At 36.8% G+C, this 72,089-nt stretch overlaps 1 protein-coding gene across 1 annotated transcript; it reads right to left on the minus strand.

Moving 5' to 3' along the window:
- Positions 1 to 279: 279 nt before the first annotated feature.
- On the minus strand, positions 280 to 29,624 carry PDCD10 (programmed cell death 10; the record flags this gene model as incomplete). Its single annotated transcript, XM_084231625.1, has 7 exons — positions 280 to 361; positions 3,218 to 3,300; positions 3,561 to 3,639; positions 11,006 to 11,132; positions 12,770 to 12,887; positions 17,037 to 17,090; positions 29,529 to 29,624. 7 exons carry the CDS (start codon positions 29,622 to 29,624, stop codon positions 280 to 282), a joined length of 639 nt encoding a protein of 212 aa, XP_084087751.1.
- Positions 29,625 to 72,089: the final 42,465 nt, after the last annotated feature.

The following is a 72,089-nucleotide window of genomic DNA, read 5'->3' on the forward strand; positions in this document are numbered from 1 at the left end:
AGGAATGTTATATAATGACACATTAAGGCGTAAATTCTTTTGGCTTATAATTCTTAAAAGAATGATAATAGCAAAAGTGATGCAAAATCTTCAGTGTGAGATTATGATTAAGCTACATTTTACAAAAATATGGTGTAAGATGGCAATAATCCCATTCAACATCCTGGATTAGATCCCTTCAGGAGGGACTGATAATTTATACAGTCAAACTTTAAAATTTACAGATAAAGGCAGTTTCATACCGCCACTGAGAAGTACATCTCTTAACATATACAACTTTCAGGCCACAGTTTTGAAGGTCTGAAGTATCAAATTGGTTTGATGAATTAGTCGGTTGGCACTTATGAACACATTTATTGCCCTGTTAAAAAAAAGAACAAGTATTAATTTTAACCAAAACTCATTCTTAAATATACTTATACTTAATGTCATTAACAGCAGCAATGACAACAATTTAGAAAAAAAGACGATTGGTAATATCATAACTTTTATTCCAATTTGGAACTGAATGGTCCTGCATCATTTGACACTATCTAGGAATTACTGCCCCCTAGTGGTTATAGCTGGCAATAAAGTGTTGAAGGGTTGATAATGATTGGTGGCTTCAACTAGTTTATAGGTCAATAGTGGTCAAAGAGGATTCAGATGTGTTCTCCAGTGGTGGTTCCTAGAAGTTACCAAAATAAAATCTGCTGAAGTATTATACTCAGTCTCAAAATCTGTATACCAACAGGCATAATAAGTACTTTACGAAAAACTAATTTTAATCTGATTCATCACAAACTAAACTATTTTTAGAATTTACTTTTAAAGCAAAATAATCATGTGATTTCAATATTTGGGAGCTGACAACACCTAATGTTCTTAAAAATAACTTTGTGCTGCACCCCATTCTCCTATCTGCCCATTTTCATGTGAAAGGAGCACAAAGTTGATGCCCTGGTCTCATTATGTGGTCTCATCAACTTCAGAGTTATTTTTTTTTCAAATATTTATTTATTTATACAAGAACCAGGGTACAGGCTAGATGCGTGGGAGGGTGAGCGGATTCACCAGAGATGGAGCTGGGAGCAGAACAGGCAGACTGACCAAAACACACTGCTGAGGGGAACAGTGGGTGAAACAGAAGGTCTGCTTCTCCATGTAGGATTTTTGCCAGCCGGCCGGGATAGAACCTGCACTGCAGAAGCTGCGAACAGCCTCACAGTGTGGCGCTTAACCGCCTGAGCCATCAGGGAGGCCCAACTTGAGAGTTATTACAGCTACTAAGTTTTATCTTCATACCAAGACATTTCTTAAAAAGAATCTGAAAAAATTAACTTAATGCAAATACATCCTCATATATTGAGGTACTTGTTCCAAGGTGGAACTTAATTAGAATCAAAAATAATGTTCCCGGGCTTCCCTGACGGCGTAGGCAGGCAGTTGAGCGCAGCGCTGTGAAACTGTCCAAAGCCTCTGCAGTGCCAGTTCGATCCCTGCCGACTGAGAAGCAACCCACATGGCGCAGCAGACCTCTCCTGTCTCGCCCGCTGCTCCCCTCAGCAGTGTATTTCGGTCATTCTGCCTGTTCTGTTCCCTACTCTGTCTCTGGTGAATCCTCTCACCTCCCACACCTCTGGCCTGTACCCCAGTTCTTGTATGCATAAATAAATGAATCTTTAAAAAAAATGATCCCATCATGTATTCTTTAATGTGCTTTTGGTTATTAGGTTTCACAGAGGACACACTGAGGAAAAAGAGATATATTTATTTTCAGACATCTGTTACTATTAAACTAAGCCATCAAGGATCATGTCCTCTAAACAAACAATAATTCTATGAAATAACACCACCAAGGCATTAGTAGATTTTTAGTGAGGGATCTTTAATTTGTAACATAAATATAAATATTTCAACCTGTTTGAACTGCTAAGAATAGCTTTGCAAAGTAATAACCATTATAATGTATTATTTTTTAAGTATTATTACAATATTGTATTGATTTGATGGACATAGGGACCTTAAAAATTCAGTGGTAAAATATTAGAGGTCCCTGTCAATTATATAAGAAATAATCATTATTTAGATTTTTTTACTTTAAACACTTATAAAATGCTATACCCACACAATAGCTAGCATTCTATTTGAAGCACAATGAACATCCTGTATGGTACGATACTGCAGGAGATACGGTCTCCACATCAGCTTAAACATTTCAAGTCCGTGTGTACATAATAAAAAACAAATTTTCCCATCTTTCTAGAGTGTTATACAACCAACTGTATGTAAATCTTAATGCATGATTTACCTGTTTAATATAATTCCTACCCAATTAAGAGTGATACTGTGAAAGCCCTTCCCCCACTGCCTTCCTGGACAAGGGATCAACAACTTTGCACACTTTAAAAACACCTGGAATACTTTACAACACACCTACACCCTGGCCTCACACTTAAGTGAGAATCTCTGAAGGTGGGGGCAAGGCACTGGGAATTTTTTTAAACTGACCACAAGTGTTTCTAACAAGCAGACAGGATTGAGAACCACTACTCTAACTTTATTATAGCAATTCTCAATACATCTGCAGCAACAATATCATCTTGGAAACTTCACAGAATATTCTTGGGTCTACTCCTGGCTTAAAGAACCAGAAACTCTGGGAAAGCAGTATGTGCTTAAACAAGCACTGCAGGTGATTCTACTACGTAAGTTTGAGAACCACTTCTTCAGGTAGTTGGTGAAGTAAACCAGTAAGCCCAACTTCACTCACCAGGTTTATGTTAGTCTGTAAGCTAAGAATACTTTCATATTTTCAGGTGGTGAAAATACCAAAAAAAAAAAAAAAAAGTAAAAAAAATCCAAAAAGAATGGTATGTGACAAGAAAATTATGTAAAATTCAAATTTTGTGTCTACAGATAAATTTTATTAGAATACAGCCATACCCCCTCGTTTCCCACTTGCCTTCACTGCTTTTAATGTATAAGAGTAGAGGTGAAGTGAGTAGCTGTGACAAGTCCACCTACCTTAAAACATTTGCCATCTGTCCCTTTTCAGAGAAGTCAGTTAATTTCTGCTCTACAATAGTGGAATAATTGGCTTCCCAACCTCTCACTTCCTATTTTTAATTATCTAAGTTACAACTGGCTTGAGTATTTATAGCAAAGGGTATGTAATAAGAAACAATCTATATAGCTATGCTATCATATAAAATCACAGATGAGAAATGACACTTACTTGCCATCTTTAAAATAGGTTTTCAGAGTATCACTGAAACTTTTGGAGTATTTTACAAATTCTTTCTTTTGGTGTTCCAATGCCTACAAGATATAAAAATAGTAAGAAAAAATAATAAATAAGAAAAGAGAACAACACAAAAGCTAAGGTGACATAAGATTACAGAAAACAGGGGATGGATAGACAAGCATTTTTAAGTGTTTAAAACAATGTATTTAAGTTCAAGGAAAACCCAGAGGTTAATGATTCAATAAGTTTCAATAATCAAACCTTAATATTTTATCAAACTAGATGTAAATCAACATTGAGGATGACAGATAAGCAAGGCTTCTACTAAACTTACCCTGCGATTCTGGTATTGATATTTCTTGAAGACATTATTCACTGTATCAAGAAGTTCTTTTATTGCACTAGCTATATCCCTGTTAAGGAAGGGAAAAAGAATCTTCTTAAAAAGTCACACCTATAAACCCTTTGCTTGTATATATATATGTATTTAAGAATTACTAATCATACTGTTAAACACCATATGAACACTTTGTCAAAGGTAAACATTTATCCAGTTGGTTGAGTGGATGTTTTAGACTTCACCTTTCTGTGATCTTCACTTCTGCATTGCTGACCAAGATTTCAACGATTAATATCGACTTTCCCAAATTGTTAACCTTTTATTCATCATTACTTAATCAAGTTTCTAAGACTATACCCCTGTCTCTCAACTTTTCCAGTTATGACTTTTTCTAATCTCTAGGTTAATGTAGCTATTTTTCTATTTCATGCAACTCATTTTTTTTTTTAACACTTTAAGTTATATACCTAATAGTTTTGATGTTCCTGGGGCCTTCCCTGGTGGTGCAGTGGTTAAAGTCTCAGCACTATCACCAGCCAGTATGACATGAGTTTGATCCCTGGCCAAGGAGTTAACCCACATGGTGCAGCAGACCTCTCCCGTGTTGCCTGCTGTTCCCCTCAGCAGTGTTATTTCAGTAGATCAGCCTGTTCTGCTCCCCACTCTATCTCTAGTGAATCCTTTTACCAGCCACCCGCACCTCTGGCCTACACCCGGTTCTTGTATGCATAAATAAATCTTAAAAAAAATAAATATCTCTTCCTCACATGCAGCTCTTTTATCTCAGGGGCCTCCCCTGGTGGTGCATAGGTTGAACGCTGGGATGCAAAGCTGCCCGCAGCCTCTTCAGTGCGGTTCGATCCCCGGGCTCCGGTGAGGGTCCCACACGGCATGACAGACCTCTCTTGCCGTGCCCACTGCTCCCCTCAGCAATGTATTTCGTCACTCTGCCTGTTCTGTTCCCCGTTCTGGCTCTGGTGAATTCTCTCACCCTCCCGCGCTTCTGACTGTACCTAGTGCTTGTATAAATAAATAAATCTTTAAAAAAAAAAAAAAAGACATGTTTGCCCTCTACCAAACTTTTGCTGCCATTATTTCCACTATTTAAATTAGTAGAAGAGAGAATATTAAAATATTCCACCACCTTAATCTTTTCAGCTATCATCAATATCTTCCTCCTCTTCCTAGGAACAAAAGGATCCTATTTCTCATTTGAATTGACTATTCTTCCAATTTTTTTTTTTTTAAAGATTTACTTATTTATACAAGGATTGTTTACAGGCCAGAGGCGCAGGAGGGCGAAGAGGGAATAGCAGGCGAGACAGGAGAGGTCTGCTGCACCATGTTGGTATCTTTGCAGCCAGCTGGGATGGCACTCACGCTGCAGAGGCTTGGGACAGCTTCACAGCGGTGTGGTCAACCACCTGTGCCACCAGGGAGGCTCTATTCTTCCTATTCTTGAACCATTTCTTCTAAACTCTGTGTCTTGTACCTATGCGCCCTTTTCAATTTCTACTTTTACAGCATTTTTATTTTGTCAAACTGATCATAATGTAGTTCTGCATTCTCAGATAGCTTCACATTCTGTAAGGCCAATCTTTTTCACTTCCATTCTCTTAACGATAAATTGCTACAAAAACTTCTGCCAGACAAATGCAATGCAAATGAAGATATAAAATAGTAAGACCTATAAATCTAAACCATCACAAGCATTTTCTCATTAACTTTTTAATGAGAAATGTCAGAATTTAGTTATTTCATATCTAAAATGTTTCAGCTTTGTTATTTTTTTTTTTTAAGATTTATTTATTTATTTATATAAGCACTGGGTACAGTCAGAAGCACGGGAGAGTGAGAGAATTCACCAGAGCCAGAGCAGGGAGCAGAATAGGCAGAAGGACTGAAGTACACTGCTGAGGGGAGCAGCGGGCAGCAGGAGAGGTCTGCGTGCCATGTGGGATCCTCGCCGGCGGCTGGGGATCGAACCGGCGCTGCAGAGGCTGCGGGCAGCTTCACAGCCCAGCGCTCAATCGCTGTGCCACCAGGGAGGCCCTCAGCTTTGTTCTTAAAGGCAAAATCCAAGAAGCAAAGTGTCCAGATTTCTGTGTACATGTAGTGTGTTTCATATTTCTATTAACTTAGTATGAGGACATTCTAAGAATTACAAGTATATAGATTATTGTATAAAGAAATATCTTAGCCTATTCTACAGTAGTGATGAGATTCTAATAAATATTTCAACAAATACTTATTACTTCCTATATGTAAAACACCGGTTTCAGGCTGAAACATTATAGATATTTAAATAGGACAATGGATTTTATATAGAAATGAAATCTGTCCTATCATTTTTTTGTCCCTAGTAAGAGCACTTTTAGTTATATGACTGTCCCTCTCATTTAGATTTCAAGCAAATTTAATTCTTCTGTATTGCTATGATAAGCATGAATGCATTACTGCTTAATGAGTATCTTAGGATATTCTATTAAGTGAGAAAATTTTCAAATTCAACAACTAAATAATGTCAAATCTCTGAATACAAAAAATTTTCAAATACACAATTTAATTCCATTAAAAAAGTACACAATGGAACAAATTAGGTATCAGACAGATGTTTACACACAACCATAGTTTGTGGTATACTTAAATATAATGCTACTGAAGGATTATAAATGTATGTATAGGGGTAATCAACAAGATGAACATATGTTGTTCCAAATATGTCTTGGTTGGGTTCCATAGGTCAAAGAGTAATTCTGAAACTGGATGCTTCCTCCTGGGGAACATAAGACAAAACAAAACAACCAAACAAATAGGGGCGGCAAAAGAGAAAAGGGAAAGTTTGCTGTGTGGGGCCCCATGTCAACTAGTGATTACTGGGAATTTGCCTATACTTTAAAAGACTGCTAAACAGGGCCTTCATGGTGGCGCAAGGGTTTGAACATCAGCACTATGAAGCTGTCCGCAACTACTGCAGCACGACTTCGATCCCCAGCCAGGAAGGTGACCCACATGGTGCAGTAGACCTCTCCTGGCTCACCCGCTGCTCCCCTCAGCAGTGTATTTCAGTCAGTCTGCCTGTTCTGCCCCTCACTCTGTCTCTGGTGAATCCTCTCACCTTCTGCACCTCTGGCCTGTACCCCAGCTCTTGTATGCATAAATAAATCTTTAAATAAATAAATAAAATAAAAGAAGGCTTAACAAAACAAACACTATCTAAGTGATTCTGCTAATGAACCACTGTTTTGGGAACCTAAAGCCTAGAGGTAAAGTTTGACCCAGTACTGACATGAGAACTTAATAAAGAATTCTATAAACCAATCTATTTATCCCCAGGCTTGGTCTTTTCTAAATCCGATCTGCAGCTTTTTGTCAAATATTATGTCATCTGTCTGTTCAAAGAACTGCATTTTATTTATAGTACCAAGATTTGCTACCAGGGAAAGCTAAATTGTGGTAGCAATTACCTGAGGGTTTGTTTCCTACAAGAGAAAATACGAGGACAAAAAAATTCTTCAGAGCAATTAAGCATATAAGGTAAGAGGAAACTTGAGGGTAAAATAACTACAATGTAATTATATACATCTGGAGTTACGGATTCTGAGCTAAGATATATAATATGGGTATATTCTAAGAAAGGAATTCTGTATTCTGCAGCTATTCGGTGGGACAACTTTGGGAAAATATAAATACTGAGAGGATAACGGTTATCAAATGAAATGTAAACATTCACTCTATCAAAAAATTGCATGAAATAGTAATTTCTAATTACGTCACCCAAATTTGTAAAGCATGTTTATGCAAACACTGTAAAGGAAGGCAATTTCTATACTAAATGTTTAATTTGGTTTAGAACCAAACCTTGGTGAATTTTTCACCTATGAATATGCAAGTAAAGATTACAAAGAACAAATAAATAAATGTGTAACTTTCTACTGTAAAGACTAGATGACGAATTTCTACTGGTCATCCATTAATTGGAATGTATCAGACTTAAACACTGAAGTAATAATATTTGCGTAAGCAATAAATGTAATCAAACAAAACATTCAATAATTAAAATAACTTTAAAGCATTTGTTTGCTACATCATTTTTCTTAATCAACTCGATAGAGAAGGGGGAAAGTCCTATTTCATAGTGTTACAGCATATATTCAGAGTATGCTAGGTTCAGTGCTATGCACTTTAAGCACATTTCTTTCAATTCTTATGGATATCCTCATTTTCACAGGTAGAAACTAAAATTACTGAGGATAAGCAATTAGCTAAGACCATAAAAGCTCAATGTTGGAATGGAGACTCAAATCTAGGTCTGCTAATATATATAAACCACCTGAATAGTTAACTGATAGGTATCATTTTTCTACTCTAATAGAAACTATAACATGTACAGGTACTTGGTACCTGCACAAATAAAGTAAATATATTTGATAAACGCTTATTGGAAAACATTGCTAAAAATAAGAAAGAAAAATAGTCGCTGTTCAATACTCCAAAAGGATAAACCAGTTTTTTATTTTGTTGCAATTTTATCCATCAACTTGTGAACAGATAAGCAGAAGTGTAGCAAAATGTATTAATGAATGTAGATATACTATACATATCAATCAGTGATACAAATAATTACACCACAAAACTGTGGTGTAATTCATACATAGTTGCTAACATAGTAACTATGTATGTTAATTCATACATAGTTGAATTTTAGGTTAGGAAATAATATATAACATCATCTACTTCTTATGGAATATTATCCTTTCTAAAGTGATTATGAAACTAATTTTAATTATCATTAATTTCAACTCAGTTGTGCTGAGTACAGCCCAGAACACTACAATGAAATATTACTATTACCCCATAGAGTCAAGATGCTAATTCAGCCTTTGTCAATGATAATGGACAATACTCTCAGGCTTTTTGACCACAATTTCCTTATGATTAAAATAGAGTTGTTGGGGGCTCCCCCGTGGCGAGCATTTGAGCGCTGGGTTGCGAAGCTGCCCGCAGCCTCTGCGGTGCCGGTTCGATCCCCGGCTGCTCCCCCGGCCACCGGAGGAGGGTCCCACATGGCACGCAGACCTCTCCTGCCTCCCGCTGCTCCCCTCAGCAGTGTACTTCGGTCCTTCTGCCTGTTCTGCTCTCCGCTCTGGCTCTGGTGAATTCTCTCACCCTCCCGCGCTTCTGACTATACCCCAGTGCTTGTATAAATAAATTAAATAAAATAAAAAATAAATCTTAAAAAAAATAAAATAGAGTTGTTAATAACGTGGTTCTCAAACTCTCTTTTTAGAGCCACAATGGGTTTAGCACAGATGCCTCAGGAACTCCCTAGGGAAGTAAAATAGTGTCAAGGCATCAAGATAAGGGTTTTGGGCCTACCATTTCTACTGAGGCTTCCACAACACTATTCACAAATTCCATTACCTATGCTGGCATTTTATATAAGATGTCCTTTATCACACTTCTTCCAAAAAGTAAAAAACTTTTTCTCCCTCAATTATCAGTACCAACATTATGAATCCACAATTGAGAAATAGCAGAGAAATCCCTGGAGTCAAACTGCTTGGGTTTAAACACAGCTCTACCAACATATAAGGTCTGTGGCCTTGAGAAAGTTACTTAATTTCTTGTGCTTCACTTCCTCATCTATTATTGGGGTGTTGTAATAAGTAAATACATGTAAAGTGCTCTAGATTTTAGAAATAAATGTGTCTGAGTTCCTTTTATGTCCAAACACATTTCCTTTTAAAAAAAAAAAAAAAAATCCAGGGCCTCCCTGGTGGCACAAGGCACAAGGGGTTAAGAGGCAACCTATGAAGCTGTCTGCAGCCTCTGCAGCATAAGTTCAATTTCCAGCTGGCCAGGGAGCTACCCACATGGTGCAGCAGACCTCTCCTGACTCACCCACTGCTCCCCTCAGCAGTGTACTTTAGTCGATCTGCCTGTTCTGTTCTCCGCTCTGTCTCTGGTGAATCCTCTCACCCCCCACACTTCTGGCCTGTACCCCAGTTCTTGTATGCATAAATAAATAAATCTTTAAAAAAAAAATCCACAACAGTTGACTTCTTTCCTGACATATTAAAAATAGTTAAAGGAAGTCGGGTTTTCCTTTAAAGGTAAAATATTTACCTTAAGGTTTATTCCTGTGAAATGGATTTTGGCTAACCAATGAAAAGCCTTTATTGTACTTTCTGGTCCTCAATTATTGTCAAAGAAGAGGAGGGTCAAGTCTTCATAGCTGGTTTGCATACCCATAATGAATCATTACTGTCTAAAATGTGACATACTCTTCCCTCAATATCACTCAAAAGAGGTGTCAAAACCAGTTAAAACAACATATTGCAATGGTAATTACAAAGAATGCTTTTTCTTTTTTTTAAAGATTTATTTATTTATTTATATGAGAACTGGGGTACAGACCAGATGTGCAGGAGGGTGCGAGGATTCACCAGAGACAGAGCGAGGAGCAGAACAGGCAGACTGATGAAAAACACTGCTGAGGGAGCAGCGGGCATGACAGGAGAGGTCTGCCGCTCCATGTGGGACCCTCGCCTGCCGGCTGGGATCAAACCAGGACTATAGAGGCTGCGGACAGCTTCATAGCGCTGCATTCAACCACCTGCGCCACCAGGGGAGGCCCAAGAATGCTATTTCTGAGAGATGAGGTTAATACTTCAAGTGTGCTTCCTTAGGTTCTTTAAATTTAGACACGGTGTATAAAGCAGCCTGTCCCAGAACAAGACCTGTGCTAAATCTTTACTTTCTAGCATTTTCTACTTGTGGTTATACTAAAAAGGTAATGCCATTATAACTATTCCCAGCTTTCTTTTGTTTTCCATAACTGAGGCTGAAGAAAACGAGCATTCTTCCCTCTTTCTCCCGTCCTCTTGCCCCTGGTTTATTACCACTGACATAGCTAGGATGCCCCCACTTGCTGTTGCTCACCAGTCAGCCTTCCAGTCTCAGTTCTATTCTCATTCTTCTTTAACCTGCATTCCAAAGGCAGGGACTTGATAGTTAACAATCTGATCCAAACCAGAAAATGCTAGCCACACCTAAGAGTACATTACTATCCTAAAGACCTGTGTTATTTTTGGAATAAAAACAATAATGGTTTCCCCTGTTATCAACAATCTAATTTATACAACTTCTCTATTCACTTCAATCTGTCATTTACATATTTCCATTATTTATGTGGTTCAAATTACATTCCAGTTTATTTACAATTCATTCACTGTTGCTAAATATAATAAAAAATGTTATTATACTCTAAAACTAAATCCCACCACTTAGAAGTTAATAATAAAAATGTAGCATTTAAACACTTCAAATTATTAATTTACTTTAGTATTAATATCAAAATAAAAATCCAGAACAAGTGGTTCCTTAGAAGTATTTTTAACAAAAGGAGAAGCAAAAAGAAAAAAAAAATTGCTTACTTGATTGTCTGCAGAAACCTCACTCTGTCATTAATCTCATCTGGGATCTTACTGAGAATCTGTTTAAGTGCTCGTGCCTTTTCATTTAGGTCCTGGAATTCTGGCTCTGGTCGTTCAATCATGTACTCTGATGGGGAAAAAAAAAAAAAAAACAATAAAAAGCTACTCAACCCTCCCCTCACCCCTGAAATTCAAATCTAAGAATCCCAATGATGGTCAAAGGGGTGAAGGTATGAAGATAGAAAGGTCAGATAATTAGAAAGACCATGTTGCAAAGCAGAATTCATTAGATTTCAATTTAGTTTAGTAATAGAACTACCTCCAAGTAAAGCATCTGAAAATGAAGACAATATGGGATAAATAGCAATCCCCATGTGACCCATAAACAAACAAACAAATAAATAAATATGGAAAAAAAGGCCTAAATAGTTTTATCGGGCCTCTGAAGCTATACTTCACAAGGAAACCTTAAGGTAATAACACTCATAACAAATACAAAGGCAATATATCTGCCAACGGGGACGAGGATTTTAATAAACTCTATTGAACACACAATGGTTCATTATATCAAAACCCCAAACAATGCACAAAAATCTTCACCACATTTTTAAAATCTCACTGGGAGTACCAACAAAAATCCAACACAAGGGCTGAGCTCACAGAACATTAATTTTGGAAGGGAAATTCAATTCCACGAGGCAAAGACAATGTAAGTTTACTAACAGATTCATAGACATGGAAACATTACAAATCTACCAAAACATGAGATAGACTTAGCCTAGCAAGGCAGCAAGTGCTCAAATCTTGATGAGGACTATACTATCAGTTATGAACTCAAAATCTACTTTTGGATGAAATCTTTGTCTTTTTCACAACTGGGATAAGACTGGGATAAGATAAATCTTTGTCTTTTTCACAACTGAAATAAGTCAGAAGGAGAAAGACAAATATCAGGTGATTATAATCGTATGTGGAACATGAAGAAACAAAGGAGCAAGAAAACTAAAGCAAAAGAAACCCTAGAAATCTGACTTCAAAATTGAGGCAGCAGACTGGGGAAGGTAGGTTATGGGGAGCAAAAGTAGGATGGAGTCAATAAACTTTAGCGTAGGATTATTGGTGCTTTGGTGCTGGCTATGGTGTGGTAACATATATCTGAAGAGATGTGATCCTGTACCCCTAAATCATACAGTGTTGTAAACATTGCCCAAATTACTACAATAAAGAATACAATTAAAAATAAAAATCCACTTTTTTTCTCCCTTAATAATGGAAAATTTTACCCTTTGTTCTAACTTAGTGGAACAGGACTAGTAAATCCATTTCTAATAATTAAAAAAAAAAAATAAGACACAAAGAGAATGGTTATTGTATTCGCCTCTTAAATCTGTGCAGGCCAAAAAAAAGTACATTAAAGTGAAAAACAAATCTAGTTCCTTCAAACTGCTATTTGTATAGTTAACATAAAATAACCAACGGGATCTACCACTTAGTAAAAATAAAACTTATAAATATATTAATAGGGGAAAACAGTAAAGCATGCATCACACTATACTTCAAGTGATTTATATTAAATCTAACAAATATAAAACCCAAAGCAAGAACTACTTTCTATTTAATATATACTTTTATCCACTACCATCACAAAATTAATAACATCAGCAGGAGGAGGAAAGAAGGAAAGCCCTTTTGTCAAATAATAAAGATTGAGAGGAAGTGCTTTTCAACAACTGTAGGAAAACCAAAGAAAATTCTTTCTGATACCTTCTACATCATCAGCTGCCATTCGAAGAAGAGATTCTGTAAAATTAACTTCTACACTTTTTTTCTCTAAAATTTTCATAATGATATCTTGTGTGAGTCCTGGATTTTCTTTTTCCGCCTATTAGAAAGAGAAAGTAGGTTTGCGTTACAGAAACAAAATAGTATTTTGAGGCCAAAACCTTATTGTCTGAAACCCGTTGAGAACTTCAGTTTATAATGGCAGAAATCTTTGTACATAAGGTGTAATGAAGATATTCACAAATGTTTTGTTACAGTTTTTAAGCTACACGTCCCACTTGAACATAAAATATTTAACATTTCCTAGTTCTTTATACTCTCTTGCAGTCATACTAATATCAAAGATAAAAATAAAGATTATATGTATTCTGATAACCCATCAATTACTTTTTCAGTAATTTCATAAAATATGACGTGAATATCAATGAAGGCAGAACATTACCTTTACTAGCTTTCAGAACATCACTAATCCTCTATCACCTTGTTTCACTAGTGAGTCTACATTGGTCTGTTATTTACTTACACTTCCTTTGGCACTGAAACTATCTGGCCATTTCAGGACTGAGCATAAAGAGTTCTGAGTTTACCAAGTGAATGTTCAGATTCTGGACTTCCGCAATAATTTTGTTCCATTTTATTATTTTTTTAATTTTATAATCACACTCTAAATTTCTTTTAGAATGTCTGCCAATTTTAATCATTATGCTGATAATGTCTTTACTTTTTTGCCCTGACATTAAATAGTAAATAGAAACACAATTTATGATCTTAACCAGGTGGCAATCTATTTGCTTCCTTATTTGTCAAGCACATTTAATCTCTGCCTCTTCAATCCCATTATATCACTGCAGATCCCACTTTCTTCTGCTCCTTTTGCTCTTTCCATTATAACACCTTGTTTCTCATTCGGCTTCAAGTATCAAAAACTGAAAGGCTGTGAAGTAATATGGAAAAAGAAAGTATACACATTTATCTCAATCCTGGGATCATTTTAACTGCCGTCAAATGCTATTTAGGGAAATCATTTCAATAGATGATTAATAACAAAGTATGTCCTAGTAAATTCCATTTTTTGATGCCTTGTTTCAACTTTCCCTTCCATGATTATGTTTAGGATAAAATCTATTTCTAAAAAAAAGGAGGTACCTTTAAAAGCTGTTACTTTTTAAAGGTTTTAAAAGATGGTTTAAGATACTATGAACATTATTAATTTGGTGAAATGGCCCAAAATTACAAATACCACACTATTTAAATAATAAGCTTCTGTAACCATCATTTATCTTCCTTCCCTAAGCAGCAGTACATTTACCAATATAATGCATTATCTAGAGGGCAGGAGACTATCCTCAATGTGCTTACAGAGAATGCCAGTCGAAAAACATTTCTCTGATTAAATTATAATAAAGGTTAAATGCTGAAAGTTCAAGTACAAACTTTTCAAGAGCAAGTTGGTCTGAAGACCCAAATTGCCAAAGCTGGGGCATTAGAAATTTAAGAGGTTATTAACTTTTTCAGTTAACAATGCAGTTGGTGCCAAAAGAAATATTTAATAGTGTTGTTATTATTAGATTGAAACAATAATTACATATATCCTAACATGTCAGCTTTAAAAGAATACATAATATGAAAGAAAATTATTTTACCTCATTCTGAAATAATTATGGTTACTTACTGAAATCTGTGTATTTGTTGGGCACTATACAGTATCTCAAATGTTCAAATTACCTTAGACCCTGCCATCCTCATTTCCTGATTATTGTGTGGTACTTGCTTTTTATCACAGGAGTGGCCAAAAGTCTAACCTCACAAAGATATGACATCATTGAAAGGAATGTAGCTCAATATATTGAAACTGCAAACTACCTTAAGTAGCACAAAGTGTCAAAAAGATAGTGAGGATCACTGTGTTCCTTCAAAATTATTAAATAGCTCATCACACTGAATTTGCTGTGGGATGCTAGGATACCTCAACACATGGTTTGAGAACAGCAGTCTTATTTATTACCTTCTGTACTTAGTATATTCTGGTTGATGTCCTGGTTCAGTTATTTACTTTTTATTTTAAAAGTCTTAAATTTACCTAATGCCTGGCTGACAAATTAAGGATATCAATCTTTAAATCAGAGATTAACTATCTATACATTCAGATTTTCTCCCAGAATACAACCTTGAACTCTGTGAGTACACAATTTATGGATGAATCAAACTGTGAGAGAAACTATTCCAAGGGCAGTAATATCCCCTCCTGTGGATCAGTGATTCTCAACAGCCAACATATCAGAACCACCCAAAGGGGAGAGGAATCATGGAGAACAGACATCTTAAGAAGACAGTATTACTTTATTTGGGGAAAATTTATTTTAATTCTTTTTCTCCAAACAAAAGTAGGTATTAAAGCCTGATAAATATTACAGTTTTCATGGACCAAGAACTAGAAATATGAAAACACACACACATATGGGCATATGATCAGTTCAGTTTTTCCAAATCTTTTTCTAAAAAAGTTATAGTTTTAAAAAAACTCAAAAACCTCATTTTTCAATACATGCCCTCCTTTAATCTCATTGGAAATTAAACAAATTGAATATAATTAAGAATAAATCAGTGCAAAACTGATATGCTGTCCTCCAAAATAATGTTCACTATCTCTAATTATCAGTGCTTTGAATAGGAAAATACACATGTATCAAGTCAGATCTATCATATCCACATACTCGAAGCACAGTTTCCTTTTATTGTACTTTAGTGTTAAAACATCAGATCACATAGGGATATTAACAATAAAAAGCTTCAAGAAACCGTATTTTATTTCTGATATGAATGTCATTGCAAATATCATCTGCTACTTCAGATAGAGTATTCTTTATGAGGATACATAGGTGAATCTTCTCTCAGTTCTTGGTATCAGGAAAGCGCTGAAAAACTGATTTACGCCTTATCAATACTACAGTGCAATTAATCACTTTTCTTTGGCCACAAAGATGCTTAAAATAATCCCCCATCATGCCTCCCTAAGATCAAAAAGGTCATTCCAAAATCACACTGATACTCAAAGGAGGGAGGAAAAAAACTGATTGTGTTGCTTTGTTAATTCTCTTCATTAACCTAATGAAGGAAGCATCTTAATAAGGTTAGAATGCATATGTATACAAGCACCATATTTGAGTATTATCAGGTCAAAATAGGTATAATCCAATATATACAATGTAAATTCTTGTGGTAATATATAAAAGATGTCTAAAGACATCACCTAAGCTGCTCATTAAGAGTGGTGTCACTAATCTTTGCCACAAAAAGATACCAAGCTAGATGGATGTACAGTTTTAACTCCAATGAAACTTAAGTATAAATGTATTCTAGATTTAACATTAAAATGCTTTACCTGAAATATTACGTAGTCTTAGGTATTGATGGAAACAAACACACAAAAAAGTAAATAAAAATTAAAGCTGTGGGCACTCTGACATAAACTTGGGAGGGGCAAGTGGATAAAGTTTTATAGGAAGAAAAGTAGATACGCAATTAAAAATTATAATGCAAGCTACAAATAAGAGCTTATGTAACTTTAAATTTTCTAATAGCCACATTAAAATAATAAAAAGAAACAGGAAATTATTTTAAGAACGCACTTAAGATAGCATCATTCCAACATGTAATTCATTTATTTTACTGAGTCACTTTACACTCTTTTCTTGTATGAAGTCTTCAAAATCTAGTGTGACTTTTATATTTGAATCACAACTCAATTCCAACTAGCCAAAGTGCTCAAAAGCAACATGTGGCCAGTGATTACTGACTGAGCAGCTCACATTTAGAGACAATGTAAAAACTTAACTCTGAGTGACTTGTTAACTTGTAGACTTTCCAGGAATCCTTAATTCCCATTAAGGGAATTCAAAAACATTGTTTATGCTGTATAGTTAAAGAACAATTAGATCATTTTGAGTTATAATCTTAAAAAAAGTTTTAATCAAGTCAAATAAAAGGAAAAGAACTCAAAGATCTGCTGTAAAGCTAAGGAGAACACTCCAAAGAAGTCAGTTTCAAATGCACGAAGTGACAAAAAAGATAAATGATGATAAAGAGCATCTGTTCCAGTTCACTTTCTGGAAGTGTTTTAAGCTTTACAGAGAACATTAACACGGGAACAAGATGGTTGAACAGTTTTCACTAAAAGGAAATAAATTGGCAATTATCCCATATATATAGAAAACCTATTAATCATCACAATAAATTATTTGTGCTTTACCTTAATGAAAGCTGCTCTCAGTGTCTGAGCTGCAGACAGATTTACTCGTTCTAGCTGAAATAAAAATTTTAAATCCTTATTAGTATCAATTTTTCAAAAATGCCCATTTCTGATATTTTACTTTGTAGTAATAGCTTTCATAAATCTATCATTCAGTTAACAAAGATACTTGCCAGTGATTGCAAATCACCATAATTCTTCAAATAGACATGCTATCTAAAATTTTTATTAGAAATCATGAAAAATCAAGGTATGGATCAGTTCCTGAGATACTCCTTTTATAAGAAAATAAGATACATTCTACCTTAAGGGTAGATTTTATAATTTTTATAACAGAGTTCAGGATTAACTCTCAATGCTCTTACAATTATGTGCAAATTATGTGTGTGTGTATGTTTGTAATGACCAATACCAAGAAAACATTTATTAAGATGCTTTATACTTATGACCTCCTTTTTTAATTGCTTCTCAATTATCAGCCAAGGATGAAGCTGAGATTAGTGTATTTTATTAATAAGCAAACAGTGCTAATAAAAGGACTGTAATTCAAACTGAAATCTGCATCATCTAGATTTCAGAAGTGGTTATATTTGTCCTCTATCTTATCAGGATTAAAAGTTATTAGTAGTTAAAGTACTAAGTCAGAAATTTAATAAAATTCCTTAATTTTTATATCAAATATGTGATTTAGCTGAAAGATATATGTTTGCTGCACTTTTATAATTCATTTTTGCAGTAAATCAAAGGTGACATACAATTTCATAAAAATAGCCCCATTGTTTAATAGTTATCTGCTAGGTTTAAAATAACTAGCAATAACTAAATGCAGATATTTTTAGTTCTTTTAAGGACTGGGCTCAATAAAACTCAACTTACCTATTTTACATTAGGAACAATATCAAATGGACAAAAACAATGAAACCTTTACAGATTTTTATGCAAGTAGAATAGTCCCATAAAAAAATTATGCCCATATAACATACAGCAAATACTCCTTTTAATCCCTACAAGCAATGAAAATGTAGCACATTTTACTTTATAACACACACACACACTCCCCTAGAATCTCTAAAACTTTAAATAATTTAATTAAGACAAAAATGCCAATAACCTTATCTTCCTAGGAGTATTCACTTTAATCACAAAGCAAAAGCAACAAAATCTCCAGACAAACAATTTATCTCTAAAAGTAAACAATGAATGATTTAATTTAGCACATAACTTCTACAAAGCTTAGCTTCTACATATCTTATATAATCTAGCATTGCCTTAGTAGGTAAAAAGGACGACACCAGGGGCCCAGGTAGGTAAATACAGCAAAGTAACAAGTATATAAGGAGTTTATAAAAGTAATGAAGGCTTCCAAAAATGAAAACAAATTCTTCTTTCCCATAATTCACTTAATGATAGTGAATGCTATGTAATATTAAAAAAAAAAACAGCATTCTTCTAATCACAAATTCTTGTGCTAGGATGGGAAAGGCAGCCAGCCAGCATGAATGTTTCTATACCCTGACAAGAACTAATTTCCTTTTTTGGGGGTTTACACAGTATTCTGACCCCTTTCAACCAATCAAAGGTTTGAGTCATATGTGTGCCTTCAAACATCAGCATTATTAACTCATTCTGTACTGTCCTGTCCAGTATGTGAAAGGTAGAAAGAGAGATCCAGCAGTCAGTGAAAAATTAATAAAATTAGCCAAGAAAAAAATCAACATCTATACATTTCTATATTGTTTATACATATGTACCTTAGAAAATAAAGGGGAAGGTCAAATGCCTAATAAAATCTGTGAGCTATGAAGCAGCATACCAGAACTCTGTTATATACCCATATAACTTGTAATCAACTCACTAGGCTTTGCTATTCATATGACATCTGCAATGACCAGGCAGTAGCCGGCATAAAGGCACAAAAGTTACTTATTGAATGGAATTTAATCTCCCATAAATGAATTTATCTGTATTGTTATTAAAATTATTTATAAATTCAGCCTATGCAGCAGGAAATTGTTTCTTTCCTATTAAAAAAAAAAAAAAAACCTCTCTTTTAGGCATGTAATTTCTGATATAGGACTACCTGGAACTTCTATCAAGTGTAAGAAAGTCAGTGTGAGAGATACAAAGAAAGAGACTATAGTCCTAAATGCACAGAAAATCAATTTAAGAAACTGGCTATATGGAAATTAATGGGATCAATTTTGCTTCAATATAAAGTCCTTATAATGATTTAAGATTTGAATAAGTCCTTGAAGAGTGTGGTTTCTTAAAATCCTTTTCCATGGCAGTTCTCCCAAGTATGGTTTCTTCAGTGTTAAAACATGGGGGTATGGAGATTTTAGATTAGTTTATACAGAAAAGAATTTCCATTTCGTTTCCACTTTTACTAACAAGTCCAGAACTTTTTTAAAGCTGTGGGTTATAACAGTCATTAGTTACCACAACTTAAAAGAACCAACACAATCAATTATTTTCTTAGTATTAACTGACAGTATATACACACTATATTTTGAGTCCAATAAAGGAGGGAACATCAGGTTACACACTGTGTTGATGACTACTGGGACAAAGAGAGGCACTCCTTAGTTCTTAACATTACATAGACGGATTCCATGTCACTAAGTAAAGAATAAAGGAAAAGAGAATCAGAGTGAGAAAAAAAGGTTTAAAAACATCTCTCATCTCATCCTAAAGAGAAAGAAAAATGGCTGCTGAAGTATATTTGGAAGGAAGTGACAGAATGGGTGAGTCTAACATTAGGTCTCACCCCAAACTCACTTCTGTCTACTCTCAATTTTGGAACTCTTCCTGCATTTTTTTTTAAAGGATTTATTTATTTATGCATACAAGTGCCAGGGTACAGGCCAGAGGTGTGGGGTCGGGGGCGGGGGGCAGCGCGGGTGTGTGTGTGTGTGTGAGAGGATTCACCAGAGACAGAGTGGGGAACAGAACAGGCAGAATGACCGAAGTACACTGCTGAGGGGAGCTGCGGGTGAGTCAGGAGAGATCTGCTGCGCCATGTGGGTTGGTCCCTGGTGGGCCAGGGGATTGAACTCATGCTGCAGAGGCTGCGGACAGCTTCGCAGGTTGTGTCTTAACCCCTTGCACCACCAAGGAGGCCCTGCAATTTGTTTTTGAGAGCATTAGATAGCACTATTACCTGCAAACATGCCAAATTGAATTCTCTAGATCACTTATAAAAGCAAACATGGAATTTTTATTCTATAAAGAGCTCCTTTATTATTAACTGCTCCCTCCAGAAGTATCAGTTTATCCCTATATTTTATTTCTCAGTATCAATTTTATAAAAGATTTTTTTATGCATACAAGAACTGAGGTGTAAGCCAGAGGTGCAGAGGGGTGAGAGAATTCACCAGAGAGTGTGGGGAGCAGAACAGGCAGATGCACTGAAATACACTGCTGAGTGGAGCAGCAGGCAAGACAGGAGAGGTCTGCTGCGCCGTGTGGGCCAACTCCCTGGCTGGCAAGGGATTCAAAGTCATGCTGCAGTGGCTGGCAATAGCTTGACAGTGCTCTTCAACCCCTGTACCATGAGAGAGACCCCTCCAGTCAATTTCTTAAATCCATAATTTAAAATATCATTCAATCCTCAGATTGTTCATGTTTTAAAGAATGTAGTATATAAAATCAAGTTTTTTTTTTTTTAAGGTCAAAATAAGTAGGTTCATTGGTTCCAAATTGTACACATATCTTACTTCCTTAAATTAGGCATGATTCCCTATGCTGACATCACAATCTCCTCCCCTGATCCTTCCCCTTCTCCCCCACCCAAAAGATTATGGGTCACTTTTTTTTATTAAATAGTACTGGGCCAACAAGACAAACATCAACAGATACGTGAAGACCAAAATCATTCCAACTATCTTTTCCAATCATAAAGGCATCAAGCTACAAATAAATCATGAAAAGAAAACAAGGAGCCCTCCCACTTCATGGAGATTGAAATCCACACTACTGGAAGATCACTGGACTAATGAGGGGATCAAAGAAGAAACTGAAAAATACTTTGAGTTGAACGACAAGGAGGACACCACTTTCTAGAATGTATGGGATGCAGCAAAAGCAGTAATAAGAGGAAAATATATAGCAATACAGGCTCACATCAACAAACAAGAAAGAACTCAAAGAAACAACCTAATCTCACACCTCAAAGAGCTAGAAAAAGAACAATAAAAAAACCCTAAAGCCAGGAGAAGAAAGGAAATAATAAAAATCAAAGCAGAAATAAATGAATGGGAGATTAAAAAAACAATCCAAAGATCAATGAAACCAAACGTTGGTTCTTTGAAAAAATAAACACAATAGACAAACTTCTAGCTAGGCTCACAAAGAAAAAACGTGAGAAAACACATATAAATAGGGTTACAAATGAAAGAGGAGAAATCACATCAGACTCAGTAGAAATCAAAAGAATAATCAGAGATTACTATGAACACCTATATGCAAACAAATTCAACAACCTAGAAGAGATGGACAAATTCCTAGAATGATATAATCACCTAAAGCTGGACAAAGAAGAAACAGAACAACTAAACAGACCAATTACAAGCAGCGAAATTGAGACAGTAATCAAAGCACTCCCCCAAAACAAAAGCCCAGGCCCAGACAGCTTCACAAATGAATTCTACCAAACGTTCAGCAGTGAATTAATGCCTATCCAACCAAACTCTTTCAAAAAATTGAAAAAGAAAGAATACTGCCAAATATGTTCTACGAAGCCAATATTACACTAATACTAATACCAAAACCAAACAAAGACAGCACAAAAAAAGAAAATTACAGGCCAATCTCCCTAATGAACACTGACGCAAAAATCTTCAACAAAATCCTTGCCAACAGAATCCAATAATATATCAAAGGGATAGTACACCACGATCAAGTGGGATTCATCCCAGGGGCACAAGGATGGTTCAACATACAAAAATCAATAAGTGTAATCCAACACATCAACAGAAAGAAAAATAAAAACCTTATGATCATATCAAGCATTCGACAAAGTCCAACATCCATTTATGATGAAGGCCGTGAAATTCTCGGGATAGAAGGAACATACCTTAAACATGATAAAAGCCATATACGACAAACTCACTGCCAACATTATTCTCAATGGCAAAAAGCTGGAGGCCTTTCCTTTAAGATCAGGAACAAGACAAGGATGTCATCTCTCACCACTGCTCTTCAATATAATACTAAAGTTCCTAGCCAGGGCAATAAGACAAGAGAAAGACATACAAGGAATCCAAATAGGGAAAGAAGAAGTAAAACTATCACTATTTGCAGATGATATAATATACATAGAGAACCCTAAAAACGCCACAGAAAAACTACTCAAAATAATCAACCAGTTCAGTAAAGTAGCAGGATACAAAATCAACACACAAAAATCAGTAGCCTTCCTATACACAATCAATCAATTAGAAGAAGAAGAAATCAAGAAAATCATCCCATTTATAATTGAAACCAAAAAAATCAAATACTTGTGAATAAACCTAACAAAAGAGGTGAAAGACCTAAAGAAAGAAAATTATAAAATACTGTTAAAAGAAACTGAAAAAGACACAAAGAAATGGAAAGACATCCCCTGCTCATGGATTGCAAGAATCAACATTATTAAAATGCCATCCTCCCAAAAGCAATATACAGATTCAATGCTATTCCAATAAAAATCCCAATGACATTCTTCAAAGAAATAGAACAAATACTGATGAAATTCATATGGAACCACAAAAAAAACACAAATAGCCAAAGCCCTCCTGATGAAAACAAAGGAGAAAGGAGATACCACACTTCCAATCTTCAAGCTATACTACAAAACCATAATAATTAAAACAGTTTGGTATTGGAACAAAAACAGACACACAGACCAATGGAATGGAATAGAGAGCCCAAAAATCAAGCCGCACATTATATGAACAACTAATTTTTGACAAAGGAGCAAAGAATATGCAATGGAACACGGACAGTTTGTTCAATAAATGGTGCTGGGAAAACTGGACCTCCACATGTTAAAAAAGTGAAACTAGACCACTACCTCTCACCGTGCACAAAAATCAACTCAAAATGGATTAAAAGAACTGGACATCAGACCTGAAACCATAAAATATATAGAAGAAAATATAGGGAAAACACTACAAGACATACATCTCAGAAACATCTTTAAAGACTCATCACCCAAAGCAGTGATAGTGAAGGCAAAGATAAACACCTGGGATTACATCAAACTGAAAAGCTTCTGCACAGCAAAAGAGACACTAACCAAAACAGAGAGACACCCCACTGATTGGGAAAAAATCTATGCATTCCACCCAACTGATAAGGGAATGATCACAATGATATACAAAGAACTCAAATGGCTCAACAAAAACAAAATAAACAATCCAGTCAAGAAATGGGCAGAAGAACTCAAAAGACATTTCTCCAAAGAGGAAATGCAAATGGCCAAAAGGCATATGAAAAAATGTTCAACATCCCTGATAATCAGGGAAATGCAAATCAGAATCACACCGAGATACCACTTTACACCAGTAAGAATGGCACATATCCCAAAAAAAAAAAAAAAAAAAAAGGCAACAATAAATGTTGGCGAGGATGTGGTGAAAAAGGAACTCTCCTACATTGCTGGTGGGAGTGCAAACTGGTCCAACCATTGTAGAAAGCTGTCTGGAGGTTCCTCAGTCTACTAAAAATGTAGCTACCATACGGTCTGGCAATTCTACTACTAGAGATTTACCCAAAGGACACAAAAACATTGATTCAAAAGAGCACCTGTACACCTATGTTTATTGTAGCACTATTTACAATAGGTAAAACCTGGAAACAACCCAAATACCCAAAAACAGACGAATGGATCAAGAAGATATGGTACATATACACAATGGAATATTATTCAGCAATCAAAAAAGATAAACTCATGCCATTCACAGCAACGTGGATGGAGCTAGAAGGAATTATGCTCAGTGAAATAAGCCAGAAGAAAAAAGAAAAACATCGGATGGTTTCACTTATAACAGGAATATAGGGGAACCAAATAAGACATCAGTGTATAAAAAATAGTAACAACAGTACAAAACACAACAAAGCAAAAACAGACAATTAAAAATCTGAGACATACTGCAGGGGGAGGAGGAGGGAGAGGGGTGGGAGGGAGGAAGGGAGGAGCACAGGGGACTGTGCTGATGGTACATGGGTGCCTTGGGGAAGGAGATTCTATGGGGACTCAATCTGAGGGGTGGGGAGAAGCAAATATTGTCTAAAAAATGTTAAAAATGATAAATGTTAAAATTTTTAAAAATCTAAATAAAAAAATAGTACTGGGCCAAATCACCATAGCAACTCCATTTACACTTATGATTCAAATGAGAATTAGGTGGCTAACTGGTTAAAAAAAATGTCAAAAGACACTATGGAGAGCTGTGTGGAGATTTCTAGACCTACTAAACATAGAGCTTCCATATGATCCAGCAATTCCACTCCTAGGTATTTACCCAAAGGACACAGAAACATCAATTCCAAAGAGCACTTGCACCCCTATGTTTATAGCAGCACTATTTACAATAGCTAAGCTTTGGAAACAACCCAAATGCCCCAAAATAGATGACTGGATCAAGAAGATGTGATATATATACACCATGGAATATTACTCAGCATTCAAAAAAGACAAGCACATGCAACTTGCAGCAACATGGATGGCGCTGGAAGGGATCATGCTCAGCGAAATAAGCCAGTAAGAAAAAGAAAAATACCGGATGGTCTCATAGCAGGAATCTAGAAAACTTAAATAAGGGACCAGGAAAAAGAATAACTATAAGAAAGTAAAAATCAAAATCAACAAACAACTATGAACCAGAGACACTCTATAGGGGGTGGGAGGCAGGGAGGGGAGGGATTGGGGTCAAAATAAGGGGGTCGCAATTGTTTGGGGAATATAAAAATAAAAAGAAAAAAAAATTATATAAAAAAAAAGTCAAAAGAAGTAGCCATATCAAGAGGCCACCCACTAATTTCTGTGCTACTACAGAGATGGCAAATGAAATCAACTGTATTTTGTACATATTAACTTCAACAAGTGTTTCCAAAAGAATTCAGTTCCTGGGGTTATCCAGTCATCTAGCAAAAAGTGAAATGAATTATATTTCATTAAAACATTGCCTACCAGTATGAAACACTCACAGGTATGATCAGAATTTTGTCAGAAAAAAAATGAAAGGCTCCTTAATAATAAAAACTAATACTACACGCTTATTACTATTCTAAGAACTGCAATATATTATCTAATGCATTGGCAGAAATAGTGCCTCTGAACAGAAAGATAATCTGTTAGTACTGATCTTTAGTAGTATAATCTTTAGTAGTACTAATAAGTATTAAGTACTTATTCAGAAGTACTTTTACTAATACAAAGTCACATTAACCACTGATGATCTAAAAATCCCATTTTATTGCAAAATTGTTATTTTCTGTCTTATGCATATTTCTTCAGATATGATTATTTCACTTTTAAATAATTCTTCCAAAAATTCAAAGGAAATGAAAATATGTGGAATCTTTTCCTGGAATGAAAAACCAAACCACATTATCTCTCCTCCTCCATATATAAATAATCAGCAAGAAATAATACAGTACATGAGAACCTGACCTTCTAGTTGGCTTTATGTTTCTATAAGCTCATCATTCCATAATGCAACCAGGAGACCTATTTTACAGCACATTTTTAACACACGCAATATACTTGGACTCTGAACTCTACAATTGATTAAACAAGAAGCCTACACCTTCTCAGCTGTTTTGGCATAGCTTCATTTAGTTTAGCAAGCATCAAGTCCCAGAATATGCCATAAATAACTACCTTGTGAGCTAGAGTAATAGTACTTAGATTTCCCTAGGTAAAAGGAAAGGATGTCCTAATACCTAAAACTGTTCAATAAGATGACTTCCAGACTATGTAAGATTTATACCTCTTATAACACATTGTGAAAAAAATTTAATGAATCATTTACCTTTGAAGTATAACTGTTCTAGTGCTATTTCTTTAGACCTTTTTTTTTTTAAATCTATATAGTGCAGAAAAACTGAGCTAAATCAAACTTTAGTTTCTGCATTGGAATTAAGAGAAAATCCATGATTGAACAATAATTAATATTAATGTTTAACTGATTACCTTATTTAGAATGCTTCATTAACATACCAGGAAGTCAGATAACAATGCTACTATTTTATTCTTTCATTACCAAACATTTCACACTTTAAGGTACAATAATTATTTTACTTCATTCCTGAATCACATTCTGGTTTTCATCTCAATCAAAGAGTAAATCCCCTATCACCATTTGTAAAAGCCTGCTACTTCTCAATACCCATTTTAAAATGTCAGAAATACTTCTTAAACTTGATACCATGATATATACCAATGAATTCAATTTGGGGCCTTCTTGTTGGTGCAAGGAGTTAAGTCTCAGCACTATAAAACTATTGGCAGCCACTGCAGCACAAATTCGATCCCTGGCCAAGGAGCTAACCCACATGGGTAAGCAGACCTTTCCTGTCTCGCCTGCTGCTCCCCTCAGGGGTGGATTTCAGTAGATTCACCTGTTCAGCTCCCCACTCTGTCTGGTGAATCCTCTCACGCCCTGACCAAGGACCTCTGGGCTACATTCCAGCCCTTTTATGAATAAATAAATACAATAAACCTTTAAAGTAAATAATAAGTAAATTCAATTTGAGGATTAGAGCCTGACAATTTGACATAGTATCTCTCAGTCTGCCATATCCCAGCTTCACTTTCAAATTTCACATCTAACAATTAAGTTACTGAACCAACAAAGAATTGTTTAACAGTATGTTGTCACTCTGGGTCCACTAACCCACATATATTTTCAGTTCTCATCTGAACAGATAATCACTGCCTTTATTTCTAAAAGAAATTTACTAGTCCATTTACAGCCATTTCTTTTTCTTTCACATTAATTTTTCTTACACACGAAAAAATTAGAAAAAGTATACCAGTATTACTCCTAACAGTACAATTTTACCAGAATTTCGTATCCTCTGTAACTGTTTTCCAAAGTCAAAATTCAAAGAAAATCAATTTACCTTCTATAGGAAAAGAGCACTCAAATTGCTAAAAGAAAAATTTTTCTCATTCCTCCTCATTAAGTAGAGGATCAAACTGAAGCTCTGCAATGTAAATTGCCCTCACTTCAAGTAAAGACTAACTAAGTGTGCCAGATAAAACACAGAAATTTCCCACAAACAACCTGGGCCAGCAGACTGCATTAAAATATATATAAGCAGGGGCCTCCCTGGTGGCACAGAGGTTAAGCACCACACTACAAAGCAGTCCACAGCCTCTGCATCATGAGTTCGAGCCCCGGCCAGCCAAAGAGCAACCCACATGGCACAGCAGACCTCTCCTGTCTCACCTGTTGCTCCCCTCAGCAGTGTATTTCAGTGAGTCTGCCTGTTCTGCTTCCTGCTCTGTCTCTGGTGAATCCTCTCACCCCCTGCATCTCCGGCCTGTGCCCTGGCTCTTGTATGCATAAATATATAAATACTAAAAAAAGAAATATATAAATATAGGCATAAGAAGGAGCATCTCTAGGTGGAAGTGCCATGGTTCTTGAATTACCTGAGAAAGTTCAAATATTAATTGTAGTAGTATATAGGGACAGGTTTTTTCAAAAGATGTTTTCTATCTAAATCTTTAGTAAAAAAAATTTTCAGCTTTTCAACCTGATTTGCAGCTAAATTTGATCACATGATTAAGATCAATGAGATACACATGGAAGTGTTCCAAAATGGCTCCTATAAGGAAGCTGATGCAGCTAAAACAGTACACCACCCCAAAAACCCAATTGTCTCCCCATCCCCCCAAAAAAAACAACTTAAAACACACTGGATAGAGCTTCAGCAGCTACCCTACATACTAAAGTGACCTTCATAATGGAAATGATACACTAGCATGATGAAGCCGAACATAAGGAAACATTTCCTAATAATATTGAGTCATAATAACAGCAGCCTAGGTACCTGCAAATTTTTTATGTAAAAAACATAAACTTATACACAAGTTGCTGTTTTAAGTTTTCTCTTATGGTCATGGAACCTAACACCATTTGAAATTCCAAAACATGTATCTGAAATGGCAACTATTGATAATGTGTGGTTTTCAAGTTGAAGAAAATGTACATCACTCTCCACTGTCCCCAAAACTTCTAAGATCATAAAATATGTATCACATAGATTTTTATTAAACCTATTAAGGTGGAAGAAATGGTTCTGAAACCCAGAATCTTTCTTTCGTATATTAATAAAGGGATTAAAAAAAATACTGGAAATGGTAATGGTTTTCAATCTATAGCAGCAACAAGGTTAATGGCGGTAACATTTATAAATAGATTATTGGGGGAAAAAGGAAAAAAAACTAAACGGAAAAAAACCTGAAGCTACTGAATTTTGATTTTATTGAATCTAGATTTTATTCGTAAATAATTTCATATTTATAACCTAAATTCACCATTAAGACTGCACTAATTAAATTACCTCTAAGGGATATCCAACTCTAAAATTCTTTACCTTAGCACAGTAATTCAAAAGAAGTCAAGAATGCATTGTTATTAAGTCCTAGAAAATTTCTGAAATAAAAGCAACTACATCTTTTCTAGATACAAAGCAATGGCATCTTTCAATATATCAGTTAAAATGTTCTATCTCTGCTGACCATAACGCATTATTTTTTTGCCTGTTCTTTTTATTATCTAGAATGTTGTTTATCCTCAACTCATTCACTGTCTATACCTTATTTCCTTCTTTAGAACCTTAGCTTAGCATATCTTTTCTTTGTGAGACCTGTCCAGACCCTTAAAATAAAAACTACGTTCTATTTTATTTAACACACTGTTTAAAAAAAAAAAAAAAACTTCATAGCACTTATCACAATTTTTCAAGTCCAAGATTACTTGTATTCTATCATTCTATGTCTATCTCTTCCACTTGAGTGAAACCTCCAGGGGCGTGAGAAAAAGGGGAGAGAAATATATCTGTTTTTTCCCCCAATGTGTGCTGGCACAATTCAGTATACTGTTGGGGTGGAATGTAAGTATATGTTACATGAATGAACAAAAAACCCAAAGAATAGGTGAAGCAGGCATTAAAGAAGTGTGGAGGTGAGGGGCCTCCTTGGTGGCTCAGGGGGTTAAGAGCAGCGCTGTGAAGCTGTCCACAGCTTCTGCAGAGTGGGTTGATCCCCGGTGGACCAGTAAGCAACCCACATGGTGCGGCAGACCTCTACTGTCTTGCTCACTGCTCCCCTCAGCAGTGTTTTCCATCTGCCTGTTCTGTTTCCCGCTCTGTCTCTGGTGAATCCTCTCACCCTCCTGTACCTCTGGCCTGTACCCCAGTTCTTATATGCATAAAAATAAATATTTAAAAAAAAATTAGTGTGGAAGTGATATGAGGACTTATTTATCTACTTACCTCATTAAACACAGGATACATGACTGCATAGAGGGGCATAGAAACCATGGAAGTGGTCTCAGCTTCATTCTTCATCTCTTCCATTGTCATCCTCATTCAAAGGCCAACTATAGTAGAAAAAGCAGTGCTAAAATTCAGAGGAATCTTCATTCACTGCAGAATTTCTTCTCTTTTTTGGTGACAAAAGAATAGGGCAGAAAAATAAAATAAATAAACTGACCTGGTTAAAGGGAAGAAGGAACAGAATTTTTATTAGGGGGAAACTACAAATGCCAATAAATTTCTTTTCTAAGTAAAAGTCCCCTCCTTATAGAAAGCTGATTTGCTAATACATTTACTTGTGAAAGCAACCCTGATCCTTGAAATAGCTCTTCTCCTCATACTCAAGAACTGTTGTTTCTTAAAGCTAATCTCCTGATTAGGTACTACTTCACAAAGCTGTGAATCACAAGCCCACTCATCTTGAATTCAAGAAAAGCTGGTTATGAAGCACCATGGAATAACAATGTATCTAACTCTATCACATAATCTAAGGAAAAGTATTAGTAACATTCACAACAGTAGAAATGTATATTAAATAAAATTGTAACCATGAAATATGTATGATGATATGCGCATATATAGAGAAATATGTATGGAAAACTAAAGAATTAACACCCTTTTAGAGTTTAAGATTATCATTAAAATCTTTTTGCTAACTGTTTATTGATCTTTGTCACCTAAGAGGAGGGGAAACAAAACATAGCGGACATCAAAGATTTAAGACTATAAAGTTGGGTAAATTCTACCAAATGTGGTCACTTTGAGAAAAATTATTTCATTTTCAAGTGGCACTTTGTCTATGGCTGACCAAAAAACCTTAAAGAGAAATCCACACACACTGGTAGTTGGGCATAAAATATCAAGAATTCAACAATATAAGACAAAGTTTGTCTTCAGGAGCACAGAAAATGTGTTTATAAGAAAAAGCAACTATATTCACTTCCTTTACGAGACTGAAAAAATGAGTAACTATGAAGTAAAAGAGTAATAGTAGTGACACATTTAATATATAACAATGCATAATACATAACAAATAACATTGATATAATCAAAAAATTCTTAGCTTTGAATAATTCTACCATTATAAAGCACTTTTAGATTATAACACATTTTTCATATGCACTTAGTACTCATAACTTATTTTACAATAACTATCATTCTAATCTTACAGATGTGAAGTAAGTTCAGAGATCAATATGTATACGATCACACATGCACAGGCCCAAGACTTGATTGAGTACTCTGAATCCAGATCTGATATTTCCACATCACAAAACCAAGTTATCAGTAAAATTAAGGAACCTCAGTTCACCTATCTAAGAATATGCTCACAAGAAAGTCATTCACTGAATAAACATATGTTTAGCACCTACTACCTGCAAGGTGCATAGGGGAAGGAATAAATAAGATGTGCTCCTAATCATTAAAATTAGATCTTGGGCCAGATTATGAAAAACCTAAGTAGTTAAAAAGATACGCAAAGACTGGAGTGCTGAACAGCATCAAAACCTATTCTGTCCTTGGGCCTCCCCGGTGGCATATGCGGTTGAGCGCCGCACTGTGAACCTGTCCGTAGCCTCTGCAGCATGGGTTCGATCCCGGCCAGCTGGCGAGAATCCCAAATGGCAAAGCAGACCTCTCCTGTCTCTCCTGCTGCTCCCCTCAGCAGTGTATTTCAGCCCGTATGTCTGCCTGTCTGTTCCCCGCTCTGTCTCTGGTGAATCCTCTCACCCTCTCGTGCATCTGGCCTGTACCCTGGTTCTTGCATAAATAAATAAGTCTTTAAAAAAACCAACAATTTTGTCCTTCCATACTCCTACCAATCAAGAGGCAGTCAACACTTAACACTTTAGTCTCATTTTTGATAGTTCTAAACATGGAATGGTTTTCTTGATTTTAAGTTGACATTAGCTTCCTGACATCACAGGAAAAAAAGGAAAAAAGGATGACCACTTCCTAAATTTTACTGTATAGGACAAGAGAAAACCATTGCCTGATTAACCAGATTGGAGTAGATTGCTTTGATCATAGCAAGGATAGAGGAACAGAAGCTGAAGAAAGAAAAAACTTAAGTACTTAAGTTATAGATCAACTGGAACAGAAAAATAAGCAAAAGGACATAGGTAAATATCAATGATGGTTCTGCTATCCCTGTTTACTAAATAGGCCATTTTGTAATCGACTTTTCCACTTAGAAAATAAATTGTGAATACTTTTTCATAATGAATATGGAACAAAGAAGGGGAAGGGAGCTAAAGTGATGCTAGTCAAAATAAAAATGATGGCTACCGGGTGCCCAGTACAAAAATTAACAATGAAAAAGTAAGAGCAAGTAATCAATGAAAACAGCAAGAAAGAAATAGAATAGGGTCACAACAGAACTTTAAGAACTACCTCACTGGGTGATGGGAAAAACTTAAAAAATATTTATTGTTTAGCAATACAGTATCAGGCCAGGTTCTCAATACAGAGAGCTATGAACAAGACAAGAATCGTATCTGACCTCATGACTTTTGTATTATGGAAGGAAAGACAGAAAATAAAAAACTTGTAAGTAACATACAAAGGGGAAGTAGAATGCTAAACTGTTATGGAACTGGAAGAAAGAACCAACATCACAAAACCTGATGGTCAAATTTTTCAAATGCTCCCCAGCATGGATAACAACTTAAAAATTATATGATTTCTAGATGAGGTCAGGCGCAATGTCCGAAGAGTAGTGTCACTTATACATTGGGGGAGAGAACTCCTGGCAAGGACTATGTGAGATGGTGAAAACTCCTGGCAAGGACTATGTGAGATGGAGCTTAAGTTTTCAAGAATCTCAGTAAAAAAGGAAGAGAGATGCTAAAGGGGAGACCAGGCTCAAGGGGATCACTGATGGCTGTTACTCTTTGGGCTTGTACTTACTTTCTTATCCCTATATATACAAAGGGAGACTAAGTTACAGAAGTCCATAAAGTAGACAGACTTTCTTTAGAAATTCCTGCAGACATCCACCTATCTACCCCAATAAACCTGATCAAATACTTTTTACCTTTTCTAAATACTGTAAATTTTTATATAGAGTAAAAATTTAAATACACATATATTTTTAGTAAAGTGATTTTAAATGAATCTTTCAATAGTTTCCAGTGATACGCTTTAATTACAAATGTTAAACATCTGCTAGATTATTCTAGAGTTACTACTGAAATAATTTGGCATTTATTTGCTAAAAGGTAAATATTTAGGGGAGCAAGGCATGTGTGACAGAAGTCAGTCTTTTTTTAATACTGTATAATTCTTGGCTTTATTTTTTCACCCTCCAACAAACCACCTGTACCACGTGTGTGTGTGTATATATATATGTAATAGTGTGCCATGTCAGACATTTCCACTTGAAATATGATTCAAACTAATTTCAAATATATAATAAAGTGTGTGTGTGTGTGCGCGCGCATGTGTGTGTGTATCTCCTCTGAAGCTAACTTATAGCACTACTACCTACTATTTGTAATCAAAAAGTCAGTATTACATCAATATTATGGAATAAACAGGAGGATGGCCCATACTTAATCACCTTTAATAATGTTCTATGGAAAATGTTCCAAAGACCAAATTTGCCACTGAATTTTTCAGTATACACAATCATAAACTAGGTGTACTCATGGTTTCATTAATGTTCATGTAAAATTAAAAATCAACAATTTCAATAAAGCTTTTTTAAATATTGACTTTTTCTCTCAATTTTAGTTCAACTTCATGTTAAAATATGCTCTCATTCTACCCATATGCTTCTTCATCTGAAATGGTTCAACGGACAACTCACAATTACTCCAACAAAAAGCCTGCTATGGGGACCTCCTTGGTGGCATAAGGGTTAGTCTCAGTGCTATCACCACAATGGCCTGAGTTAGATCCCTGGGCAGGGAACTAACCCACATATGGCACAGGAGACTTGGCCCACTGCTCCCCACTGTGTCTCTGGTGAATACCCTCACCCTCCCACCCCCCCACACACCTCTGGCCTATACCCCTGTTCTTCTACGTATAAATAAATAAATATTAAAAAAGTGTATGCCACTTAAAGAGCAAGGGTCAGTTGAATTTGGCAAGAGCTGAGGCCCCGTCCCTCCGACAAGTTCTTCTTTCAATATGGGAGTGGTTAGTATGTTCTAGCTAATTGGTGAGCACACTGACAAAGTTTCAGCTCTCTCAGAGATACTTTTTGGAGTGAATACTGATCATGCATGCATAGCCAACTGAAGATTACGGACTCCAAATTCCAAATCTAAAAAGTAGTAAAAAAGTACCCCATTCGTCTCCAATACAGAAGAAATTCCAAACATGGTTTCAACTTTAATGCAGATACTGTGGCAATATAGTAAGGATTACTGTATCCCATTCCAATAGTGTTGCTTTGGAGTAAAGCTTTAATTTCAAAGCATGCTTTCTTTCTCAACTGTTAGCAAAGACAGAATTTTTAAAAAACAAGAACCAAATTATAGATGCTATTGACTTAGACAAAAATCATCTCCAATTTTTTTTTCCCCAAAAAATATATTTGGGGGGCCTCCCCAGTGGCACAGTGGTTGAGCACTGGGTTGCGAAGCTGCCTGCAACCTCTGGAGCACCGGTTTGATCCTGGCTGCTGGGCGAGGGTCACACATGGTGCGTAGACCTCTCCTGCCGCCCACTGCTCCTCTCAGCAGTGTACTTCATCAGTCTGTCTGTTGTGCTCTCCGCTCTGGCTCTGGTGAATTCTCTCACCCTCCCGCGCTTCTGACTGTACCCAGTGCTTGTATAAATAAATAAATCAATCTTAAAAAAAAAAAAAAATACTTTGGGGTAAGGGAATACCACCGCAAATATAAGCAACATATTCATATATACATTTTCCCTTATTTCCTTGAATGTCCAAAATAGCATAAAATAGCATGCTAATTTCTAACACAAATTCAATCAGTTTTAGATATCTTCCAGGGCTTCAGGAAATTATTTAGACTGAAAGAGCAATGAAAATAGGTTCCTGGAAGACCAATGCCAAACTCTTAAAGGAGTTTCTGCCTGCACTGCCCAAACAGAAAAACTATACTTGGGTCCTATCTCAAGGGTCAGAATCAGTAGTTCCTGAAACAGCTTCACTTCACTCCATATGGAGCATGAGATAACTCTAGAGCCAAGGCTATTCACTCACAAGTAAAAGGAGTGGACAAAGGGAAGTCCTAGGTACTGATGCATGCAGCTGTTGAGTAAAAATAGAAGCTTCCTAGTAAACTCTACTGTTAAAGCTATTTTTAAAAGACAGGTCTATTTGTTTTGTTTTTTCTCTCTATGTAAATCTAGTACTTAGTCCTTTTTACCTAGTGCTAAATTCTTATAATTCCTTTAATTTTGATACCTAAAGAGGGAAGTTTATTTACTTTCATTGGATCTTCTAAATGCCAGTAAAAATTTAGCTAAAAGTTTGTTTATTCTAGCAGTGAGCAGAATACATATATTTATGTTTCATTTACAAACTGGCCCCCCCATAAAGTCACCATAACAGGTGAATAGCCGACACTTCAGTTGAATCGGTCTTGCTAATACTTTTCAAATATCAATCCTAGCAAAACAAAAGCATAGAAATATAATCAATTTCATTAATAAAGTTTGGACTTAGTCCTATTTATCAGCTTTTGCCTCTTTTATGTATCATATTGCCCTTTCTGTAGTATACTAAAAAAGGTAAGTATCAGACAATTGCATATGAAATCAAATGCAGAAGAATCAAAACTAAATAAAAATAAAAGTCATAGATTATAAATTCAAAAGTCTTATTTTTATTTGGACTGCTCAAATGTCTTTTAGGTCCTGGGGACACAACTGGTGCATAATTAAACAGTTTAGGAGATTTTCCAAGTGTAAAAAATTTCTAATGTGGGCTAACTTTCCTTTATACATAAGTAAGATCTTAAGTTATCCAGCTTTTAACAGAAAGCAAACTTCACTCTGTAGGAAAGGGTAAAAGAGTGCTGCAGTTCTCAAATGCTGGATGACCCAAACTATCACCAACACTTCAGTGCATGTAAAAACCACATAATCCCAGTCAGAATCTCCAAAGAAAGGTCCAGGAAGATGTATTTTTAGCAGACAGCCCTGATGATTCTCAACAGAACAGTTGGAAACCATTGGCATGGAAAGAACAGCTGGAAACCACTGGCTAGTGGCTAGAGTTAGAAAATCAGCTGCTAAAGACAGTCTGAGGGACACAAGTAAAATTAAGTCTGAGCACTTGAGACGGTGGTTTATGGCCCTGACTTTGGGAAGTTCCATTTAATCGCTGGTCTTGTTTCCCTGTCAGAAACAGAAAGGGGATAAAATCATATCATCTTAAAGGTCCTGGTATGCCAGAATTAAGTCATAACAAAAATTGTTACTGTTATCTACTATTGGTTCACATGTAATCTCTGTGGGAAATTAAAAAAGAGAAAAATCTCAACAGATCATAAAAAAACTATTTACAAATCCTAGTAAGTCGATCTTTCCCAAAACTTAGTTGATTCAAGTTTTCAAGTATCTAACAACCTCTTGCTTTCTCTCAAGTACTTGGCATCATGAATCATATCCATCAGGCTCCCATAGGAAGTGAATTTATTGAATGGTGGGTAGATCAGTTGGCCATCTCACGCAAATGAAAGATGGGTATTTCATACCATGTACTACTTTTAGGATCTACTCATGTCAAGAGACATGGGTTTAGAGGAGATGGGAAGAACCTAGAAGATGGGAAGAAGAGGAACAGGGTGAGTAGATAATGCTACTTAGAGCAAAATGAGCCTGAAGTTCTCAAGAAATACATTTCTCTACTTCTGCAAATTGTATTTTCTGTAATTCAAGTTGAATATTGAAGTTTGCATTTAAAAACATCTAGAAATGCTTGCTTGTTAATTTTAAGTATAATATATGACACCCTGCTATTGTATTTATTTATATATCTGTATTAAATTTTTTTCTAGCTTACTTCAAAATAGCAAATAGACAATAGCTGTAGAGATATGGGAAAGAGAGTAAATTAAGGTCTAAAAATATGGGCTCAAACCCTGGTACTATCATCATAAACCATTTTGTTTATAATGCTTATAATCAAGTCACTTCAGCTCTTCATGCTTTAGTCTTCTTTAAGATGAATAAAAATAGAATTATACCTAAAAGAGCTGTAGTTAGAATAAAAGATGAAATAATTTCTATGTCGAATAATAAAATATATTAAATTACTTTAATTTACTAACTACTAAGCATTGTATTTTTTGCACTTTAAAAAACAATTCAAAGGAAGTATACACCCCACAATGAATTATCACTTTATTGGAATGTCTAACTGGTTTAACAGCTCCAGCTATTTTTTTTTTTATTTTTTAAAAGATCAAATAACTATAACTTTCAATATCTATATAAATATGACTGACCAAACATTTGCTGAACTATAAGAAATAGAGGTTCTTACTAAAGCATCATCTGAAAGTTGTCTTGAAAATAGATGGGCAAATAGAACACAATGATCCAAGAAGGAAAAATGCCTAAATGTTAATTAAAGTTTGTGAATTTAACTCCATTCACTTTATAATTCTATGTTAATCTCCATATATCTATTACAAATGTATTCCCTAATAAATAAGCAGACTTGGTTTTGAACATATGCTTATAAATTAGTCACTTAAAACTTACAATTTTTTTTCTACAGAAGGCTGAGTGAGGGCTAAGGTTCTTAGATTAAAAAATCCACAATGATGGGAAAATAGGAGTAGGTCTGCTTAATTTATACCTTAGCCAACATTAATAGCACTATTATTAGAAAGGTGAATAACAACCAATGTGATTCTAGAACCATACTTGCCTAGATTTAATTCTACATCTTAGTTGTGTGACCTGAATGAGTTTTCTAATTTCCCTGCACTATGGTTTTCTCATCTATGAAATGGAAATAATAATGGTTTCTATCTCTTAAAGTTGTTGTGAAGGTTAAACAAGTTATAATAAAGGGTTTAAAACAGTGCAAGGCACACAATAATTATTTGATATTAGCTATTATGACTAAGTACATTTTAATCTAGGATGACAAGATCAAATCTCTTTTATAAGTCAGGTCTGCATAATCATCTATCCAGAGAAATCAAGGACTCTTCAAAGCTAAATTAATAAAAGATATGTGAGTCTACACCTCTTTAAAACAGCAGGATTCTACTGTGTTTTTTCTCCAAGTAAAATATTTTATCAAACCCTAAATATGAAATATAAAACACTAAACCGCTTAGTCATCCAGTAAATGTAGCCCCTCCCTGTTAGAGGAGCTCTTATACAATGCTCTTGTCTACAACTTGAAAAACACTCCTGTAGGGCAATCAATACACAAGCATTACAAAGCATTATGAAGAACAAAGGTCCCAATATGAAGAACAAAGGTAACACAAAGGTCCCTATATGAAGAAAAAAAGGTCCCAATATTAAGGGTAAAAGCTAGCAGAAAATATCTGGATTCAGATTTTCCATAACTCTGGTAACATCAGATAATTTCTCAATAAATTTACTCTGGGCCTCCCTGGTGGTGCAGGGGTTGTTAAAGACAGTGCTATCAAGCTGTCGCCAACCACTACAGCAAGAGTTCAATCCCTGGCCTGCCAGGGAGGTGACCCACATGGTGCAGCAGACCACTCCTGCCTCACTTGCAGCTCCCCTCAGCACTGTATTTCAGTAGATCTACCTGTTCTGCTCCCCACTCTCTCTGGTGAATCCTCTCACCTCCCTGCCCCACCTGCCCCCCCCCCAACCCTCTGGCTTACACACCAGTTCTTCTATGCATAAATATATAAATCTTTAAAAAAATTATAATAAACTTACTCTTGTCACATGCTTATGCATTTAAGAGACTTAATGTTAAGACCCTAATTTTTTAAGATTTATTTTTATTTACTTATGCATACAAAAATTGGGGTGTAGGCAAGACGTGCAAGGGGTGAGAAGATTCACCAGAGACAGAGTGGGGAGCAGAATAGGCAGATCTACTGAAATGCACTGCTGAAAGGAGCAGTGGGCAAGACAGGAGAGGTCTGCCTTGCCATGTGGGTTAGCTCCTTGGCCTAGGATCGAACTCACGCTGTGCTGGCTGGTGGCTGGCAATAGGTTGATAGTGCTGAGACTTTACCTCTGCACCACCAGGGGTGCCCCAAGACCCTTAAATCTTTAAGTAAAAGAGCCATTATATAATATCTAGCCCAATCACCAACTTCACAATATAGAAATAAACATCCATAAAAATTCACAGGAAGGGCCTCCCCGGTTGCACAGCGGTTGAGTGCTGGGTTGAGAAGCTGCCCACAGCCTCTGCATGGCCGGTTTGACCCCTGGCAGCCAGGCAAGGGTCCCACAGGGCGCACAGACTTCTCCTGATGCCCTCTGCTCCCCTCAGCAGTGTATTTCGTCCGTCTAGCCTGTTTTGCTCTCTGCTCTGGCTCTGGTGAATTCTCACCCTCCCGTGCTTCTGACTGTATCCAGTGCTTGTATAAATAAATAAATAAACCTTTAAAAAAAAAAAAAAGGGCCTCCCCGGTGGCGCAGCGGTTGAGCGCTGGGTTGCGAAGCTGCCCACAGCCTCTGCAGCACCAGTTCGATCCCCAGCTGCTCCCCGGCCACGGGAGGAGGGTCCCACATGGTGCCCGCTGCTCCCCTCAGCAGTGTACTTCGGTCCTTCTGCCTGCTCTGCTCCCCACTCTGGCTCTGGTGAATTCTCTCACCCTCCCGCGCTTCTGACTGTACTCAGTGCTTGCATAAATAAATGAATAAATAAATAAATCTTTAAAAAAAAAAAAAAGCACAGGAAAAGATAAAACAGAACAAGTATTTTAAATAAATAAGGTACTGAGCTACCTAGTCTATTATACAGGACCTTTAAGCCTGCCAAACTGAGCCTACTTCTCAACTAATTTGTCATGCTCTTTTTGTCACTGACGGGTTAATCACTTTACAGCAAGAGCCCCAAACTCTATGAAGAGCATTTGGACACTGAAGCTATCAGGATCATGATTTTGATTGAAGGTTGCTCTAGAGTACACAGCAGCACAAGCTTCTGGACCTTCACTTTGGTGCTGTTGAAACCTGACTCACTCTAAAAGTTAATTTCATCATGTTAGTTTATGTACTTGCATATGCCTGGAACCAGGTCTGCTTGTAGTTAGGGAACACGTATCTGTGACAGATGTATGGTGATTAATAAAGAATGACAAGCTGTATAGTTTTCATACGGAAACCATAAAATGGACAAAAATTAATCCATTTTTTTTATATACAGGCAACAGTATAGAGTAGTGGTTACTCACATTTGAAACAAAGACCCCAGTTTGAATTTTTGTTCAGCTGAGTAACAATATTCATTTAATCTCTAAAATCAGTGAGACATAAATGGAAATATTGAAGTACTCATGTATGAGTACTGCATGCTTATCATAACACTTAGGATAGTGGCTGACATACTATATACATCGAACTCATATTGTTAGTTATTAATATTTTATCCAAAATTCTATGAACTTGACATGGCATCAGGACTGGAACTAGGGTGACGCAAACCAAACACCTAGAATACAAAATTTACCTCTGACTTACATGACACTGAGTGGACGCATTTTTAAATTTTGCACCCTAGGCCCTTTAACAGCCTCACCCCAGCCCTGTTCCTGCACAGCACACACAGCCTAATACTGAGCCTATATATAGAGCCTATTTTTAAAACCTCTTCATTCCATTTGCCAAAATGACAACCTAAATAAAGTGGGCACCACAAAAAAGTCACATTTATCAACAAAAACAAACTACTCAGTTTTGGAACTGTTAAAAGGAAATTGGTCATCAAATGCATTTTAAAACTGTGTGACAAACCTATGTTAAAACTACGACTGTTTTTTTAACACACACAAAAATAAAACTTTTATTCTCTTAATGTAGGTAAAACAGGTGGCATAGCAAAGTGAACTCAAAATGCAATTAAAGATCTTCTCAAGATAATTTATAAAAGTTGACAAGAGTATCAAAGAGCTTGTTTATGTCTTTGAATCAGCTGACGGGGTATGGGAACAAAAAAAAAATAGAAACGATTGACTTCTAAGATATTTCTTAATCACTGGTTCTGGGAAAAATATATTATCCTTAATTATGCCAATCCCCAATTTTACTTTTTAATTCCAATGTATTTTAAAAATCCTGGTCTGAATAAAATTTAAACAAAAACTTTTGTTGCAGGGCAGGAAACAACTTGTCCCCTTGAGAATATTCATCTTTTGCCTACAAGGTTCTTAATCTTGTGCCTCATGAATCAAATAACGCCTTACTGAATATCTGCTAGTGTTTAATTGAGGGATATATCTTTCTATTTTCCTTTTAATTAGTATTTGTGATCTTCTACTTTAATTTCCCCAACGTAACACTAGAGTTTACCTTTAAATCCCTTAGAAATTCCATTAAACTTAAGCCCTCATAATGTTCCTGTGTTCTCTTTGCTTAAAAGTGCAAATGAAGCAGACTGTGACACATGAGTTGGATCTAGCTGCTCTGTATAACTTATAATTGTAGACACCACTGTTTAACTCAATGATTCCTAGCTGCCTAAGGACTTCTACAGTATATTTTAATATACAATTTTTTTGTACCAAATCACTGCCAAAGGTACTCAAATGTTGATAAAATTAGTCCCACATAATAAACTGACTCATTTAACACTAGATGTTAATGAGGACAATCTTAGTTTCCAGATCTCAAATACATATGCCAATAGTCACAAGAAGAAATAAGGAAGGTAGGATGGCACCTACTTATATCGTACATGCAATTCTTCCTGTAACTTTCATTTACAAAACTGTAATTCACTTTCTAAGGAAGCACCAAAATTAAGACATTAGAAACCTCTTGAGTTTTGATAATGTTGCCAAAACACCAACTATGGATAAAGGCATCCATAAAACATGTGCATTTCTGAATAGAGGCCACATTATTTAAAGTCCTTTGTAATTAAATTAAGGACTTGTAATAATCTGTTATATATCACAATTGCAGCCCAGAGCTCAAGATTGATTCATTTACCATTACCAACTGGCCTTTGTTGCAGTAACCTTATGCAAGTCAACAATGTAAGTCTGAAAAGACTGAAACATCTTAAAGATTTCATAGGGTATAACATCTTAGGGTTCCGTCATTTTATAATACCCACTGCTGCTAGAGTTCCAGTTCATCCTGAAGACAAAGGTTGATTAAGGTAGGAAGGCATGTTTCACTGCCAGGTACCAAATGCTAAGTTACAGAAATCAAACCCCCCTACCCCCAATCCTATCAGCTGTGACCCTAAATTATTACAATGATTTGATGCACAGGAAAGTACTTAACATATTAGAAAGTTAAATGTCCATATAGCGATCTTTTCATCCTTTCCCCCTTCCGTCACTAAATTATAAATGCCCTAAAGAAAAATTTTATTCTTTCCTCTATTTCTTAGAAGCTAATACAGTACTCTTGCACAGTCATCAACAGTGTTAGTTAGAGATGTGGTCATGAAAAGTCAGATACAGTTCATGCCCTTGCAGGCAGACAGCTTTGCAAAGAGAGGCAAGAAAGAAAATATGACACATGGAGTTTTCACTTTGCAGAACTCCAGGGAGCATAACTGTATTTTATATGTATACTTACCTATGCAGGTTCAATTAACAAGCTTAAGATTGCTTTGGAAAACAACAAAAAATGCTAGAATATGAATGGAATTCACTATATTATGAATTCAACTAATGAATGGAGTAATTCCATTCCATGCACTTAAGACCCATAATGAAAGAAGTAAGAGATATGGATCTGCTGCTACTCCACCAGCTTTGGAGTCACAATGCCTCTCAAAATAAACTTGCCACACTGATTCTTGTATTATACTCTACATATTTCTTTTAAACATGGTCTCTGAATAACAAGTCAAATACTTTACGTAACATTCAAAGGAAAAGTAATTCAATTCCAACGCTAGAGGAAAAACTTGCCTGCACTGATGTTAGTCTCCAATGTGGTGACTTCCTAAAAGATTTTTTTCAGCACAAGTCTGACCTTAGCATCTAAAATACAACTTCTCTGTAATTACAACTCTAAATCTAACTCCCTCCAATGGAGCTCAATCACTAACATCCTTTTTTACTGCAATGATTGAAAATAAAGTCTTTTGAATCAGTCAGCTGAGATACAAATCCTGAGCAATCTCTAGTTACATAACTTTGAGAAAGTCACATCAACCTCTCTACTTTATATTCCTCATTTAAATTGGGGATAATAATATCTCTACCTCATAGTTATAAGAGTTGTATAAGATCATGTAGAATGTCTAGCATAATGCCTGGCACTTGGTGCTCACTAAACGTCAGCTATCATATTATATTCCAGCTCATCTCAGCAAGCTAATTTCACGTTTATTTACTCAATAAATATTTGAAAAAAATGAACGAATAGTATCATTATTAAGTGATCTAGAGCTACTTCTGGTAAACTGATTTCCAAGATGTCCTGAGTGAACAGTAGTAGCTATTCTGTGTTCCATTATCGTTACCCAATAATTCATAAACTTGCTGATAAAATCCTTTTTTTATTTTTTTTTCACTTTCTTCCTTTTGTTTCCCTTCTACCCTACAGCAACACTTGATTCTAGGTAACTATAGAAGAGTGACATTGAGATTAAATAGATTCAAATCACTTCCTGAGTAGTTAAAAAAAAAAGATTACCCATACAAAAAATCTAAGAGTGACCTTGAAAAAATATCATTCTAATGTAACACTATATCCAAGATGTGGTTAATTTTTTAGCTAAAGAAAGAAACTGACTTTTCCATCTTCAAAAAGATAAAAAACAGATCACCAAACTATCTTTGTTACCTTTCTGTAAATAAGCTATTTCTACTAGCTGCAGTAAATGTACTTTCATGTTTTACATTATCTGTGTATGTATATTCCTAAAACATCAGTCTCTAAGACTGCAAATTTCTACAGAAATGCAACTTTCTATTATTGCATTTCAAAAGCAATAATACACACAATCACACAAACTTCTACCGGTTTACATTACAGAGAATATTTACCATGGAATTAGCTTAAAACTGTTACATTACCTATCATAATGACCTTAATAATTCAAGATTTATGAAGCAGTACTTCAGTTTTGTTTTGTTTTTTAAAGATTTATCCATTCATTTATACAAGCACTGGGTACAGTCAGAAGTGCGGGAGGGTGAGAGAATTCACCAGAGCCAGAGGGGAGAGCAGAGCAGGCAGATTGATGAAATGACGAAGTATACTGCTGAGGGGAGCAGCGGGCAGCAGGAGAGGTCTGCGCCATGTGGGACCCTTGCTGGTGGCCAGGGATTGAACTGGCGCTGCAGAGGCTGCAGGCAGCTTCACAACCCAGCGCTCAACCGCTGCACCACCGGGAAGGCCCAGTTCTATCCTCCAAATACTGGTTATACTGGGTAAATGACTTTTCAAATCCTGTTAATTAACAACAGAACTTTTAAAAACTTTTTTTTTAAAGTTTAGGATTTCAAAGAGTTATGTTTAATAATAAAAACTGAGAACATTATCAAATTTTAAAGCCAAACATCAACACTTTTTGACATTATCTTATTGGAGAGTACACTGCTTAAACTTATGAAGGCATTTATGGCTACTACAACTCAAAACTATTACATTTATTCTATGCCATTACTATAATACTCTAAAGGATTAGAAAATTCACTTTCAGGAACAAAACCTACCAGTTTATTTCTAAAGTTTAGCTTATGTTTTAAAAATAACGCTCTTTTCACTTTCATAAGTATCTAAGCTCAAAGCAAATATATTACCTGAGACCCACTGAAATATGAAAACTTTCAAAAGCCCCCAATATAAATAAGCTCCTTGGAAACAAGCACTACTCAATTTTACAATCACTTTAAAGCAGGTGATATAAGTAAGTGAAAGGGGAAAAAATCCTTAACCATGGTTAAGAGAAAAATGAAGAAGCATGGATTTTGTAAATCAATTCAGACTCAGACCTTGGCTCCAACATACATCCCCGGTAAACAATAGTAATTGAAACTTCTCTGAGTCTTGATGACCTTAGCTATAAAACAGTGTTAATACTACTTACATGAAACAATTGGTTTGAGGATAAAATGAGATAACATTAGGGAAGGATAGAATCCATTAAAAGTTCCTTCCATATCTGTATTTTGTTACAGTGAAAGATGCTTGCAAGAAAAGCAGGACAGTGATAAGGTCTCCAAATGGTCTGTCACACAAATTTTGTATAATACAAAATGACTCCTTTATCATCTCATATAGAAAACTATTCTAACTTGGGGACCTCCCTGGTGGCACAAGCGGTTAAGTCTCAGCACTACCAAGCTACTGGCAGCCACTGCAGCACAAGTTCAATCCGCAGGCCAGGAAACTAACCCACATGGTGCAGCAGATCACTTCTGTCTCTTCTGCTGCTCCCCTTAGCAGTGTTTTTCAGTAGATCTGCCTGTTCTGTTCCCCACTGTCTCTGGTGAATCCTCTCACTCCCCACACCTCTGGCCTACACTCCAGCTCTTGTGCGCATAAATAAATCTTTAAAAAAAATAAGGAAACTATTGTAATTTTAGAGCCCTCCAAGAAGAAGCAAAGATCTTTCTACAAATAAACTTCCATCATTAACTCCTTTTTATCTAAGGGTGGGAACATGTGTCTTCTATTCATTTCCCAATTTCTGGAAGGAACTTGTTTCTTCATTTCCATATTTCTTGCAGGAACTGTGCAAGAACACATTCATTCAATCACGTGTTCATTTATTCAGCAAACACTTACTGAGCACTGACTTTGAGCCAGATACTGTCTAAGTAGTGAGGTAAGAAATGACTAATGAGAAGACAATGACCAAGTAGCTTTTAGTCTTGTGAAGGAGACAAACATTTATTAAATACAGAAATAACAAAGTTCCCATTGCAATGATGCTACAAAATATAATTATAGAATAGGTAAAAACAGAGTTTTGAGGAGGGGTCAAAGCAAGTAAGGAAAGGTTCTCCTGAGGAATGACAATTAAACTGAAACTTGAAAATTGACTACTTGGTCATTTGGGAAGGGGATGGGAAGCAGTCCAGGTAGAGGAATGGAATATGTACAAAAGCTCCCACATCAGGAAGAAGCTTTTGTATGTAGTAATTAAAAGGTACACTAAATGAGAAAGGCTGAGATTAAGGATAAAGTGCTGAATAGAGGCAAAAGATAAACTATTAGCATTAAACAAAGTAAGAAATAGTATGTGACAATTTAAGTCATTTTATGTCTTCTATTTTTGTCATATAAAACAAATAATCTAAGGGAACTGAGTCTTTATTCCACTATTTTAAAGATATGAAGTCAAAAGACCTGGATTATGCTTTGGTTCAACTGTATGACCTTGCACTTTACCAACCTGAACTTCTTTCTCTTTACAAGCAGGTACTCAATTATTTTAACTACCAAAAATACAATAATAATACATAGTCCTGTTCATTTAGACCTTATAGTCTTAACGGGAAAGAAACAGATGTGTATAAGAGACATACTAAGTGCTGTAAGAGGTGATGTCCAAAAACTAACACAAAGCTCCTAGGAAACACAAAAGGAATACAAATGTGAACATTGTTGATGTACAAGTTTACATCGCTCTGTGAATCCCAAATTATTCAATGTGCAGAGATCCAAAATAAGTGCTACACTACCCCAGCATGTGATTGAGAGATGATAAACAGAACAGAATATGACTCTGCCACTGCAACATAAGTGAAATATCTAGACATAATGGGCCTCAGAATAAAGAGAAGTTAGAAGTGCAACTGAACCAAGAACAGGAGTAACTAACACTGAACAAGTGCATATTAACTCTACTTATTTCCCAATCCTCCTGACTTTAAGTTCAAAAGCTCATTCTTGAGGCTCATAGCTGCATGCCAAAAGCTACAAGAATTTTTTTCACACTCCCCCAACAAAAAAGGAAATACCTAGACTCCACCTAGAAAAGGCATTAACAATTCTTGCTTTACTATCACTGACTAGTCTTCAGTTTATGGTCTACTTAAAACTACCACACCTTCTAATGTATCACCAAGCCAGTTATCCTCATGTAACTTCCCACTTCTTTAGTTGATTCTCCTTCCTTGTGTACTGTACTAATCATGACACTCTATTATTCCTTATTTTACTTTATTATGCAGTATCATATCTCCCTTCTATTTTAGAAGTTGTATTAATTTCCACATCATCTTAACTCTAATTACAGGTAAATGTAATATCTCTGATCTTAGAAGGTTTTGCATTTATAAGGAAGACACATAGTATCAATAATTACAGAGTACATTCAAAATCCAGCATATTTCAAGTTAATTTATGTAACAGCAAATCATTACTGATTATCTTTTACCAGTAGACACCTAATTCTTATATAAAAACTTATCACTAAAAATTTTTGATGTTAAAAATTTATTCGAGAATTATCCAATAGTAATATTTATGAGTTATAGTTAGTCATAACAATTATGGCTATTTTCTCACAAAATGTGTTATTTTTCCATTTTTCTCAATGTAAATTAAGGTTAATTTAAAAACCACTGATGATGCTAAGAAAAGTAAATACATAAAGGCCTGATGTTATTTATTTACACTTAGACACACACACACACACACACACACACCTCTCCAAGAAAAGCAATGTATTTCTTTATTAGTAAGGAGCAAACTAAACTTCGGATACCATAGTATGTGAAAGAATTGTGAAATAGTTTTGCAAAAGAATTAAAATCCCTCTGTTCTCAGTTTTACAAAACAGGAGTAAAAACTGCCGTGAGATAGGAAGGGAAAAAAATATTTATTTTTAAGAATGAGATATACTGTTTAACAGATGTTCTCTTATCTCATCATCTACCGTTTAAAATTGTGGTACAGCTTATCATGTAATATTCCCCAAATAAATAAGTATGTAAGTTGAAACTGATTCCTATTTTTCCAAAAGGTTAGAGTGCGACCTTTTTGAGTGGAATTTTCTCCCTCGCTCAGAATAACTTTTCACATCACTAGTGGCTTGTAAGAAATACATAAAATGCATTGCTTTGCAACTTCCACCACCCTCTTCGAAAACAACCAAAACTCTCTACTGTCTTTCTGGTGTGGCAGCTCTGATTCAGAATCCAGACTGTAACTGGATTCGATTCAGAAAATCTGTCCCTACAATATGTCACCTTGGGCACGTCATTTACCCCCTCAGTTTCCTCATCAGCATCCTAATGAGAATGTTTTTAGAAAACAAACTAAAGATGTAAACACATCTTAGGAATTATTACCTCTTAAGAGGGTTAAAAGCTTTACTGCTTAGGGCAACTTTACCTTCTTCCTTACAGAAGGCCCACATCACAAAACTGGAACGGAATCCCTGTATATCTGTCAACATTTGACTTTTCCTTCTACAATATTTTCTTCCCTCGAAGGGCATAACCCGAGTCACACCAAGAGCAGACTCCGAAGCACCCCCTCCTTCCCTTCCTTACTTCTAAAGCTGGGGGGGAAATTACAGCTTCACCTCCCCACCCCAAGCCACACCTTCAGAGGACCCCACCCCAGGCACATCCGCCCTTTGCCTCCTCTTGGGGCACCAGGCTAACCTCGCCCTTCCCCTCCCGCCCCCACCTACAGGAGACTTCCTGGAGGCGTTCAGGCCCAGGCTGAGCAAGCGGCATTTCCGAACCCGCTTTACGCCAGTCGCGTAGGGTAACCTCGCTTACGCCTATCGCAGGGCCCGGTTCCTAGCACCGACTACTCCGCCTGCCAAAATCAAGCCCGAGTGCCTCAGCCTCAGCCCCGACGTGACCCCAGACCTCTTCTGGTCTGCTCGGGGCTACAAGGGCTGGGAGAGAACAGCCACACCTTACCGACAACTGAGGCACTGACTTCACTTCCCACCTTTGGAGCCCTCTTCAACTCCCGGATCAATTCACTCCGGCGACGCCGGAAGGACCCGAGAGGAACCAGGCGTTGTCCGGAATCTTGCCCAGCCGGAGTCGCGCAAGGACCTATGGGGACTCGTAGTCCCACTCGCCGGCTTTGTCGGCAAGCCTTGCTCGCGGTGAAACTACAATTCCCGGCAGGCCAGGCGGTGGAGCCCAAGGCGATGGGTGGGGACACTTCTAGCCAATAGCAGGAGAGTTCCCTGCCTGTGCGGGCGGAGGTGAGCAGCAGAGAGAGGGCGCACGGCGAGAAGAGGAAGGGAGGGGTCAGCTCTCACCTGGGCCAATCAGGGTGCGGGGCCGACCCCGCGGGCGACTCACCAGTTGTGGGGCGGGCTTGCAGAGAAAAGGAAGGGGCGGAGGGAGGGTGAGAGGCGAGCTAGAAGCGGCGACCGCCTGCTGCTGAACTGTGGACTCCGCGCAGGCGGAGTCGAAGCTTCGGGGGACTGGCCGGGGTGGGGTGAGGGCGCGGGGTGGGGGTGCGCCCCGATCGGTGGGGCAACTTCTCTGACAGCAGCCGAGCGCCGGGCACACCGGGCGGCCAGACCAGGGAGAGGTGGAGCCTGGTCTCCGCACGGAGGGTCCCGGGAAGCAGAAGGCAGCTTCAGGTGTGAGGCTGCAAAGTGCGGGGAGCGAGGTCTCCAGAGCAAGGCAGACCTGCTGCAGAAGGACCCGGAGAAGAGGATACGAGGGCCGCCGCTTCCCGCCGCCTCCAGCCTGGGCGGCCGCGAGCAGCAGGGGGAGGAGCAACAGCTGCCGAGTTCGCCAACCGGAGGAGGGGGGCGGAGCCCGGGTCCCCGTAGCCGCCGAGGGCGCAGCCTGCTCTGTAGCTTCCCGGGAGAGCGCGGAGCGGGCACGCCGGGGAGCGCGGTCCTGCTAGCATCGGCGCCAGCATCCAGCCGGGGGTTGCAGGTGTGTGGGAGGTAAGCGCGGGTGCCGCTTCTGGCCGCGTGCACTCTGCCCGTGAGACATCGTCTTCCAGTAGGAATTCTGTCAAGGCACAGCTAGAACGAGTCCCTGTTCGGGGTAGGGAACCGGTGCAAACCCTTTTAGGTGGAAGATGTACATTTTTTGGACTTTGGGCTCGGGGGCGTGGGAAGCAAAAGGAGGCTTGACTTTGGGAACAAAGGGCGTGGTTAGTGTTTACGGTGTGAGTAGTACCTTTAAAACTGTTCTGAGAGATCTTATAATTGAGGGAAACCCGGGGCAGTTCGGGTTGCAGGTGGACAGTATCTGGATAGGTGCGTAGCTAGTTGAAAAACAAAAAATTTGTAATTGATATAGAATTACTACAGAACTCTTTTAGTAGCAATCCAACTTTGCATTTTTTTCAATATTTAGCCTTTATGTTGTTTTATCAGAATGTCCTACTACCGATCTGTTTCTCAGGGTGATTATACTGCAGTTTCTAGAATTCACAGAAATCTGTATTAAGCAAATGCAGGCAGGGATAATCAAGATGACTGAATCAATCAGAAGTATAACTTTTGCCAGCAATAATGTAAAAATGTGTTTTAATGGATGGATATTTAGCATTCCTTACGGTGGCTCTAGAATACTGGAACAAAGAGGTGGACTCAGCCTACAGTGGAAACATGGTGTATTTCATTCTGCTTCTTATTCTCTGATTTGTGTCTGATGATATTTGCACATTAAAAAAAAAAAAGTAAAAGAAAAGCGGTGCGAGGATCTTTTCTCTTTATAGAGTGTGCGAAATGATTACCCTTAGTATGTGCTATGATAGGTTGGGACTTAAAAACACATGCATAATAGTGTTACGATAATAGTAACATAAAATAATAGTTTATTCTCTGAATTAACCATGTGCGATTTCTTTGAATGTAACTGCCTAGGGATGAAAATACTTCTAATACTAGGTAAAGCTGAAAGTCTCGCCTACCCTCTTGTAACCAAGACAGAATTACAGCTGTTCTTTTTGGAAAGTATGTAAAAAACTGTTTGCCTCGTTCATTTTCTTTTCCTTTTTGTTACAGAGGTTCCCCAGGTTACATAGATTTTAATCATAGTAGCATATTGCAGCACATTTTGCTATGAAATGCTTTCATTTTGACAATTGTATATTTGTATATTTGAGTCTGTCTGACTACTTCTTTAACCTGGGTTTTTTTTTTTTTTTTCTTTTTTCAACTAGGGCCAATAAAATGTAGTAATTGCCTCCTGTTTTCTTGTTTCCTACTTTCCTGATTTACTAATGATTTTTGGTAATGCACATAAAATTACTTTTGAAAAAGGAATGACTGGAAGAATTGTCCTCATAGCTTAAAGTTTGGTCTTACTGAATGCCACTACTGATAAGCCTAACTGACTGATAAATGCATATAATCCTTTCTTTAGCACCCTCTCCCACACACACTCACCAGAGAAACATATAGATGGACAGATCCTAGGGAAAAAAGCTGCTTTTTTGTTGCCCACCAAGCAGATCAGGTAAGTATTGGAATCTACAAATATCTGAGAAGAATGGAATAGCAACAATGGCCACTAAACTTAGCAGCCCTGGTAATTTTATGTGTTCTTCATCACTGAAGAGTCTATTAATCCAGATAGATGTTACGACCCTGAAAGAATGGTTTGAGGGGAAAAATGGGCTCTAGAATGTAGTGAAGCTTAAAAAAGATTGTTTCCCTTTGTTATTTGTGATTAAGTAGATTGTCCTGAAATCAGAGCCTTAAATTCTCTCTCAGGCTCTGCTACTGATTCATTTTGTGAAATTGAACACTTGCTGTCACTGGGAAATTTCCCCCATGTAATAGAATGACTAATACTAATACTGGCAATGAAATTCTTTAAGTATCTTTATTAAAAGGTCTTTTTGAAAGACATTTGGGAGTCAGTAAATAGTACAGGAAACAAATAGTCAAAACTGTTGAAATTCATATGCGCTTTGAATCCCAACTATTGATATGATTTTTGCACTGAGGTGTCATAAAGGATAGAATCTCTAAGAATTGTAGTATTAAATTACTGGATTTTTTTATTCCAATATAAGATTTGGACTTTTTTATTATGTCAGTGAAAGAGATTTGAGTTCCTGTAATTTGGAAATAAGACCACTTTTATAAAGAAAAAAATCATTAGTAATGTAAGATACTAAATTTGTTGTCGTGAGTCCTGGGCATATTTTATTTTATTTATTTATTTTTTTGAGATTTATTTATGCACACAAGAACTATGGTAGAGGCCAGATGTGCAGGGGGTGAGAGGATTCACCAAAGACAGAGTGGGGAACAGAATAGGCAGACTGAAATATACTGCTGAGGGGAGCTGTAGGCAAGACAGGAGAGGTCTGCTGTGCTATGTGGGTAGCTCCCTGGCAGGCTTGGGATTGAAGTTGTGCTGCAGAGGCTGCTGATAGCTTTGCAGTGCTGTGCTTAACCCCTTGTGCTACCAGGGAGGACCTTTTGGCACTTTTTTTTTTAAGATTTTTTAAATTTATTTTATGCATAAATTTAAATTATGCATACAAGAGCTGTGGTGCAGACCAGAGATGGGGGTGGGGTGAGAGGATCCGCCAGAGGCAGAGTGGGGAAAAGAACAGGCAGACTGACTGAAATACACTGCTGAGGGGAGCAGCGGGCGAGACAGGAGAGGTTGGCCTCACCATGTGGGTTTCTCCCTGGCTGGCGGGGGATCAAGCTCATGCTGCAGAGGCTAGGGATTGCTTCATAGTGTGGTGCTTAACCCCTTGCGCCAACAGGCAGGCCCCCCACCTTGGCACATTTTAAATGGGTGTTTCCATTAAGTAACATCATCCTCCTGTAATATGATTACTTCTTGACTGTTATTTGTGGTGAGCAGGCTCATTATGGACAGTTTATAATCTTACGTAATGGCCTATCTAGATTCACAAATATTACTCATTTTGCTCTTGATATTTTCTATTTGTATTTGAGTATCAGTGAGTATGTGGTATCAGAAAGAAAAACCAATGGACTATAGAATATCTTTCTTGAAAATGCTCTAGAGATGAATGCTCTTTAGCCAAAAGATTTGGTTAATTTCAAATTACAATATATTTTGAACTTTTTTATTTTAAATTCTGATTCTGAACCAATTGAGTAGCATGATTTCTCATTTCAGCAGGACATCTTTTTCTAACATTCATTGATGTGTGTAGTGCAAAACAGCAAGACGAACAGGTTCAAGATCAAATGGTTTGGATGTTATCATGTGGTGGGAGGAGACTTACAGAAGGATATATAGATTTGAAGGAAACTGAGAAATATACCCGTAGCAAAAGAGAAAACAGATTTTTTTTATTAAATGCCTATTAGTGATTACATGGCCTCTGCTCCCGCCACTCCAGTCATTAATTTCAAGAGACTTACATACATAGTGAAAAACAGTGCTGAATTTGAATTTGTAAAAGTCTAAAATGCTTCCTCCCACAAGTTGTAACAGAAGTTCTTGAACTACACACTGAAGATAAGTAAGTGCCCCTCACCCCACCCCTGACATTTTAAAGCAAATTCCTAAGGTTAAAACCTCTTTGGGGAATCAGGATTAAATATTATACAAAGGTAAAGATTTTTTTTCCTTATTTTCAAATTTACTTCTTATGTTTTCAGAATTTAGTCCCTACTTTTGGTATGTGTTTTTTATGTAACTAGATTGTTAGCCTCTGGAGATAGTATATTTCTTTTCTATTTCCTCCTCATTCTGAGCACATTATGCACCTTATGCACAACATTAAAAAAAGGTGCCCTATAACTACTTAAGTATAACTACTAGTCAATGCTTCTTTAGCATACACATTGACACATCGACACATCTTACACTGAAAAACAAGAATCAAGGGACCTCACGGAATAATTAGTGTACTTTAGTTTTTCTGAGAATGTACTGGTTAGCCTTTACAAAAGTGGCAATCTAATCGAATTTGATTGAGATGGTGTGTGGCACAAAACTTAACTGTATCTTTGCATTTCTAAATTCATCCTAGAATTAAGAAATATAAGAGGGAAAGGGCTCTCCCACCATTTGCATCAAGAGTCTGTATTTTATTGCTAGGCAAGCCTGTGGCTTAACCACCATTTTATCCCCAAGCTTTTATAAACATAATTTCATTCTATAAATAATCATTCTGTTGCGGAGGGGCCGAGGGGGAGGAAGGGACTGGTTATATTTACACACACATATAATTAGGCATTTTTTGTATTTCACCTCCCAGAAATAGATTAATCTTGTTAATGCTTCAATTAAAAATGTGATTTTTTTCTGGCCTCCCCTGATGGCGCAGGCAGTTGAACACTGCACTGTGAAGCTGCCCACAGCCTCTGCAGTGCCGGTTCCATCCCGGCCAGCCTGCGAGGGTCCCGCCGCAAGGCGTGGCAGACATCTGTCGCACCCGCTGCTCCCCTCAGCAGTGTATTTCGTCAGTCTGCCTGTTCTGTTCCCCGCTCTGTCTCCGGTGAGTCCTCTCATCCTCCCGCAAATCTGGCCTGAACCACGGTTCTTGTATAAATAAATATTTTTTTTTAAATGTGATTTTTTTCTTTTATTATTATAAGGCCTGGAGAATTCGACTTAATTGTAATAGTTCTTTAGTAGTACGTTTAATAATAGTGGATATTTAATGCCTTTTATTTGCTTTTTCACATACTTTTACTAGCATGCTGGTAGATACAAACTTGCTTTGAATTTACGATTAATTAACTTTCCTTTTTTTGGTCCCTTTGGCATTATTTTTAATGCTTAGCTCTGTTTTGTATAAAGTTAGCTAAATTCATAACTATGTACCAGATGCTTAATATCTTCATACTGAGTTTCATTCTTGTTTGTATTTCCTTTTAGAACCTCATACATAGTATATACTTGATAACATTTTTTTAAAATATTTGACAACTTATAATGAAACAACATCTCACATTTTTTCACAAAAAGTACAACTAGAAAAATAACTTTCTTAGCTGCTTTAACCCCAAATTCAGCGCTCTGCCCACAACCATTGCTAATTTTAGAGCAACTAATTGTTGAATTTCTGACTGAAGAGAGTAAACATTGCTTTTAACTGCAAACTTGCATATGGAAGTATACTTTATATATAAATTTATTGACTGGTATTTGGAATTTATATGGTCTTTCCTCACCTCTATAACTTTGCTGAATTAAGGATGTGGTTTTTTTTTTAAGATTTATTTATTTATACAAGCACTGGGGTACAGGCCAGAGGTGCTGGAGGGTGAGAGAATTCACCAGAGACAGAGGAAGGAGCAGAACAGGCAAAAGGACCAAAGTACACTGCTGAGGGGAGCAGTGGGCATGACAGGAGAGGTCTGCCTTGCCATGTGGGAATCTCCCTGGCAGGCCAAGAATTGAACCTGTGCTGCAGAGGCTGCGGACTGCTTCACAGCGCTGTGCTCAACCTGCTGTGCCACTGGGGAGGCCTTAAAGATGTATTTTTAAGAAACACCCCCCCACACATACTTTCTCATGACTTTTTATTGACACATTAAAAAAAAAAACAACAAACACAAATATACCTTAACTAAAATTTAGCTACTCTTCAATCTTCAATTCTTAGTAACGTGGCTGTATTGGGAGGCTTTATCCATATTTATTATATCAAAATTATTCAGATTTTTGTCATTGGGAAGGGATGAATTTTGAGTTTTGGCCTTAAGAGTACTCATTGTTGGCTTTCTGAGCAAGTCAGCTGTTGAAGTGTGCATAGGATGGTATTTCCAGCTCCAACCACTGCTTTGAGGCCCCCTTTTGTTTCAACTTAGATGATCAGACTTCTCAGCTCCTCACAGCTATTAATTCAGTGTGGAAAGCAAAGCAAATGAAATTTATTCTGATTTAATAACCTCATTTTCCTAAGTAGTATTTTTCCCAGACATCTGTCTGAGTGGCAGGATAGGCACAGTGCATGTTTTCTATGATCGGAGCAGACTGGGGTAAAGGAGAGTCTTGGAGCCCTCTGTGGGTTTCTCAGGCTTTTATTGAGCTTTACATGTAGTGTAGCAAATAGGTACACATTGGGGGGGTAGAGGGGGCAGGAGGCCAATAAGCCTCCAAGCCCCGGGGAAGTCTTCACTCTGGGCTTCTTTGGCCTTCTTTCTCCCCTTCTCTGTCCTGCCTCTCTCCTGCTTTTGCTTCTCTTGGCCACTATCTCTCAATACTCCTCCCATGACACACAGAAGTAAACAAGACAGCTTATAACAATATAACAACTGCAGGTGCCCCATCAGGCAGGGCAATTCTAATGATGGGAGGGCAGAAAAGGCTGGAAACCATTTACCCTACAATATCAGTCCAGAGCTCCCAGTACCAGTAACTGAAGTTTCATAAAGTGATGGTTTCTAGAACACAATCTAGCAATTCTCTGAAGCAAATCAACTTGCAGTTATTTCAAACCTGACATCTTGATTTCTTTTGAGTGGACCCAGAAGAGCTCACTGGAATACTTTTGATATTTGGCCCACATTTAATTGTTTATCTCCTTTTCTTGATATTCTAAATTTTGTCTTGAAAAACAAAGTAATTTTATTTGAAGTCTTTAAACCCTATGTAACTTAAAGAGTTAAACATTTTTTCCACCTCATAGCAGTTTGCTACAGATAGCTGTTATGATGTATAATTTTTGTCATTTGCTGAATTAAGTGAGTTATTAGAGCATTTAATTGTATATTTCACAAAACAAATCATTAAAGTATTTTTTTTTACATAACAGTATCATTCCAGTTAAGAAACCTCTGAAGTATTCTAAATTGCTTATAAATATAAAGCCACTTTTTCTCCATGAAGACTGGTTGAATTGTATCAAGTCTTTATTTCAAAGTATCTGATAATGTCTTTTAAAAAAATTTCAGTAAGGGCCTCCCCGGTGGCGTAGCGGTTGAGCGCTGGGTTGCGAAGCTGCCCGCGGCCTCCCTCTGCAGCGCCGGTTCGATCCCCGGCTGCTCCCCGGCCACCGGAGGAGGGTCCCACATGGCGCGCAGACCTCTCCTGCCGCCCGCTGCTCCCCTCAGCAGTGTGCTTCGGTCCTTCTGCCTGCTCTGCTCCCCGCTCTGGCTCTGGTGAGTTCTCTCGCCCTCCCGCGCTTCTGACTGTACCCAGTGCTTGTATAAACAAAATAAACAAACAAATAAATAAAAGCATGCCTCTATAAAAAAAAAAAAAAAATTTCAGTAAGTTAAAATTATAGAAACGTATTAACTATTCCTGTTTACAATATGATGGCAGATTACCTAATATTTAGTACTGTGAGATTAAATACTTTTGACAGAGAAAAACATCTTCTTATCCAAGATTATTTTTATTAGTCAAGATTATTCTACGGGCACATTTTGATTTGCATTATGTGACCCAAAAGTAATTGACAATTTGAAAAATATTTAAAATATGTATCAATTAGAAATGCTGTCACCTGCAAGTTTTATGCATAAAGACATAAAATAATAGGAATTATTTTTTTCTGAAACAAGAAGTCTACAAGAAAGTAGTTATTTACTTTTTTGTCCAGAGGGTTTTGTCCTCATGATTTCTTTGGTGCTTACTGCAAAATGGATGTTTCTGCTGATGCAGATATCACATTTGGCTGTGCATGCTGAGTCTTTCTCTTTTAATCAAGACATACATGTTTTATGAACAACCTTTAGCCAATGTCCATTGTGGATTTACTAGCCCATGATATATTCACTTATTCTTAAGGGATGTTGAGATATAAAGGACTTCTGGCCTCCTGTAGATGAACTAGGAGAACTAAGGTTTGAGGATGATTTGCAGATAATATTTCAAGTTTCAGCCATAGTCTGGTAATTAAAACATATGCAAAGAAAAAATAATTGAATGTTAGTATTCTTTTTGAGATAAATTTTGAGAAATTATGATTTACCTGTCTGAAAAAAAACTAAATAAGCCATTGATTTGTAGAGAGGAAATTCAATATAAAATTTTTAATCCTGAAAAATGGTATTATTACTCATTTCTAAAATGTGAAGAAATATTACCAATATGTATACAGTGATTATTATCTAAATTATGACTCATTCTTTCAATGACATATCATGGACTTATGGGTTGTGATAAATTATGATTCTTTGTGATAAGGAAGTCTGAGAAGAAAATTGAAACAGAAACATACATACATTTTTTTCAATATAAATATATAGAATTTATATCCATATTTTTTCCTACATTAGAACTCATAATCAAAAAGTTGACCATTGAACCTTGGGTATGTTGCTGTGGTTTGCATTTGTATCAGCATGTTTATTATTCCTTATTTGCATTTCTATCATATGACCATAGGTGAGTGGCTTTATTGGACAAAATTTTCCAGATACAGTCACATATAAATTTCCAAACTATTATAATCTGTAGCATTTGATTGAGAGCTCTGTAGCACATTGCTATAGAGAAGTACACAAAGGAATGTCTGACTTAGGAGCATGGTATTATAGCAATTACTAATGTAGAAATGGACATGTAGTAATCAGGGAAGGATTTGAGGAGAAAGTCAGTCAGCATGATGTATTGGTTTATAGGGAATAGGAAGCTATGGCATGCAGAAACACTACATTTTTTGGTAATTTTTTTTTTTTAAGATTTATTTATGCATACAAGAACTGGGGTACAGGCCAGAGGTGTGTGTGTGGGGTGTGTGTGTGGGGGGAGGATGAGAGGATTCATCAGAGACAGAGTGGGGAACAGAACAGGCAGACTGACCGAAATACACTGCTGAGGGGAGCAGCGGGCAAGTCAGGAGAGGTCTTCTGCACCATAAGGGTAACTCCCTGGCCAGGGATCACACTCATGTTGCAGTGGCTGCAGATAGCTTCATAGGTTGCATCTTAACCCCTTGTGCCAGCAAGGAGGCCCTTTTTTGGTAAATGTTAATTAGAATACAGCTTTGCCTATTCTTTTAGATATTAAGACTGGTTTCTTCCTACAATAACAGAGTTAAGTTATTGCTGCAGAGATCGTATGGCCACAAGCCTAAAATAATGTCCAACCTGACCATTTATTTAAAAAAATGTGTCAACCACTAATTAAGAGTGTGGGATCTGTAGTATGACAAATTTGGTTCAAGTTTGGCTCTATAATATTGCTTGAATCTAAGATAGTTTATGTTGATATAATGAGGTTTCACATAAAGTACACTGCAAATACCTAATGTGGATGCTTATTGAATATTATTTTATTAAATGTTAAATTTTGTTTTATTATCATCTATTTTAAGTGATCTCTATTCAAGTCAGGGTTTAAAGTTCTAAGTTGAAGTGTTCCCTACTCCTAAAATCAATGTTTAGAAAACTGGGAAGTACATCATCTAATTGTAAGACATTTTCAAGAGTTGCATAAAATGTTGTATAGGATAATGAGATTGATATAAGAGCCAAACTACCAAAGTGCATGGAAAATTAAAGCCCAGAGTGAGTATCATATTGAATATTTAGGAAGCCATGCCATTTTTTTAAAAAAAGTTTAATATATTTCATTAGAACTTAAAATGATATTTAGTGTAAATATAGTAAAGAGGGGAGAGCACTACCAATCTTACAGAAATAAAATTGTTAGGAACACTGACTATGGCAGCAAATTGGATAACTCTGATGAAATGGACAAATTGGTACAAAAGCTAATGTCCAAGAGAAGAAGAAATAGAAAATCTGAACATGACCCCAAAATCCTCAAAATACCAGCAAACAAAAACTGGTTAAGATTAAAAAAGGATTAAAAATGATATGCCATGATAAAATAGAATTCCAGGAATTCAGAATTGATAAAACATGAGACTCAATCAGTATGCCAATAGAATAAAAACACATGATCACCGCAATAGACACACAAAAACATTTAACAAAATCTAACACATCTTCATGACGAAATCATTCAACAAACTAGGACTAGAAAGAAGTTTTCTATGTTTGAAAAAGGATATTTGCATAAGGCCTACAGCTGGCATCAATCCTAAGGAAGTACTATTTTCCCTTAAGATCAGGAGTTGAAAAGGATGTCTGTGTTTACCTTCATTCAACATTGTATAAGAGTAGATAGGCAAAAGAGACAAATCAAAAGCAGAAAAACAGGAAGTAAATCTATAGTAACAGATGAAACAATGTATACAAAAAACCCTAAGGAAGACACAAAACTATTAGAACTTGTAATCAGTCAGCAAGATTGTAGACTATAGCCCCAATATAAAGATATCAATTACATTTCAAAACACTAGCAGTGTATATTAAAACTGAAATTAATAAAAATATATTCACAATAATATAAAAAATAAATAGGTAATTTTGGAAGCAAAATTCTAATTTATACAACATAATACTACAAGGAGAGAAGAAACTGTAAGGACTCCTTATTTTCTATTTGCTTAACAAGTTGGACTCCACTGTGTTGAAGACATGATATTATGTGATTGTCCAGTCATTTTTTTATAAATGAGAATAAAATCTATTATGATCATTCTCATTGAAAGGATTTATTTGGAAAGTTATATTTTGTGAAATGTTTTTTGAATCAGGGTAACTAGAAACTTAACTGGTTTGCTTAGTTTGTCCATTACATTGTTTTGTTGGTAGCTATAATACATGTGACCCATGGAGAATGGCGTTGACTAACCTGATAAATCCCACATACCTTTTATTTCCTCAATGAATTGTGGAAGCTTCTTTTTGTGTTGAAGATTCTATGTTAAATCAATGTTATGTTCTTACGCTGTTTGCTGAGAAGTTCCATTTTGAAACTGTATTGTATCCTTCGAAATGAAAAGCAGTGCTGGGCCTCCCCCGTGGCGCAGAGGTTGAGCGCTGGGTTGCAAAGCTGCCTGCAGCCTCTGCAGCGCCAGTTTGATCCCCGGCTGCTCCCTGGCCACCAGGGAGGGTCCCACATGGTGCGCAGACCTCTCCTGCTGCCCACTGCTCCCCTCAGCAGTGTACTTCGGTCCTTCTGCCTGCTCTGCTCCCTGCTCTGGCTCTGGTGAATTCTCTCACCCTTCTGCGCTTCTGACTGTACCCAGTGTTTGTATAAATAAATAAAAAAATAAATCTTTAGGGGGAAAAAAAAAGGCAGTGCTTAAGTGTAGGAATAAATTTAACAAAAGAAATGCAAAGCTTGTATTCCAAAATACCAAACATTACTGAAGACATTAAGAAAAACCTAAATAGGGCCTCCCCAGTGGCGCAGCTGGTTGAACACTACCCTGTGAAGCTGTCTGCAGCCTCTGCAGCATGGGTTCGATTCCCGGCTGACCAGGGAGAAACCCACATGGCATGGCAGACCTCTCCTGCCTTGCCTGCTGCTCCCCTCAGCAGTGTCTTCAGTTTGTCTGCCTGTTCTGCACCCTGCTCTGTTTCTGGTGAATCCTCTCACCCTCCGGTGCCTCTGACCTGTACCCTGGTTCTTGTATAAATAAATAAATCTTAAAAAAAAAAGACCTAAATAACTTGAAACCTATCTCATTTTCATGGATTGGAACACTCAATTTTGTTAAAATGACAATTATCCTCAAATGAATATACAGGTTCAGTGCATCTTAAAACTTAGGTGTCAATGTAAAGCCTCTAGGCATAAAGGTATCAGTGGAATAGAATTGAGTCCAGAAACAACTCTTTACACTTATGGTCAACTGATTTTTCATTAAGTAAAGGTTAGTCTTTAGCAAATAATACTGAGAAAACTGGGTATCCACATGCAAAGAATTATTAAATTGGACCCTGTCTCAAACCATATGCAAAAATAAAACTCAATGAATTAGACACTTAATCATAAGAATTCAACCTATAAAATTCTTAGAAGAAAACACAGCAGTGAATTGTCTCCTTGCATTTGTCAGTCGTTTATTAGATTTTACACCAAAGCATAAATGACAAAAGAATAAATAAAATAGGACTTCATCAAATTTGAAACTTTTTGTGCTGCAAAGGACTAAGCCAGCCACAAATGGGCAATAATATTTGATAATCAAATATTTGAGAAGAGACTAATCCGAAGTACTTACAGAAATCTTATAACTCAAAAGTTAAAAGACAATCCGATTAAAAATAAGCAAGAGAGCCAAATAAACTTTCCTTTATCCAAGCAAGCTATGAAAATAACCAAGAATCATGTGAAAATATACACAATATCTTTAGTCACCAGAGAAATGCAAATCAGTGCCACATAAGATACTGCTTCACACCTACTGGATGACTAAAATAAAATTTAAAAAAAAAAAAGGATGTGGAGAAAATTGAACCCTCATAATTTTTTGCAATATAGTAAAATGATTGATACAGTTACATTGAAAAACAGTTTGATTATATCAAAACATTAACTGTGTAGTTACCATATGACCCAGCAATTCCAATTTGTTGGTATGGATAATAGAATTGAAAAAAATATTTTGAAGCGCAAGGATCATTGCAAACCAATGATAAATGAAAAAAAAATCTTCACACAAAATCTTGTACACTAATGTTTATAGCAACGTTTTCATAATAGCCAACGAGTGGAAATCCCAGTATCCCTCAATGGATGAACAGATTAACAAATGTATAGACATTCAATAGAATATTGTTTAATTATAAAAAGAAATGAAGTACTGATACTGCAAGATGATGACCTTTATAAACATTATACCAAGCCAACCTATCAGAATAGTCCACATTTTATATAAAATATACAGAGCAGTTAAATCCGTAGTGATGAAGTAGATTAGTGATGAGAGAATAGGGGAACAGGAAGTAACTATTAATGGGTATGAAGTTTCTTTCTGAGGTGATCAAGTGTCCTAAAATGAGTGGTGGTGATTGTTCAACTTTATGAACATGTTATAAATCACAAAATTTAATACTTTAAAAGTTTTATGTAAAAAGTGTATGTGTAAAAGTGTAAGTGAATGTAATATGAAATGATTAAAAAAAAACAAAAGGAAGACTGGAATATAAGAAATCAAAAACTAGCAGGTAAATGTAAAATAATAGAAAATAGTCTCATTTTTTTTTTATCATTTGGCCTCAACACCAGGCAAAATTAATGAAGCAAGATCAAGATCTAGGGACACTTTGCTAAAGTTTATTTTTTCTTAATTTTAAAATGAAAAGGAAGAAAACCCTAAATAACTCCAAGCAGATAAAAATAAACTGAGTTGAAATACCACTGTCATCAGACTTCTCTTCTGTAACACTTAATAATAGATCGTAATGGAACAATGTGTAACAATGTGTACAGAACTGCATTGCAGTAAGGTTATGATTTAAAACTTTTCCAGCAGAGCTATGATTAGATGTGCATAAAAACAAGTTTCAGCTTCTCAGTTGTATAAGGGCACACAAGCATGTGCACATGCACACCCACACCCACACACACACAACAACCACAAATAAGAAATGCATAATTTGCTGGATACATAATCAGAATCAAGAATTCAAAATTGGGGAGAGAAATTAATGAAATAAGTTACATTTAAATAGTGGCTATTGCTTTGTTTTAACATTTGAATATTAAAAATGTTATAAAGATGCCTTATATTAGAAAAAATAATTTTTCTTATTAAACACCACCACAGATCATTTTGATCACACAGATGAGGTTAATAATAAATTGATTGTGGTGGAAGACTATTGGTGCTTTGTAAGTGGGCGTGGCAACATATATCTGAAGATGTGTACCTCTGATTCATATTCCTCTGAATCATACAGTGTTGTAAACCACTGTTACCTCAATAAAAAAAAAAGGGGTGGGATGGGGAAATAACTAATACCATCAGCAGCAAAAAACAACAACAGAAAACATTCAGTGCCATATTTTACAAACTGGAGTCAGTAGATGTTTTATTCTTGACATTTGTAGAAAATACAGTACTAAAGAACACAGAAAAGAATTGTGATCAAAACAGAAAAAAAGGGTCCTGCCAGGTGGTGCAAGGGGTTAAAGCACCGTACTATGAAGCAATCCACAGCCTCTGCAGCATCAGTTCAATCCCTGACCCTCCAGGAAGCAACCCACATGGTGAGGCAGACATCTCCTGTCTTGTCCGCTTCTCCCCTCAGCCAGTCTGCCTGTTCTGTTCCCCGCTCTGTCTCTGGTGAATCCTCTCACCCCCCGCATTTCTGACCTGCACCTCAGCTCTTGTATGCATAAATAAATAAAACTTTAAAAAAAAAAGAAAGCAGAAAAAAAGAAGCATCACAAAATGCTGAACAAGTATAATACAATTGTTAGTAGATTTAACCCCTTATTGTGGTAGAAATTACCATGTTAGATGGTAAAATATCATGCTATTTAGTTTTTTAAAAATGTAAAATTAAGCAAATTAAATCAATTTCAAGTAAAATAAGGACAGCAATAATAGACAAGAAAATTTAATATATAGGGTGGCCATATTTGTGAAACAAGACAGAGTTCAAGGCAAAAAATATTACTTTGGTCAAAATGGATAATTTATATTTACAAAAATGTAATGCACAGTGACCTTTTAATAACCTACTTAGGACAGCCTTTTTCCCGTACTAACCATAGTACAGGGGTTATAAAACACCTCGGAAGTCAAGCCACAGGCCAATGCACATGTGTATGTGTTTTCTGTATTAAAATGCTAGATCTCCACAGTCATCACCATTCTCTTTTGTCTTATATTGGGCTAGTTGGGGAACATTTAACTTGCCCCCCTGATCTCCAGAGGCATTTCAGTTTGTGACCAAAATGAAGTAAGGGAGATGGCTAAGGAAGAATGAGTGATGAAAGTTGTGAGTAGGTCCTCCCTGGTCGCCTAGGGGTTAAGTCTCAGCACCGCCACCTCCACAGCCCACCTCAAAGGCCTGATTTTGACCCTTGGCCAGGGAGCAAACCCACATCTCCTGTTTCTCCTGCTGCTCCCCTCAGCAGTAAATACCCCTGTTCTGCTCCCCACTCTGTCTCTGGTGAATCTTCTCAGCCCCCCCCTCCACCTCCCCCCCCGCCAGTTGTTCTATGCAAAAGATAAAATATTTTAAAAAATAAGAAAGTTATGAGTCTAAGTAATAAGAGAAGAATATAGTATTGCATTTAGAATGGTTAAGATGGAACTTTTTTTAAAGATTTATTTTTCATTTATACAAGAATCAGGGTATAGGCCAGATGCGTGGGAGAGTGAGGGGATTCACCAGAGACAGAGCGGGGAACAGAGCAGGCAGACTGACGAAATACACTGCTGAGGGGAGCAGTGGGCGAGACAGGAGAGGTCTGCTCACCATGTAGGTTTCTCGGAGGCCAGCGGGGATCAAATTGGCACTTCAGAGGCTGCAGACAGCTCCACAGCGTGTGCTCAACAGCCTGCGCCACCAGAGAGGCCCAAGATGGAACATTTTTTATGTTTCTTTTTTACCATACTAAAATATGTTTAGACATCTTATAAAAATGGTAACAATTATAAATCAGATAAGGCATTTAAATGTTTGTCTGAAAGGGATTGTGTTCATCTGTAGTCAGTTTGCTTCATATTATAGAGTAATGGCTTATTGAGACATTGATACATCAGTATGTAAAAATCCCCCCCATACTTTTAGATAAAAGGAGTCAATTTTAATTGAAATACTATGTTGTTTCTATTAAATATTGAATATTATAGGTGTTGCTCTAACTTACTCTCCTTTCACCTTCCTTTTATATTACTTATTACTAATTGGAAAATTTTAGGTTTTGGTTTGACACTTGCCTCATCACTGCCACAAAATGTGGTATATAAAATGCCTTACCCTTACAAAAACAATGTTCAGCGGGCTAACTAACATGAATAATCTATAACTGAAAATCATTAGCCATATATAACAGACTAGAATAATTGCTGCCTTTGTAGAATTAGATGATTGTTTAATGGTAAGACTGACAAAATCATAAACCCAGTTTCACTTTATAATAGTGTACCAACTTATATTTAAAGTTACCTTTTCTTTTTTTCTCCCACTTACAATAGCTTATTCATCCAAACCTTAAACAGGAAGATTTCATTTATCGAATGGCACCAGAATTCCCACCAAAAAAACACTGTAGAACCCAGGAAGTAAGCTTCCTAGTCCAGTCAAATTTCTTGCTGTAACATTCACTTTATTCTTTGGTTGTTCTTTAAGCCCTTACTCACAGCCTGTTATAATAAACTGTTTAATTTACTAATTTTTAATTTATATGTTTAACCAAATTAACAATGATTCAGTGATCTAATTCCTTTTTATATAAACAAGAGGGAAAACTATGGAACTAAAATATGTAGTTGTCTGAAGGTTATTTGAACACCTGTATAATATCCAGTGACCTGTTCTGGGAGAATGGGAGGAGCTCAGTGGCATAGTAATTGAACTAGTTTTTAGTGAGTTCAGAATCAAGATATTTAGACTTGACAGAAGATAGTTACTTTTCTAGTTTTCTTAAAAAAAAAAAAAAACTAAGTGGATTGTAAATTTTCTTAAAGTTTCATACAAATGGTGAAAGATATTTTGGTGTTTAAGCAACCAACCTGGGCACAAAGGACCTCTCCTGACTTGCCCACTGCTCCCCTCAAAAGTGTATTTCAGTCAGTTTGCCTGCTCTGCTCCCCACTCTGTGAATCCTCTCACGCCCCACACCTCTGGCCTGCAACCCAGCTCTTGTATGCATAAATAAATAAATCTTAAAAAAATAATGCTATGAGACAATACCCAGGTCATAGATACAAGACTGTGAGGCGTAGAAATGTATTTACATAACCTCAGATAACCCCACTTAGTACGAAGTTTGTATTTGTTTTCTACCCTTTATGTTCATTATTTCAGAAATGAACAAAATCCTCTGTGTATATCTAAAAAATTATCTAGTTAACAGTGTTTGTGATTGTACTTTGCATTTTGCAACTTTGAAGTTCCTTGAATTCTTAAAAAATTAGCCTACTTGCAATGACAGATATGACCCCTTTAAAAAATAATGAAATCAATGTCAAAACTTCTTATTTCAGACAAAACTAGAGTAATTCCAGTGGTAATAAAACAAAATCCTACTTTAAATCAGACAATCTTAAACTGTCAGCTTGGCAGGCTGAATCCTCCCAGCAAACCTCATTCCAATTGAATTGTTTTGCATTGTTCATATTTTAGAAAAAAAGAAATCTTTACATGAGAGATACCCTCTTCAGTTTGCACAGACCCCACTCCTCTCTAATAATTGGCCCAATGAACGTATTTGACATCCGAGTTATCTCAGCTTTAAATCATGAAGGATTGGTAAATTTAAATATGCTATTATTAACATCACTTTTAAAAAGAGTTTATTTATGCCTACAAGAGCTGAGGTGTAGGCCAGAGGTGTGGGGGGTGAGAGGACTCACCAGAGAGGACTCACCAGAGACAGAGTGGGGAGCAGAACATGCAGATCTACTGAAATACACTGCTGAAGGGAGCAGTGGGGAGATAGGAAAGGTCTGCCTTGCCATGTGGATTGGCTCTGGCCAGGAATAGGACTCTTGCTGCAGTGGCTGCCAATAGCTCCTAGTGCTGACACTTAACCCCTTACACCACCAAGTCTGTTTGGTAGAATGAGGTAGACCCATGATTATATAAAAACTCAAACTCTATCAGACTAGTTCCTCAAAGCGTAGTGTTGACAAGCTAAAATTAAATTATGGAACATGTCTATTAATTTACTTAAAATGTTTTCTCCCTTTAGAAAGGAGTAGGAAGTCAGAGATTTTCTTTTTTAAGCCAGAACAAAAATTTGAGATGTGTGAAATTGAAAGTGCTTACATTACCGATCATAGATTTAACAGGGAATAATATTGAGATTATTAATAGTCAGAATATGGTAACAGATTGTAGTGGCATCTTCAGGTTGTCAGCTTGATTATCAGGTGAAAGCAATTAGTGGTTTGCAGCATTGCCTCACATGCTTTCTTTTAATGCCTCTTGTAATATCTAAGGTAATAAGCCTTGAATGTTAGTAAAAGTTATTCATAGTGTGTGAATGGGCAACATTTTAGAACTGTATACTGTCCCACAATATAGATGTTCCAAATTGTGGCTATATTAGGTTGAGCATTATGAACTCACCAAAATTTGACTATTTTTGACCTAAAAAAAGACAGTTCACATGGCTCAAACTAATATATCAGCTATTCCAACGTAGATAGTATCGTTCCAAAATGGGAAAGTGTTTTTTCAATAGAAACTAAAAATGTTTCATTTCTAGGTTACTAATAAACATACATTGTGTCCCTGCTTTCTGCCAGGCCCTGTGCTCATTTCCTCTCTTCATCCTCCTAAGACTTGAAAGGACTGGAATTTTCCAAGCTTTGTCTGACTCCCCAGGAAATCTCATCTATCCTGACTGTTTAAATGTGCTGACAGCCCAAATTTATCTCTATCCCAGATCTGTACTCTATTCTAACCTCTTTTATCTAACTAATTCCTTTAACTACCTTGTTAACTCTGGGCATCTCAGAAATATCTATTCAAAATAAAATTCCTAACCCTCTTCTCTCAACCATCTCTATTCTTGGAACAATCTTCTTTGTCTCAGATGGCCGAAAAGAACCCTTCCTATTTCTTGTGTTTCTGTCCAGTCTCTCTTTTGGAGGTAAAGAATATTCAGCCTCTATCCACTCCTTTTCTATCTCTGCTGCAGCTACCTTAATCCAGCTACTATCTTCTTTCACCTAGACTGTTGCAATAACCACCCAATTTTCCTTAGGCTTCTACTTCTCTGTCGACTATTTTGTAATTATCAGATTCTTAAATTTTTCTGCTTTTATGAGGAAATGTAACATCCTCTGTGATCTGGCCCATTTGTTCTTAAACTAGCCTCCTCTGGCCCTTTTTCAGTTTTTCACAGTCAAAAAGCTCTTTCCTGCCTTTGGTCCTCATATTTTTTCACTGTCTAGAATTCTGCATTCCATCCTTAACTCTTATTTATCCTTCAACTCAGATTAAATGACACTTGCTCAGAGAAGACTTCCCTGATCCCCTCCCCCAGGTTCTTTCATATAGTTAATTATATATATTTTTTTCATTTGCACTCAACACAGTTTGCAGTTACCAACTTGTGCTTCACAGGTTGATGTAAGCTCCCTAAGGTAGGACCTTCATCTGCCACATAGCCACTATGTCCAGGACCTGGTATGTTATAGACAAGCTGTCTGCATGAAATGAAAATAGTCTCTCTTGCATGTTGGTGCTCGAAGAAAACCAGACTCTTCAGAAAAGGATGTGATGATGAAAGGCATCTGGAAGTGTGGTATTTAGTATGTGGAACATGGGTTAGTTTCAAATCTCATCTTATTTTGGGTGAGTTAACTTTTCTGAGCCCCTAAGTTAAAAATGTTGAAAACATACACCTTGTCAATTTTGTTCACCACTGTATCCATAGTGCCTAGAAAAGCAGCCTGTAAATAGTAGGTGCTAATGAATAATTATTTAATGAATGAACTTCTGTTTCCTGTTTTGCACATTCCCCTTCTCATGCCACTGAGTAACTTAATAAAAGAAAACAAGTGCCGGGCCTCCCCGGTGGCGCAGTGGTTGAGCGCTGGGCTGTGAAGCTGCCCACAGCCTCTGCAGCATGGTTAGATCCCTGGCTGCTGGGTGAGGGTCCCACATGGCTCGACAAACCTCTCCTGCCACCCGCTGCTCCCCTCAATAGTGTGCTTCCTCAGTCTGCCTGCTCTGCTCTCCCCTCTGGCTCTGGTGAATTCTCTCACCCTCCATGCTTCTGACTGTACCCAGTGCATGTATAAACAAAACAAACAAACAAATAAACAAATAAATAAATAAAACATGCCTCTCTAAAAAAATAAAAGAAAAAAGAAAAAAAGAAACCTTAAAAAAAAAAAAGAAAAGAAAACGAGTGCCTCAATAAATACTAGAAGCCTAATACCCTTTTCAAAATGAATTTTTGGTTTTTTAACATTAATGATTCTCAAAAACCCTGGGCTCCCATGAAGATTATGAATGTTGGGGTCTTGTCTAGTGCTGTGGGGAGGGGGAGTGGAGGATGAGATTGAACGGGGCGTATTAGACGAACCTTTGAGGTATTCTTCAAATTACCTAAACTTGCACCTTACATTCACTGCCTTCTATAGAGTAGCTACCTTTAATATATACATATATATATATATATATATGTGTGTGTGTGTATATATATATATATATATATATATATTTCTCAAGTGTGCAGGGGCAAATATTCAGAAAAGCCTGTCTCAATCTTGCCTACAACCAATGTCACTTGAATAATGGCTGATAAATAAAGGTATATTAGAATATTGTCAATGTTGTTAGACAAAGTATATTTTAAAAAACTGCAATGAGGGCCTCCCCGGTGGCGCAGCGGTTGAGCGCTGGGTTGCGAAGCTGCCCGCGGCCTCTGCGGCGCCGGTTCAATCCCTGGCTGCTCCCCGGCCACCGGAGGAGGGTCCCATATGGCACGCAGACCTCTCCTGCCGCCCGCTGCTCCCCTCAGCGGTGTACTTTGGTCCTTCTGCCTGCTCTGCTCCCCGCTCTGGCTCTGGTGAATTCTCTCACCCTCCTGCGCTTCTGACTGTACCCAGTGCATGTATAAACAAAAAACAAACAAACAAATAAATAAATAAAACATGCCTCTATTAAAAAAAAAAAACTGCAATGATTATATATAATGATTTTTTTATGGTCATTGGAAACATCAGGAGATGTGCTTGATAGAATGTTTCTCAGGATATGTTACTTTAAATTTAATTCTAAAGGCAGTTGCTAGCTCATTATTTTTTCAAAGATTTATTTTTATCTATGCATACAAGAACTGGGGTATAGGCCAGAGGTGCTAAGGGTGAGAGGATTCACCAGAGACAGGGTGGGGAGCAAAACTGGTGGATCTACTGAAATATTCTGCTGAGGGGAGCACTGGGCAAGACAGGAAAAGTCTGCTGTACCATGTGGGTCAGCTCCCTGGCCAGGGATGGAACTCATGCTGCAATGGTGATAGCAGCATGGTGCTGCATTGGTCACAGCTTGGTAGTCCTGAAACTTAACCCCTGAGGCACCAGGGAGGCCCTAGCCCTTAACTTTTTTAAAAGGGAAGGGGCAGAAAATAGATTTTTTCACTCTCCCAAGTCATGAATTAACCTTACTTCAAATTCCTTTTCTAAGGGAAATATTTATACTCCTAATGACTGGTGGAAAGAGACTGAGTTATGCTACATTTACCTTTATCTTAGTTTAAGAGTTTGTGAGCACTGCAATCATTCTTATATAAGTTAATTGGGCATGAAATCCAGGCTGGAAAGAGGGATGAGAGTTAGAATCACCACAGGATGTCCACAGATTTCAGAAATTGTGGAAGTGAGAATTCATCAACCAATAGAACTTCACATTCCAGCCAGACCCTGGGCTACAGGGACACAACTTCAGCAACTGGAATAGATAAAAGTGCCCCTTAAAGCCCTCCATTGGTCTGTAATTGTGAAATGTTTGTAAGCATTTAGATTGTTTATGCGATTGCAATATTTAAGCATTTCTTAGTGTTCTGCTTCTATGAGGCTTATGTTTTTATAAGTTGCAGTTTATAGCATGAAGCTGTGCTTTCTATAGTATATGGAGGCTGTTCAAATTTGAATATTTTAAATGTCAACATGGAATAACATTAAGATTTATGACCTGGCTTTAAGGAAATCAACAATGCAAAATCTGAAGGTATATATCTTTGAGACACACTAGGAATGTCACTAATCAGATTAATATCTTAGAAGTGAAACTCCTTCTGGCAGAGTTAAATTCAAGAAGGGAGGTTTATTGAACACACCCTCAATTTTTGTTTAGTTATCACATATCTCATTTTCAACCTGCTACCCTAGAGTGCCCCCAGATTTGATCAGCAAAGTCCTGTAGTTTTCTACCATTTCAGGACCCCCTAAACCTTCCCTTGCTGGTTTGTGTGCCCACCCTTTGTGTTCAGTGTTAAATTGGTCTTGTTTGAGTCTTCCCTCACCCAGTATATACTGACTTCCTGCATTCCACTAGTACATTTCCGCCATATTACTGACCATCTTTCTTTCTCTCCTGCTTTTCTCAAATATCTTAGATAACTCTTTCTTGAATCCTATGGCTGCGCAAGGAGCCATTCTGTTGTCTGAACTGATAATTCCAAATTATATTCATTCAACAAATCCAGTTCCTTCTTGACTTTTACTTTAGTCTTTCACCCCAGCTAACTGGCTTTTCATTTCTCTTACTGTAAGAATTACACAATTAACATCACATCTACATTTCATAAGTTTATCTATAGGGGGAAAATGGCACAGTTTATCCATGATATACTTTGATAGTTTGGAACCAATTCCCATTTAAGAAACTAAAAGCAAGCACATAAAGTTGTGATAATAACTCTAATCTGAGTGAATAAAAATAAATTCATACTTTTTTTTAAATCTGCAACACAGTTACCTGATTTGGAGTAGATAAATAGCCACGGTTACTGGTAGATTCAATATTTTAATATCAAACTACGAGTGGAAATCAGTGTTGCTTTTCAAAAAAAAATGTAATGACAGTGTCTTAGGTGC

This window comes from Talpa europaea, assembly GCF_964194135.1.
Source record: "Talpa europaea genome assembly, chromosome: 4".
Lineage (NCBI taxonomy): Eukaryota > Metazoa > Chordata > Mammalia > Eulipotyphla > Talpidae > Talpa > Talpa europaea.